The sequence below is a fragment of the Diabrotica virgifera genome, chromosome 3 (assembly GCF_917563875.1).
Source record: "Diabrotica virgifera virgifera chromosome 3, PGI_DIABVI_V3a".
Taxonomy (NCBI): Eukaryota; Metazoa; Arthropoda; class Insecta; order Coleoptera; family Chrysomelidae; genus Diabrotica; species Diabrotica virgifera.
The window spans coordinates 140,476,751-140,548,839 of record NC_065445.1 but is presented as its reverse complement, the minus strand read 5'-3'; positions in this window follow the sequence as shown (position 1 = coordinate 140,548,839).

The window sequence follows — 72,089 nt, the reverse complement described above, 5'->3', positions numbered from 1 at the left end:
AGAAAAAATTTATTTATGTATGGCATTTTCAGGAATTGCGTATATAAATAGTTATAAAGTTTAAATTATATAAGTTTAATATTCGCAGTTTAGTACGGCAGATTCTTGCAAATATTATAAGAATTGTGCATTTATGCCTGGTTGCACCAACAAATCTTAACCTCCAGCTTAGCTAAACTCAGCTTATAAATCAATAATTTTCGATTTTTATCTAAGCACGTCTTAACTGAGACGAAGTTTGAGAATAAATCCACGTGGCAATCCATTGTGGCAAGCTGAAAATTGATTTAAGACTCAATGGTGCAACTCGTGTGTTTCGTTTAAGCTGAGCTTAAGGCACGTCTTAAGCTTGACATGTTGGTGCAACCAGGCATTAATGATAGAAGCATATAATTTGGATCACATATGCTACACATACAGGATGTTCCGGAAAATAGTGCGTTCCTTTCAGGTATGGAGAGAATACACAATTTAGAACAAAAAAGTCCTATACCATTTTTTTCTAAAGTTAACCGTTTCAAAAAAAAAAGATAACATTATTTTCCATATAGCTGTATTTTAATGTTTGGAAATTTTAATAAACTAGCAACATCGTATGCACTACGGAATAATAACAGATAGTAAGAACTCGTTTGTGATTGTGATTAACAGTATTTAAAATAATCCAACCTAATAGTAGTTACTTATGTTTTTACCATTTGTTTACTAAAATTATTTTCTTTTGAAATGTATTGGAATACCTATTGCATAATTTTAAACGAATTACACACCTTTTAACATAAAAACACATCTTTTAACTGAACTAGTATTAGGTATTGATGAGGGCTTTAACTGAATTACATAGTTTACAGTGGAACTTAAATACCCCAGATAATGTCTCAGTAATTTTTTTTTGTGAACTGAAATAATTAAGTTCTGCTTACTTAAAAATAATTATTATACCGAATAGATGTTCCAAGTAACCCACTTTCACAAACACCATTCATACCACTAGTAATACCGGCAAAACATTTTGAAAGAAATTAATTATAGTATGCCTCTCCATTTACTGATCTGCCATAAATAATAAACGTAATAACATAATAGGTAATACACTTACGATTCGAAAATATTTTCGGCATTGACACTAAACAGGACTCTTTTAAATTATCTGTTTACTAACTGTCTTCTATCTATTTAGTCCAACGACAGTTATATAAATAGAGCATAATTATTGAATTATCTCGTTTATTGTTAGTTTTACGACAAAAATGTTAATATACAAAAATAGAGAGAACTGAATTCTACACAATTTTAGTTTCTTTCATTTTTTTGCTAAAGTTAACATTTAAGGTAGTATGTATGCGATAATGGCGCGAGCGTAAGACCTGATTGATTTTGTAGCAATTGTTTTTGTTCAATATCTACGCCATTTTCAACTTAAATTGTTCCAAATATGATTTCCTACAATTTCTTTTTAACAATTTTTTTCATGCGGTTGATATTTTCCGAGTTAAGTGTGAAAATAGTAAAAAGTGGTGGGGGAGCATAATTACTGAATTGAATCTATTTTCCGAGCTGCCCCAAATTTCATAATTCTATCCTTTAGGGAAGATAAATAGTAGTGTAAATTTAAAATCTCGACTAAATTCCGCGGTTGCATTAGCCGCCATATTGATTTTAAAGGGGAACTGTTGTTGCTTAATATCTCCGCCATTTTCAAATTTTATACAATTTTTGAAACTTCGAATGAAACACCAACCAAACTAAGTACATAAATGACATAAATAACATCTTAAGTATATGCATTAAGTTCACTTAATTTTATTAACAAGCGGGTTTTATTGGTTGAATTTGTCTGTCGATAATTAAGTTTCATGTCAGCTAACATATTTTAATATTTCAACAATTTTTTTTATTTTGGACCTCGTTGGGTCGTAATTGTAGTAAATCGTAATTGCAACAATTTCAGTCCTTACACTCTTTGTCGAGAAGTTGAAAATTGGGCAGATATTGAACAAAAACCATTGCTTTAAAATCAATCGGGTCTTACGCTCGCGCCTTTACCGCATACGTACTACCTTAAATATTGATTTTATCAAAAAAATGAAAGAGATCAAAATTGTACAAATTTAATTCTCTCATTTATGTATAGGTTAAAATTTGTCGTAAAGTAATAATAAACGAGATAATTCAAAAAACAATAATTATGCTTTAACTGTCACTGTTTTTTCCCATAAGTCGAAAAATATGGACCGCACGAAAAAAATTATAATAAACGAAATTATAGAAAATCGCATTTTCAACAATTTCAGTTTGTATATTTTTTGTCGAAAAGTTGAAAATGGCGGAGATATTGAGCAAAAACCGTGCTCGTTTAAAATCAAGATGGCGGCTAACACAAAGTTCAAATCAGTTGAGATTTTAAATTTATACTACTATTGACCCCCTCTACAGATTAGAAAAATAAAATTTGGGGCAGCTCCTAATGCAAGGTCAAATGGTATCCCGACTGGGCTAATTTACATGGGACTGTCTATGCATAAATTTGCTTACCGCACATAGTTGTCAGATTTAAATTTGCATACCAAAATGTATTTTAATTTTTTGGTCAAACGCTTGCATTTAGAAAAAAATGTTATAAGTATTTTTTGTTCTACATGGTGCCTTCTACCTATACCTTTAAAGAACGCCCTATTTTCCGGGACACCCTGTATAAAGGTTCAAATTTAGATAAGAGGGCATCTCAGATTTTGTCTTTTACAAAAATTGCGGGCATTCAAAATGGCCGCTATACATATGTTTCTAATGCCTGATTGCACCAACAGATCTTAAGCTTTAGACGTACCTTAAGCTCAGCTTACGAAACATACGAGTTGCACCATTGAGTCTTAAATCAATTTTCAGCTTACCACAGTGGATTGCCACGTAGAATGCATAGATAAGAATCGCAAAATTATGGTGCAACGTAAGTGAGACTTAAAACGACCCTATCGATAAACTGAGCTGGGCTGAGCTGGAGCTTAAGATTTGTTGGTGCAACCAGGCATAATAGCACGAACTAAAAGTCCGATTTGAATCAAAGGTATAGAGCTTTATGTTGCTTAGTAAAAAATTCTTCTTGTAATTATTGGCGGATGCATGGAGAAAGGGATGTATGTCAAAAAATGCGCAAAATGAGCTATGTACACTATACCTTCCAAAAAGGGATATGACACATAGAGGGAAAGAGATATGTCATTTTATACAAATTTACGTGCGATTTGGTATGTGTAAAATGACATAACTGACTAAAAATGAGATTTTTAAAGTCATACATGCAGGTATACTTACAGATCAAAATAAATGAAATATTTTGTGAAGAGAAGTATATTTTCACATATAATCAAAAGCGTTCCATTTTTTTCTGATTTGCGTTTTGGGTCAACAGATATATAAGTCAACGTATATCATATAATTTTGAACAATCATTTAATGACAACAGCAATATGTCGACTTATAAAGATTGTCTTGTGAAAAGTTGTCGACAAATTCTCTTGAACATGTCAACTTATATCCTTGTTTCACGATTTATTTACGAACACGTCTTTCATTCGTTTTATTTAAAAATTTGCAAAAACTTAAAAAAAAAAAGAATGCACATGTGCCACATTTAATCGATATTATAAGTTAATTAGAGCTGCTAAGATAGACGGAAACTTAGAAAACCTACAAAAATAATAAGCTGAGCACCAGCAACAAGCAACAAGCAACAAAAAAAGGCAGAAAAAGAAAGGTCACGTCAAGACCTGTCAAAGTTATTATATAGCTTTAACCTTCAGCAGTGCCTTTCAACACTGAATCTACAGACATCAGTTGCTTTTTACAAATGGCAACTATGGACATTTAACCCTTAAACGCACAACCTTTTTTAGGTTCCATGTACTCCCAAGGGTGGGTAAAAAATGTCCACCTCGAAAATAGTTAATATATTTATTGAGAGTTGTTGGAAATGGATTAAACTTAAGAATCTTATGCTTAATAAACACAGCATCTTCTAAAATATTAATATAAACAATTTAAAAACCTTACAACAAAATTACAATGTACATCAAAATTTACATACCAATAAAAGCCAGTAATTCAGATTTGTCGATTTTCTCCACATTCTTCCTTTCAGCCTCCTTATTGGCGGATAATTATGGAGATTATGTAATTATACGTCGATAATTATATGGATTATCTTCCTACCAACGAGAAATTATATAGAAACCTTTAGGAACAAGTTTTACCAAGGGTGTATTTTTTATGCCCATCCCTATTTAACTCAAGATGCTACTTTTATTTTCAAAAATATCGGTAGAACCAAATTAACATTCGATAAAGGGCTGACTTCGTAACAATAAATAATTTTTTTAAATTTTTTTAACACGTAATAAATATGTTACAGAGGAATACGCATTAGGTGGACATTTTTTACCCACCCTTGGGCGTTTAAGGGTTAATCTAACCCTTCACAGATGTAGAGGTCAACATGGCTTCTGTTATGTGGCACGAAGCTGCAAGAGGCGCAAATCAAATAGCATCGTGTTTAAACAAACACATTGAACAACTTCCATCCACGCCACTCATATGGAATTAATGGAATGTGACAGTAACCACTCAATTATTGAAAAAAAAAACCATACCCTTGTCCCGTTGAACATCCAAGTGATTGGATTACACTCCTAATTCTACTATAAACATAATTTATTTTGAACATATTTTTCATAAATATACATAATAGCTAAAGTTTACTAATAGCCCATAATCGAATAAGCACAAAGCATACTACAACGATTATTAATTAACAAAGATTTATTCACTCCTATTAAATACCGCTTCTTGCGATGAAGCTTCGCGGCACTTTTTGTTAAAATATTAATTAACATTATTCGATTTTGTGCTAGTCATTAAGCGTTGAAACCTTAATGGAGAAACGACAGCGACTTGAATATATTTTTTATAAAAAGATAATCATGATAAGCATTATATTTAAAGTTTCATCCAAGATATAGAAGAATTTATAAAAAAAGGAAGATTAATTAGGAAACCTTTAAGAGGCAACATTATATTAACGTAGCTTTTTTACAAATTAGGCCCAGAGCTTTGTTGTTCTTTTCCATAGCTCTCTGTTATTTGTCAACTTCTTCTAGTCTGTTATTCCTTTTTCCTTTAGGTCTTCTACTACCGCCTCTTCATCGCTTTCGTGGTCTTCCTCTGTTTTTTTTATAATCTGGTACTCTCCATGCTATTTTCTTGACCACTTTGTCATCGTTCATTCTTTTTATATGGCCCAGCCACTGCAACCTTCTTGATTTTATTACACTATCCATCTGTGGTCCATTGTAAATATTATAAACTTCCTCATTTGTCCTTCTTTTATACCCTTTCTCTGTTCTCTTCCCTCCTAATATTCTTCTGCCTCACATCCGTATGTCGCTGTTGATCTTATTATAGTCTTGTCAATCCTGAATTTTGTATTCCATGAAAGCTGTTTTGATCTTAGTAAATAATTCGTGGCTCCCGCAGATCAATTGCCTTTACTTAATCTGGCATCAATTTCTTTCATTTCTTCACACTTGTTTTTTTTATACTTTTTTATACTATGTAATTGTGAGCTTACTGTTACCAAGAAAGACGCTTTCTCTGTAACAGCTATAGTTAATTTAAAGAAAACAAACAAATAAAAGTCAGACCATAGAGATTTGAGACTTCTCTGGGGTGGGTTAGAAAACATAAGAAGGAATCATTTTAGTCTTGCCTAAAATGATTTTTATTCAAAGTAGATTTTAGGAATATCTAATTACAGGGCGCCAGCAAAAATACGTGAGAATTATAAATTAAATAGTAAATACATATAACTTTATTACCAAAACAAATATTATTTATTATAAACATCAATATAATAAGTATATCGTTACAATGTTTAAAATGAAAGAGAAAAACACTTGCTAAAAAGTCACCTCGAAGAGGTTTCAACTAAAGTACCTAAATTCCCTAAGAGCTCTTTACATTATTTTAAAATAAAACTGTTGAATAATAATTTTGATATGACTTTAATGAAGTAATAAAATATTATCTATGTTAGGAACAGATTGACTAGTGAGATATTGAAGTGTCTCTCAAATAAAAAAAAAACAAAAGAATAGTCTTTTCTACGCGAAAGTAGTGATGTAAATAATTTCACTAACCTTTAGTTCCAAAACTTGAACGTCTTCACACCATCAACATTCTTACAAACAACCAATAGAAAAAGTTGCATCCAACAACCTCATTACTGCATTTCGGCAAACATCAAATCGGAATAAATATCCGACTTCAGCGGACAAAGGTCTCCAACTAATATTTAAAATACATATAATTCACAGCCTCTATACAAAATTCAGGAAAATCTATGCGGTGGAAACACGTGGTTTTTTTTTTTTCGTACAAAAAATGTATGGCTAACGAAGGCTTTCACAGAAACTAGATTCTATAATCTCCAACAAGGAATCGGAAAACTAAGTCCATACGATGTTCCACAAACTGATGTAATCTTTAGAATAATCCAAAATATAATTTGTGATAATCACTTTTTGATCGAAGGCTAATCGGTTTACTAAAAATACCATGCTTTTACTTCAAGCAATCAATGAAGACCAACCTCAAAATTAATTATCTATTTCGCACCTGACAGAAACCTTGAACTTAGCCCAATCAAAATAAAATGTAGTATTTACCATTTCCGTTACTATTTAAATGTTAAATAAGTCCTAATAGCTATACAACTTGTTATACACCTTATCAAAATTTGATATTCATTATGAATTATACAAGAACTTTGAGAAAAAGACCTTTCAACCGTAACATTACATTGAACTTTGTCCCATCTCCCATTTCTCTTTTTTACTTTCATAACCTTGCTTTTCTGTTGATTCATTTGTAGACCCAGCTTATACGCTTCCTTTACTAATCTTTTTGTAATCTCATTCAGCATATTTCTTTCTCTCTCTCTCTCTCTCTCTCTCTCTCTCTCTCTCTCTCTCTCTCGTCGCTAAAATTACCAGATCATCTGCATCTCCCACTAATAGATGACTCTTGTACAATATGTGCCCATTTCTATTTAAGTTGCTATTCTTAATTATTTTTTCTAGTATCATGTTAAATATAAGCGTTGATATCGGGTCTCCTCGATTAAAATACTGATATGATTGCAAAATCTTCTGAGGTTCCCTCTTTTACTCTTACGTTGCAGGTCGTATGCTTCAAAATCATCGTCACTAGTTTCTTTAGCTTCGTGGATATTTCAAATTCTTCCATAATTTCCGCAATTTTTTCTCTATTGACAGAGTCGTACGCCTTTTTAAAATCTATGAATAATACTATTGCCGGGATTTTGTATTTATAGCAGCTGGTCAGTATCACTTTCATTATGAATTTCTGATTGGTTGTTCCTCTGCCTTTCCTAATTCTTGCTTGATATTCCCCTATCTGTGGTTCAACTAGTACCTCCAGCCTGATTTTAATGATTGTCGCTATTATTTTGTAGGCCACATCCAGCAGTGATATTCCCCGATAGATTTTTTCACACTCTGCCTCATTAGTATCATTGTTGCTTTTTCCCAATCATCCAGCATCTGCTCCTCTCTCCATAACAATTAGTTTATACAGTTTACATTTTATCTGTCTGCCTGCATATTTAACATTTTCAATTGCTATTCCATTCTGCCCGGGGCTCTTATTCATTTTCGTGTTGCTTAAAATTTTTTCTACTTTTTCTGTTGGTTCCTGTACTTCAATATCGTCTTCTCCTATTGTCTACCATTCTTCTCTGGTCTTCCTCTAAGTTTACGTTTAAAAATTCATAGAAATATTCTCTCCATCTCACTTTCGTTTTTTCTTCTTCGCCTTAGGAAATAGTTATTTTCCTAACTAGTGCGGAAAGTGATACTTTCACGCACGAGACTGCCGTTGACCCGAACGACGCGATAGCGCAGTTCGGGCAAGCAGTCGAGTGCGGGGAAGACACTTTCCGGATGAGTTAGGAACAATATTTTTTCTAGGGCCGTACGTTTAAAAAAAAGCCACAAAAATAGAGTTATATCAATCTTTATTTAGAAGTGCAAATACACAAATTAATTCTTTGGCAAGGTTGTCAAAACGAAACTGTCAATATAATGGGTTACCACGACGACGATATTGGTTTCCATGACGACGATTCAAAATCATTGTAATTTTCTACTGATCTGACTTTTAAATGTTGTCAGTAGTAATTGCACAAGAGCTCTAAAATTATTGAATTTTTCCCGAGTGACACTTTGACAGTTTTAATTTCACGAGCCGCAGGCGAGTGAAATTATGTCTAAAGTGTCACGAGGGCAAAAATTCTATATTAATTTTAGAGATCGAGTTCAATTTGTTGCGATTATTTCATGAATAAAACTGTTCAAAACCAAAATTTTATTGTAATTTATTTATGTAAGTACAAATTAGTACAATTAAACAAACAGATGTTATAAATATTAATTTGACGGTTGAAAGTCATCACTTTTATAATTTTTAAAACATTAGTTGACATTAATGTCACTGAATGCATTTTTTCGTAGCAACGAAGGGCATCTGACGTAATATACTTGACGATGACGACGGGAAATCATCAAAATCTACCAATTTAATTTAGATTTCTGTAGCTTTCTATTGGTCAGAATCTCCTATGAATGAAACAATCAGTAGTAATTGCACAAGAGCTCTAAAATTATTGAATTTTTCCCGAGTGACATTTTGACAGTTTTAATTTCACGAGCTGAAGGCGAGTGAAATTATGTCAAAGTGTCACGAAGGCAAAAATTCTATATTAATTTTAGAGATCGAGTGCAATTTGTTGCGATTATTTTATGAATAAAACTGTTCAAAACCAAAATTTTATTGTAATTTATTTATGTAAGTACAAATTAATACAATTAAACACACAGTCCTTATAAATATTTTACGGTTGAAAGTCATCACTTTTATAATTTTTAAAACATTAATTGTCATTAATGTCACTGAATGTATTTTTTCGTAGCAACGAAGGGCATCTGACGTAATATACTTGACGATGACGACGGGAAATTATCAAAAATTATCGATTTAATTTAGATTTCTGTAGCTTTCTATTGGTCACAATCTCCGATGAATGAAATAAGCAAAACAATAATTTTATTTCATCGAATTATCAGTAGTAATTGCACAAGAGCTCTGAAATTATTGAATTTTTCCCGAGTGACACTTTGACAGTTTTAAGGCGAGTGAAATTATGTCAAAGTGTCACGAGAGCAAAAATTCTATATTAATTTCAGAGGTCGAGTGCAATTTGTTGCGATTATTTCATGAATAAAACTGTTCAAAACCAAAATTTTATTGTAATTTATTTATGTAAGTACCATTAAACACACAGTTTTTATAAATATTTGACGATTGAAAGTCATCACTTTTATAATTTTTAAAATATTAATTGTCATTAATGTCACTGAATGTATTTGTTCGTAGCAACGAAGGGCATCTGACGTAATATACTTAACGACGGGAGATTATCAAAAATTATCGATTTAATTCAGATTTCTGTAGCTTTCTATTGGTTAGAATCTCCTATGGATGAAATAATCGCGCTAATTTCATTAAAACATGAACACAATAAGGTAAATTTGAACTAAATTAGTAAATAATATCTAAATCTTAGTTTATTGCATGTATTATAATATATCATAATGCCATATTACAAGGTATTTTACTTTCACGCGCGCCATGTGGGAAAGTGCAACCTTCGGAAACGAAATGCGTGCGTGAAAGTGGATCTTTTAGCACGGCCGTAGAAACATAACTATTTTATTACAATAAATTGTAACGTATGTCACTGTGTATTATCATTTGTGTGAATAATAGATAAAAAAAATAGTATGATACAAAAAGTTACTAGTCGCAATTTTTTTTGTGAAATATTGGAAAACGCTTTAATCTATTGACAACAGATATGCAACGTTCATTGTTATTACAAATTCAGAAATATTTCGATCAATACGAATAGACGTCAATTAAAAAATCTGTAAAACTGACAGCCTGTATGCATTACTGTGTGTGTATTTTTATTGTAAATATATGTGAATTACCTTCACAGTCTAACAGTAATCCGCTACTAAAATATTTATTTTTAAAACTGAAGTTATTATTTCAAATGTAATTGTACAAGTAATACGTTGATAAGTTTAAATATTTCATCAACTCTATGTTTTTGACAGCTTCCCACTTCCAATTTTTAGATCGATTCTACCAGACTCTCTGAGTAGCTGTAATTTATTTGACAAAAAACACTATTGTAGTGATACAGTTATTTAGAATATTTTTCATGTATATTCTAGAAATTAATACATTCCCTACAAATAAAGTCCATTCACTCACGGTAAATTATTGCAAAACCTCCAAACTTTAAAGAACCGCTTGGATTGACATGAAATTTGGCATACACAATTACACATAGCTAACATGTCAAAGAAAAAAAGTGATGTAGACCTTATTAATGCTTCTCATGTGTTTCATAATATGTCATATAATGTAATTACGTCATACATTATTGGTATATACTAATGACCCAAATCCAAGACGTATGACGTAAATATATGACAAAAGCCCGAAACAAATAAGAAAGGTTGATAAGTCCTATTGTACCGATGCGTGATTTTGCCCTGGGGGTGAGTTTTAGCCCTTCTTTTGGGTGAAAAATATACGTTCAAAATAGGACCGGAATTCTAAGCATCTTTTATTCTATACAGTTTTTCACCTTGTCAATACTTTTTGAGGTATTTTCGAGTGAATATGTTCATTTTTTAACAAAAAAAAAACACCGCTTTTAGACGGTTTTTTGCAAATAACTAAACGTTGTTTTTTTGTTTTAAAATGAACCTATTCACTGGCGAAAATAATTCGAAAAGTATTGAGTAGTGAAAAAACTCTATAAAACAAAAATGCTTAGATTTATGCAATTCCGGACTTATTTTGAACGTATGTGTTTTCACCCTTGAGAAGTAGTGAAATTAACCTCCAGTGCAAAAGCACACATCGGCACAATATCACTTTTTTTTCTTTGACACTGTATGCCAAATTTCATGTCAATCCAAGCTGTTATTTAAAATTTACAGCAAAAGCCGTTAGTAAATGGACCACTAGCTACCTCTATATTCGCACATACGCTGAACTTATGAATTTATCCCTCTATTTGGAACTACATATTAATTTTTAAATTTAAAAGATGTTGATGGACAATGATCCATGAACAATGGTCTAAAAAATTAAGAGTAGGTATGTTCCATCGAATCGGAAACGAGATGGACCGCTATACAGGGTGCCCGGAAAATAGTGCGTTCCTTAATGGTATAGATATAAGGCACCATGTAGAACAAAAAACTCTTATAACATTTTTTTTTAAATGCAACCGTTTGACCAAAAAATTAAAATACATTTTGGTATGCAAATTTAAATCTGACAACTATGTGCGGTACACAAATTTAAGCATAGACAGTCCCATGTAAATAGATAGAAGATAGATAGTAAACAGATAGTTTTAAAGAATCCTGTTTAATATCAATGCCGAAAATATTTTCGAATCGTGAGTGTATTACCTATTATGTTATTACGTTGATTATTTATGGCAGATCAGTAAATGGAGAGGCATACTATAATTAATTTCTTTCAAAATGTTTTGCCGGTATTTCTCGTCGTATGATTCGTGTTTGTGAAAGGTTACTTGAAACATCTATTCGGTATAATAATTATTTTCAAGTAAGTACAACTTAGTTATTTAAGTTCACAAGTAAACAAATTACTGAGACATTATCTAGTGTATTTAAGTTCCACTGTAAACTATTAAAACTATGTAAATCAGTTAAAGCCCTCAGCAATACTCAGCATTCAACACATTTAAACTTTACTAAATACATAATACTAGTTCAGTTAAAAGATGTGTTTTTATGTTAAAAGCTGTGTAATTCGTTTAAAATTATACGATATATATTTCAATACATTTCAAAAGAAAATAATTTTAGTAAACAAATAGTAAATACATAAGTATTACCTACTATTAGGTTGGATTATTTTAAATACTGTAAATCACAATAACAAACGAGTTCTTATTATCTGTTATTATTCCGTAGTGCGTACGATGTTGCCAGTTTATTAAAATTTCCAAACATTAAAATACAGGTATATGGAAAACAATGTTAACGTTTTTTTGGAAACGGTTAACTTTAGAAAAAAATGGTATAGGACTTTTTCGTTCCAAATTGTGTATTCTCTCCATGCTTTAAAGGAACGTACTATTTTCCGGGACACCCTGTATATTAAAAGAAAGTTCTTTTCTTTCGATTTTTTTTCCGTTATTATTTCTTTCTTTGGTTCTTTCCGTTAATTCCTAGCCTACATAATTTTGTGTCGCAGGAATAAGCATATCTAAATGGATAATTATATTGTTAGAAGCAATAAAGCTGTTCAGTTCCGTCGAATAATAAGAACCTCAATATTAATAAAATTGCTGCTCCTTTTGGGGAAGATGAACGGTTATTATAGTGGCTTGGGATTCAGTAAAATGAAAAAAACGTTTAATCCTCTACAAATATTAGACTTTGTTTTCCGAAAAACAAACTTCGATAATTTTGTCGAAATCCTCTATGAATTATATTTTATTTGAATATGTATTTCAGCTTTTCATTTAATAGTTAGCCTTTTTGTTGTAAATTATTTTATTTCTAGCTCAAACAACAATTTCTTTAGTTCAACATTACCACAAGAATGTAGTAATTGAAACATTCTAAATGGTAATTAGTGTCAACTAAAATTAGTGCTAATTACATACTAATTAAGACACATACCTAATAATGATAGACTATTTAAGTTATATGAGTAGCTTATACACGATTTACCTATCTCATTCTTCGTTGCGATTGATAAAGAACCATTTTTACCAACTTGAGCAAACAAATTGCCCTGGTAAAATGTATGAACATTTCGTCATATAGTAGTCCAGGGCGCATCTGTTTTGAGATGGACGTTGAGAGGTGACTCATTTTTTTTGCAGAAATTGCTTGAAAATAAATCAAATAATAATATTTGAGTTATTCTCCCTCTCAAAAAGGTCCGGAACATTGTTTAAATAATCAAAATGGCAAAAAATGAAGGAAAAATTCGATTTTATTCTTCGTTTTTTGATTATAACTTTAAAAGTATTTATTTCCGATAAAAGTGGTACTCACATAAAAGTTGCGTAATTAAATTTCCTACAAGATAGAATTGGTTAAAAATTTAAAAAATTGTCACCCTAGTTGCAACATAGCAATAATTGCGAAAAAAACATACAAAATCAAGTATTGGCATTTTACGTTTTTCAACTATTTATGCTACACTTAAACCTTCATGTTTCACCCAGAAAAACTTTATGATACAGTAAAACAATACTGTAAATTTCATTAAGATCGGTTCAACAGATTTTGCAAAATAAATTTCGCAATCCAGCTTTCGCAAAAAAAATCATTTTTTCAAAATGTTACAGGACCGAAAATAAAGGAGATAGCAAGTTGAATTTTTTTTGCTTATAAAAGTGTACTGTATCTTTCATTTGCAATTTTCAAAATTAAAATCGATTAATTACGACGGCGTCAGGAAATTTTTTAAATAAACATTAACTTTTGGTGCTACGCGCAGGACAGCGGTGTTCGATTCACACAAGTTGATTTCCACCAAAATTTCTTCCAATCTTTATCTAATATATTATTTTCTTACTCTATAGTTTGTTGTATTTTAATATTTTAATTCCACAAAAATCAAACTAATTTTATTATTGTTTGTGAAATATTGTTTAAACAATTGCATATATTTAAAAATAATAAACTTTTATTCTCTAAGTTAAAATATATCAACAAAGAAAGTTTTTGCTAATAAAAGTGTTATTTTAAAGGATAGAGTATGTGTTTTTATTTTGCAATAAACACATTTATTTATTTACATCGAAATGTAATAAAAATTAAAATGTATCAATCATTATCAAAGGTCGTTGGAATGACCAATCAGAGCAAACTATCCGCTGTCCTGCGCGTAGCACCAATAATTAAGGTTTATTTAAAAAAATTCCTGACGCCGTGGTGTTAATCGATTTTAATTCTGCAAAATTGCAAATGAAAGGTACAGTACAGTTCTATAAGCAAAAAAAATTCAACTTGCTATCTGCTTTATTTTCAGTCCTGTAACATTTTGAAAAAATGAATTTTTTTGCGAAAGCTGGATTGTGAAATTTATTATGCAAAATTTATTGAACCGATCTTAATGAAATTTACGGTATTATTTTACTGTATCATAAAGTTTTTCTGGGTGAAATATGAAGGTCCTAAGTGTAGCATAAATGGTTTAAAAACGTAAAATGCGAATACTTGATTTTGTAGGGTTTTTTCGCAATCATTGCTATTTTGTAACAAGGGTGACTATTTTTTAAATTTTTAACCAATTCTATATTGTAGGAAATTTATTTACGCAACTTTTATGTCAGTACAACTTTTTCGGAAATGAATACTTTTAAAGTTATAATCAAAAAACGAAGAAAAAAATCGAATTTTTCCTTAATTTTTTGACATTTTGATTATTTAAACAATGTTCCGGACATTTTTGAGAGGGAGGATAACTCAAATATTATTATTTGATTTATTTTCAAGCAATTTCTGCAAAAAAATTTGAGTCACCTCTCAGCGTCCAAATGTACTAATATTTTTACAGATGCGCTCTGGTCTATAGGTATAGATTTAACAGAAATAACATATACGAAAAATTTACATCATTCTGGACTAACTGGAGGTTAAAAGAAAGGTGGCTTAAAAAATGAAATAAATATCAACAAAAGATACTAGACATAAAAACAAAAGTTACATACAAGATGGAAAATAAATATAGCAATAGGAAAAACTAAACTATAATAAAAAAATTGAGATGAGGATGTACACTCCTAACACATGAATACCATATTATCGGAACTGTTAATTAAACGTGCGGTAGATTGTACATATGTGATAGTTTAAGTGTACAACATATCTTACTCGAATGCCCGGAATATTCAAATAAAAGAAAAAAGTGTAACCTACTGATAAGGCTACGTGAGTGTCCAGAAGATAACAGTGCCTAGTCGTATTGTGCATTCTCTGTAACTAGGTTACTTAAACCGGCATAATTTTAAGTTAACATTCTTAGAGACCTGAAGTTGGATATCAAATTATAAGTCCAAGAAAATATATTGTGAGTAAGTCTTAAATTTATTTTAAGAAAATTTAAATTAATTTTAAGAAATCATATAATAGAAGTATAACTTCTTACGTTTTTTGATCTTCATTTGTTTATAACTATGTACTGTACATCATCAAAATCGGCTGCAGGAAACATATAGGTTATTAATATAGATGTCCATACTACTCAAAAAATTTGGTTTCGGCCTGGAGGGGGTTGTGTCACCAACGTGATATTTTTTTTCCTTATTTCTCTGAACTATAACATTTAGATCTAACTTATATGATAAATATTTATCTCAATATATTAAATCAACGAACGGTTCAGTGGCTAGGATATCAGTATTTCAACCACATTTTGATTTGAAAAATGATGATAAAAATAAAAACGTGGTATTATAAAAAAATCTTTTTTGATAAAAGTGCAATTATTTCTATAACCCTGTTATAATGGACTCATATTATGTGCAACATATTCTTCATTTGAACATCTTCTTTTATTTTAATATTATGTGACATTTGACAATTTTTTAAGTATTTCGCAGAAAAGTGTGTGTTTAACCCTTAGTGCGATGTCACATTATGCGTTTTGACCAGATGCGGTGAAGACGCATCCGTTTCCAACGCTACCGGACTGACCTATCACACCATTAGCCCAGTAAATGAACGGGAAATTCCGCGATACCGTGTAATTTTCAGGGGCAACTCCGAATTGCATGAGAATTTGGATTTAGGTTCTACTTACCCTCCACTTCAAAGTTGAAATTGTGCCGTTGGTCGCTTTTACTTGGGGGGTGACAGTCACCCCTTCTCGGGGGTGAAAAAACATACGTTCAAGATAAGACCGGAAATGGATAAATTGACTGATTTTAAGCAACTTTCGTTCTATAGAGGTTTTTACTTAAGTCAATACTTTTCGAGTTATTTGCCATTGAAAATGTTGTTTTTTCGACAAAAAAACTACGTTTTCATACGGTTTTCCCAAATAACTCAAAAAGTACATATGTTATCGAAAAAAATATCCTTAGCAAAAGTGTAGCTTATAAAAAACCCAAAAAAATGATGTATCAGTAAAGCGTACCAATCAAATAAAAACAAAGTTGTAGCTCATGAAAAATACGTTCTGATTCGTCTAATTCCAAATCGACTATTTCAAGGCGAAATCACCTAAAAATTAAGAACTTTTTGGGGAAAAACCCATTTAAACTTTTTTAAAGTGTTTATAAAAAGCTTTGTTTTAATTGTTAACAAAAGTTTTTGCATTAAAAATAAGCGAGTTACGCTCAAAATAAAGTTGGCCCTCTTTTTTTTGTAAAAAATCATGAAAATCTCGCCGTGTTTAGCTCCCCAAATGAAATTAATCGCTACCGCTTTACAAACAATTTACTTACCTATCTATTTTTTATATGGTCTGTCAGTCTCACCGGTTTAAAGTGTTTATTCTTGAGAGGGTTATAATTGAGAAATCTTGAATGGGTCACTAATCACGAGTGTACGCAAATTTTGAACAGCCATATCTTAACCAATTTTTGTCTTACGGAGAAACAAAATGAAACTAGCATATTTAGAACAGCAAAACCTACATTTTTTTACTCTTTAAGATTTTTCATATCACTAATACTTTTTTAGTTATTTTGAAAAAACCAAATTTTTCAAAAATTTTTAGAAATTATTTTTTTATATAAAACCAAATGTTTTCAGAAATGAGCACTTCAAACCAATTAAACTTACAGATCATATAAACAATACACATACAGTTAAAATAGACGGTAAAGCCAAACGATTAATTTCATTTAGGGAGCTAAATAGAGGGACGTTTTCACGTTTTTTTTTACCAAAAAAAGGAGCCAAATTTTTTTCAGTGTAACTCGTTTATTTTTAATGCTGTAAACTTTTGTAAAAAACAAATAATAAGCTTTTCTTCGATACTTTAAAAATGTTAATAAGGTTTTCCCGAAAAACGTTTCTTTCTTCGGTGATTTTGCGTTGAATTATTCGATTTGGAATTAGACGAATAAGAACGTATTTTTCATGAGCTATAACTTTGCTTCTACTTAATTTGTAGACTTTACTGTTACACCATTTTATTCGTTTTTTTATAGACTATACTTTTGCTAAAAAATTTTTTTCGATAAAATATTTACTTTTTGTGTTATTTGGGAAAAACAGTCTGAAAACGTAGTTTTTTGTCGAAAAATCAACATTTTAAATCGCGAATAACTCGAAAAGTATTGACTTAAGTAAAAAACTTTATAGAACAAAAGGTGCTTAAAATAAGTCAATTTATCCATTTCCGGCCTTATTTTAAACACGTGTTTTTCACCCCCCAAGAAGGGGTAAATGTCACCCCCCAAGTAAAAGCAACCAACGGCACAAATTCAACTTTGAAGTGGAGGGTAAGTAGAACCTAAATCCAAATTTTCATGCAATTCGGAGTTGCCCCTGAAAATTACACTCAAAAAACGGTCATTTATTGGGCTACATGCGTTTAGTCTGGTGCAGTTGTAAGCGCGTACCGATGTCTCAAAACGCATCCGTTTCCAACGCAACTGGACCGACCTGTCACACTATGCGTTTTGACTGGATGCGGTGGAAACGCATCCGGTCAAAACGCATAATCTGACATCGGCCTTAACCCGTTATTGGTCGCTATATGAGTTTTTCTCTCACAATTTCTTAATATTGCACACAAATTTTCCCCTGCTAAATTACGCATGCTGTAGTTCCTTCTAGTCTCCTAATTATCCTTCCTCTACAATCGAATAGATTCCTCTGCTCAGATGGTAGTCCAGTTGACTTAGTATAGCCCGATTGTTAAGTCAGTGTGCTTCACGTGAGATATTCTCTCATCGCGCGACTACCGTGTATAATATTATTTACCATTATATTATTTTGTATTTGCAATATAAATTGTGCAAAGGTAATTTTAGAACTTGCCCTGTTGCATGACAATAAAATAAAGGTAATAGTACGAACTTGACATTTACATAAATATTGAAATATTAAAATTATGTAATATTATTTCTGCATTTTTAGATTAAAATGTACAAGCGCATCAACAATCACATTCTGTAAAGCTAATAATAACTTTATTATGTTTAAAATCTATTTTGAAAATTGTATCTCGTAAAAAAGGCAAAAGTTGGGTAAGTGAGACAAAATCTGCCATAACAGACAACCACTGACGTACCAGCGACCAACAATACCGGGTTAACTAGTGTTGTGGATGTTTCAGGAAGTAGACACTGACATGCGGTACGTCTTACCATTGCCTACTCTCCTTTGTTTTTAATGAGTTCGTCTTATATCGCTGTATTTGTTGTTTACATTAACTACGGAATGATTCTTCATATTGCTGTAAAATAAAATACTGCTCCTAATAAAGTAAACTTTATTTTTTAATAGTTATTTATGATATAAGTGTTAAAAGTACAATTTTAAGGCACGCATCGCATAATATGAAGGTTTGCAGAATGAGCGAAGCGAATTGTGTACTTCTAACTTAAAAATATACTTTTACCTTAATAACTTAAAAATATACTTTTAACTGGAAAATGTAACTTAAAATGTACTTTTAACAAGTATATTATACAATATTTTTTCTACAAACGTGTTTTTTTTAGTTTAAAAATTTATTTTTCAAATTGCACAAATTTTGTAGGGTATAACTAGACCCAAACCCAGACATCCAAAGTGAAAGTTATCCTCCAACACCAAATTGTTCTATATGGTCCAATTAATGTTCAGAAAAGATTTACACCATTTTGAGCGTCGGGTTTGGGGGGTGAGGGGGGAGAAATCGGTAAATTCGTAGTTTTTTAGGTTTCTCGTTAATATTTATAAAACTACGCAGTTTAGCATGAACAACCTTCTATACAAAAATGTTCTACATTAAATTTGAAATAAAAAACGTCCGATGCATAATCCTTCTAAAATGAACGGTTCCAAAGTTACGGAGGTAGTATAGTATAATTGGTCCAAAAAAGGCCTAACCCAAACATCCAAAGTAAAAGTTTTCCTCCAACACCAAATTGTTCTATATGGTCCACATAAAATTAGACCATTTTGAGCGTCCGGTTTGGGGGGGGGGGATGGGAAGAAGTCGGTAAATTAGTAGTTGTTTTAAGTTTTTCGTCAATATTTCTAAAACTATTCTTAAGCGTAAACAATGTTCTATACAAAAATGTTCTACATAAAGTTTAAAACAACAAAAGTTCTATACACAATTGTTATAAATTCAACGGTTCCAGAGTTACGGAGGGTGAAAAGTAGAGGTTTCCGATACTTTTTATATTTGTTGGGCAATTTATACAGATGAAAGGAATTTTCTTGAACAGGATTGTGTTTTGTAAATAAAATTTGCTATTCAGTAGCCGATGGTATGCTAGTGATAAGCCCGTGAAGAAACGTCAACCTCACCACCCAAAATTATCATCAATTGCCCAAAAATTACAAAAATTATCGAAAACCTCCACTTTTCACCCTTCGTAACTCTGGAACCGTTTTTTATAGCAGTTATGTATAACTTTCTTGTTTTACATTGTTTACGCTAAAGCATATTTTTAGAAATGTTGACGAAAAACGTAAAAAAAAACTACTAATTTACCGACTTCTCCCTCATCTCCCCCCCCCCCCGAACCGGACGCTCAAAATGGTGTTACTTTTACTGAACAATATAATGTGGACCATATAGAACAATTTGGTGTTGGCGGAAAACTTTTACTTTGGATGTTTCGGTTAGGCCTTTTTTTTGGACCAATTATACTATACTACCTCCGTAACTTTGGAACCGTTCATTTTAGAAGGATTATGCATCAGACAATATTAGAAATATTGACGAAACAAGAAAAAAACTACGAATTTACCAATTTCTCCTCGCTCTCCTCCCCCCCCCCCCCCACCAAACCCCACCACCGATGCTCGAAATGGTGTGCTTTTTTTCTGAACATTATGTGGACCATATAGAACAATTTGGTGTTGGAGGATAACTTTCACTTTAGATGTCTGGTATATGCCATATTTTGGATCAATTGTATCATACTAATTGTACTATTAATATTAATGTTTATAAACGAAATATAAATATTTTGATGTTGCTTTCATAATTAATTGATTGGTTGACTTACCTGTTAAGGAAGGACAATCATAATTGTCCTATCTTACATTTCGAACATTTGTACTAATGGTAGTGGCATTCTCTCGCCGCTGATCACAGTTTAAAGAAGAAGAATAAGAAAAAAGAAGATATTAGGCTTCTTGACACGTGACGTGCGCATATCACTGTTTTTTTTATTTTGATCGCACAAAAAAGGGGGGGTTCGAAAGAATCAAAGGGAGGGAGCGTACAAATGTTCGAAATGTAAGATAGGACAATTATGATTGTCCTTCCTTAACAGGTAAGTCAACCAATCAATTAATTGCCTTCACATTACATTTCGAACATTTGTACTAATGGTAGGCTGTTGAAAGATTAAGCAATATTGTGCGATAATTAAACAAAACTACATTGCAATCCAAAAATCGATACTGTACATTTTTTTTTATTAGGAACTTTACAAAAAAGAGAGAATATATTAGAACAATTAAGAGTAATGTTTGTAAATAATAAGAAAATTAATGTTCTTATGTAATAATAATAACATAAACATATAATTACAAACGTATAACAAACAATAAGCATACGCAGAAGCATACATGGACTAAACAGACAATATAGTTTTTGCAAATAGTCCGTAATCTTTTGCTAGAGGTTTATTATAAAAAATATTAAATACTTGAGAATTTTCTGTCCATCCCGCCGTCTCTCTAATAGTTTCTATATTTAATCCAGTCCTAGCTCCTGCTGACGTAGATGCTTGTCTAACACTATACCCTTTAAAAATATTGGTGTCTATGTTACATAATTTTAAAACATCTTTTAGCCATCTACTCAAAGTCTGCGTAGATGCTGCTTTATATGTTTTTTTTATTGTTATAAACAACTTGTCCTCTGATTGAGGACGAATGTTTTTAGAAATCTCTAAATAGTGACATAAAGTCGATGCTACACACAACTGTGGCTTTTCTTTAAAATAGAGAAATCTTAAAATAGGTTGATTTTTATTTTTTGAAGAAGTCTTTATCCTATCTGGTATCAAAATCGCAATTTTATCTTGATTCATGAAAATATTTTGAATTTTTATTAGGGATAGGGTTTGCAACCTGTGAGCTGTAGTCAGAGCAATCAACATTACAAGTTTGTAAGTAAGTTCTTTTAAGGAAAGACCTGTGAGAGGAAATAATGTTTCTAAATAAAATAATGCTGGTTGAGGGTCCCGAGTAAATTGATATTTGGGCAATGAAGGTTTGAGATTATATATACCTTTGTAAAAATTTTTAAACATGTTTTTATGATTTTCTGGTATATCTATTATCAATGCCAATGCAGCTCTATGAATGTTTATAGAGCTATATGTATAATCCTTATCTACGATATATTTAATAAAATTAATAATATTTGATAATTCATAAGCAAATGGGTCCATATTTTTTCTATACTATACCTCCACCATCTCTTGGAAACTGTATCATATAAATTTCGTGTTTTTGTTGTAATAGATGCAATCATAATTGCGATGGAATGCTCAGGAATACCTTTTCTTAAAAAAGCTTGCCTGACAAACATGCGATAGTCAGGGTAAGATGTTGGTGTCCCGGATATGGAAGCCTAAAAGGGTTCAAAATTAAATTTTTATCAGGTCCTAAAATTATCTTTTTGCCTAATATCAGTTTATTAAAGGTTGGGTACCAAGGCTGATTTGGCCATTCTGCTACTACCACAATTCCTACTGCTTTGTCACATATGATTTTTTTTAAAACTCTTGGAATAATAGCAAAAGGTGGAATGGAAAAGCATACAATTTTAATCCATGCCAATTTAGAGTGAAGGCATCAACTTTCTCCGATTCGGGGTCAGGTTTCCAAGATATATACCTTGCACATTTTTTGTTAAGATATGTGGCAAACAAATCGATTTCTGGAATATGAAGCTGCTTAAAAATTATATTAACACAATTATCACTTCCTCTGTTCTATTTATATACTCTGTTCTATTTGTATACTTCCTCTGGTATATATATATATATATATATATATATATATATATTTATGACTGCAACCTCAAAATTAACAAGATTTTATATATATATATATATATATATATATATATATATATATATATATATATATATATATATATATATTTATGACTGAATATATTTATGACTGCAACCTCAAAATTAACAAGATTTTATATATATATATATATATATATATATATATATATATATATATTTACTCCCAGCGTATGAAGTGAGCCACATATCAAAAGAAACTGCGGTTGAAGTGAGGTCCTGTACAAAGTGAGGTCCAGTATACGGACCTCACTTAGTCAATCAATGTAAGACTTTTTCGTAGACATGTACTGATAGCAAACACTGTTTTTTTTACAAAAAAAAGTGGGACCTCACTTTGTATGGTCCACATCAATTTTTAGTTCAGAGATTTTCCGCATAGAGGCGCTGACTTTGGCGTATATTTTCTAACCATGTATATTCTATGCCCTGTTGAATAACTTATGATACACATAGTGAGGACCATACAACTGGCAACATCTGTTCAACCAATCTTTAAAACAGTGGATCGTCAATCGTCGCATAAATTCAAACAGTACAAAAATGTTTAATACTTTAATCCTTTTTGAGAGCGTAGGCGCAAAATTTCGGTCGAGTTCTTTTTAAACGCATTTATTTTTTTCGAATCCTGGGATAACTAATAGGTATTTTTAAAAAATTTAAACGCAAAATAGAAGACTACATTATTCCCGAGGGCAGAAAGTCCCTTATAATGAACAAAAAGTTTCTTTTGTAATATATATTTAAAATTAAAAATCAGACTATTTTTTTTCACCCCTGTGACTTATTAAAATAAATATTATAGAAGTTCTCAAGGACTTTCGACCATGGATAATACAGTAATATTTCTTTCTGCGTTTAAATTTTTTAAAAATACTTAAGGTTTTCTCAGTATTCGAAAAAAATTAACGCATTTAAAAATAATTCGAGCGAAATTTTTGTGCATATGCTCTCAGAAAGGCTTAAAATACTATAAATTTTTGTAATCAGTATTTCAATAGTTATTTATGATATGTGTTAAAAGTACACGTTTAAGGCATGCATGTGAAAGTTTGCAGAATGAGCGACAGCGAGTTCTGCAATTCACATGAGTGCCTTAAAAATGCACTTTTTAACACGCATATCATGCAATATTTTTTCTACAAACGTAATTACAGGACAATATGTACAAAAACTTTTACTTGAACTTGACTGACATTCCATTTTTATATTTTTTTGACATTACATCAAAATTGCCTATACGATCAATACGAATTGCCGTGCCATAAAAATTTTAAAGCACTAGTGCCTTAAAGCAGCGCCGGATAAAGGGGCGGGCGAGCAGGGCGACCGCCCGGGGCGCAAGAATTTTGGAGCGCCAAATTTTGAGAGACGCTGATATATAAATATAATATTTACCCCCCTCCGTGGCTCAGTGGTAAGAGCGCCTGCCTTTGGATCGAAAAAATCCGAAAGGTTGTGGGTTCGAATCTCACCAGGGTCGGAAATTTTTCATTTATTATAAATTAATAAATGAATATAGTTTCTGTCCTCGTGGGATCGGTTCTCACCGGAGGGACCGCAGACGTTCGGATACAATTAGCGTCTCTTTGCAAAGACAATGACGTCGACATTGCAAAGTATTAAGCCACTTACTCAACACACACACTACTTACACATGACACTAGGTACCTAACTGTTCAAAATTACCGTACCTACCATGCCAATGGCCATTAGTTGTCGAGGCATTAGTCTAATTGACTACTAGTCTACTAGACTCCTAAGACAATTAATGTTAAATAATTGTAACAATAAGAAAACTATTTCTAGCTCACAAAAATTCTCTAATAAAAATAATGCAACCTAAAAATTGTTATGGCTTTTAAAGGTCATTTGTCAGGTAATACCTATCACTTTTATGGTATTACAATGTTATACATACATACTTAAAATACACGAAGATCAGATTTACGAAGTATTCTCCTTTTCATGAACATTTTTCAGTGCGTCACAAATTATAGAAAAAAAGGTAAGTCCGTGATAATACACATTTATGACATTTATTCTAACGTGACATTTTAGTTAAATCTGACAGTTGTCAAATTTTATTTTCAATTTGGAATAAAACCAAATCAATTGTGTCTATTGCATTTATAAAATGGTATTTTCTTTCATTTGTATAGTCTTATAAATTGTACAGATTATATTGATAATATTATTATTTTATTTAATAAATAATTCTTTTTTGATTATGGCGCCATCTATCGACAACTAGAATAATCACCGAACTAGAATAATTACCGAACTATTCCCAGACGTGCCTTTTTTTCTGTCACATACAATTTAATGCGTTAGAGAGAAATCGAAAAACTGTGACGCACTGAAAGATGATCATGAGAAAAAGAATATCAACAAATTTATGAATAGTCAGTGATATTATTATACTGCTGCTTGTCATTATAGCCTCAATGGTTAAATAGTTTTGTTTTCCTGTTCTGTAAACTTTGCTTTATCAACATTGTCGTGTGTCCGTGGGTGTGTAATTTGAAATAAAAAAAACAAACCAGGTATATCTATATGAATTAGAATTGACAAGTTGTTTTTCATAATATGAATATATAGAAATTTATTTCGAATACTTTGTACGCGTTAAGATGTTTCACTTTTTGCATAAAAACGACACGAACGACGTATGAAAAAAAGGAATAATAGATTTTTGTATATATCATAAATTGAACGAGTAATTCCAAAATGATTTGTTATTTGAAATATCTCAGTGGCGTACTATGTTTTTCTTTAAAAAAATTCACACCATTTCAACAGTAGATATAAAATTATTAATTTTATGTCAAAAAATTCGCAATAATTACCTCTTAAAACACATCAAATTTCATTTGCATATCTGAACCGGTTTTAGAACAATAAAGAAATCGTCAGTTTGTAAAAAAATGTCAACACCCCATATCTCGGAAACGAAGTATTTGCTGACATACGCTTATAGAGCAAACTGTCATTATTTTTTCATATAGAATTACCCTTTAAAGTTTGTTTGTTTTCTTGACCACCCTGGATTTCCATAGTTTTTCCTGTATTATTTCACTTGACCGTTATTTTCAGTTCTTTCTGTTTTTCCAGTCCTGCAGGTTTCTTTTCTAATATTGCTTCGTCCATTTTATCTCTAAAAGATTTTCGGGGTCTGTCTCTCTTCCTTCTTCCTATCGGGCTCCAATCTGTTATTCTGTTTATCAACGATTTTGGTCTGCTCTTCTGCCATGTCCATACCAGGTTAATCTCTTTTGTTCTATGTTGTCTATTATCCCTTGAATTCATTACCATTATTTTCTTAATCTCTATGTTATTTATTCTATCCCTTCTACAGCTTCTACTTAGGTATTCGATCTCTGTTGCTCTTATTTTGCATTTGGTTTTCGTATTTTTTATTCAATTTTCACACCCATTATTCAGAATACTTTTTGTCATGGTGTTATATTATATTCTTCTTTTTGTTTTTATACTGATGTTCTTATCCCACAATACCGGGTTTAATTTTAGTATGCAGCATATTGTTTGTCCTAGTAACTCGATACCTAAAACCATAGCTTGGTTCTATAGGTATCGAGTCATAGAGATAATAAAAAGCTCATGAGATAATAAAAAAAAATAATGAATGATTTTATTTGAATTTGCATAGATGATTGTAAGGCCAAGGATATCACAACGGCTCTAAAAGGAAGAGAAAAAATAAAGATGTACAAGCTCGCGTTTGCAAAGAATATCCGCATGCTATTTTATGCTAAGTGGATGCCACTCCCTCAATTTAGTTATTGGGGATGCAGCTATATCTTGCGCACAATCAACATGTTTTTTGGTCTTGTAGAAGATTTATACACATTAAATGTTATAAATGAGTCAGATTAAATAAATTATTAGACGAATTTTTTACTAAGCAACAACATTTTTGTTTAATTTAGTAGTATTTTGTATTTTGACAACGACACCCGATTTGGGCGTCGAAACGATAATAAAATTATTTTTTTCAATTTAATTGTGGCTTATTTTCCATCTAAATAGTTATTTATACACATTTTTTACTGGTTGTTGATAATGTGCATTTATCTTTTACCTCGCTTCTTCGTCGCTTGAACTTAAAATGTGCTCGCTATACTATGCCCTATGTTGGATAAGTTATAAGTAATAACTATCCTACTATTTTTTAAATAAATATATTTTTACATAGTTCTTTTTGGTAAAATTTTGATTTTTTCCTATTTTTCTATATTTGCAGTAAATTTGTATATTCTTATATGAAGGGGCGCCAAATTTTATTTTGCCAGGGGCGCTCAGAACCCTAAAACCGGCCCTGCCTTAAAGTAGTATTTTTAACGCACGTATGGAGTTCTAAAAATTGCATTTTTAACACGGTTGTAGAAAAAAGCCTTTAAATGAGGTGTCACATGATGTACTTACTTTCCTATTTAAAAAAATCAAAGTTGTGCCTGTCACCTGAAGAAGAGGGATCGCGTAAAGTTCGAAACATTGACGCTATAATATACTATGATTATTTTAAAAATCGACCTATCCGAGCGTTTTTCTTATGTGCTAAAAATAAATAAGTTAATAAGGGGGGTAAAACTTATTCCAGCGAACTGTATTTGTAACAACCAAGGTAGGGATGGCGGTTGTTGAACAAAAAACCGGTTTTCGGTTATACCGGTTTTTTACTTACGGTTTAACCTGGCGGTTATAACTGGTCAAAAAAAGCGGTTGTTCCAAAAACCATTTTTCGGTTTTTTTAATCAGAAGCAAATACTCGATAGGTTATAATATTATTATAATGTTATATGTTACATACATTTATATTGCAATTCAGTTTGCTCAATATTCCTCCCGAAAAATTCCCCAACCAATTCAACCTATAAAAATTTTCCCATGTGCTTTCAAATTACCCTAAAAATGGGCGAAAGTACCCCAATCTGGCATCTCTGATTCGTCGCTCGTTGTAGACGGCGTCGGTGTATATTGTTATCAACAGGTAGCGAAAACGCATTCCAAGATTGCGGCTGTAATTTTGAATATTTTTTCGAGATATGTGGCACACGTATTCGTAATATAATAAAGAATGGCGGTACAGAGCCCAATTTAAAAAATATATTAATATGTGGAAATTACTCTGTAATTAAATACAATATTAAAAAAACGAGCCTATACCGCCACTAAGAAGAACAAAAAAATACACTTTCTTCAAATAAACTTTTTTATCCGATGCCTAGATTTTGTGTCATTTTGGAACTACTAAAATTTTTTATTTCATTAGTAGTTCCAAAATGACACAAAATCTAGGCATCTGATAAAAAAGTTTATTTGAAGAAAGTGTATTTTTTTGTTCTTCTTAATGGCGGTACAGACTCGTTTTTTTAATATTGTATTTATTTACAGAGTAATTTCCACATATTAATATATTTTTCAAATTGGGCTCTGTACCGCCATTCTTTATTATATTACAAATACGTGTGCCAAATATCTCGAAAAAATATTCAAAAATACAGCCTCAATCTTAGAACGCGTTTTGGCTACCTGTTGATCGCTACTGTATCACCCAGTGCCGGTTTAACCAAACTTCGGGCCCTGGGCGCTGAATATTTAGGGGCCCCCTTAATTGTTATCCGTTGTCAGTTTTTTTAACAAGAAAACACATGTATTTATTGTAACATCATACACTATTTTTACACCAAACAAGAAGAATAGCAAATGTAAAAAATATTCCAAAAAATACATTTAATAGTATATGAAGTATGGAGAACGGTAAGGGTTTTATACCGATCGAAGACTCCAATACGACTCCAATTATTGTCTGAGATCGGTTACCCTTAACGTTCGACATGCTTATAACGTTTTTTGCACGATTGATACCATTATAAATTATAAAATTAAACATTTTCGTCATATTGACTAGTTTCATTCATTTTATCAAGATAGATACTTTGGTTGTTAGGTAGTAATTAGGGTGCATAACAACAATGGAGAATTGAGTTTTTATTTAGTTGTCAATAATTTTAAGTACAATTTTGATTATTATAAATTAAAATATGAGCGAAAGTGAATTTGAAGAAATTGAACGGGCTTGGGAAGAAGGGTGTTCCGCAATTATTCCCGAAAAATCCAAAATCCGTTATCAAAATACCTACCAAAGTTTTAAAAAATGGTGCGAAGGCAAGAATTTAAGAATCGAAGAAAATTCAATATTAATCTATAATTCGTTAGTTTTCTTTATTCTTTCAAAAAATAAATTAAAATTAAGAGATTTTTTAACTCGACGGTAAGTGAATTACTTACCGTCGAGTTGGAGTACTTACCGTCGAGTTGCTAGTAAATGTCACCTACTGACGTAAAATCTGTCACGGTAAACAGTAAAAAATGATCAATCGTGCAAAAAAATATATAAAAATAAAAACAGAAAGTTACACAAAACAACACATGACAAACACAAAAATATTCTAAAAAATACATATTATGACAAAGATTAGATAACTTATTTTCTTGACTAGGCATTAGCAATCTGTCACATACTTTATCTATGATCTGTCATATAATAATATGATCACAATTCAGTTGCTCCAGGTCGTCATTTCCTATAATATGATATGCGTCTATGGTATGGTTTGTTTTTTAACCAAGAGGAGTGCTTCAAATTTACGGCGCTGTATTGCTTGATTGCAATTGGTCCAACCGCAGGCAAGTTTACTCCACTGTTATAAAATTTTGACACTAATGACATTTATCAAATTTTGACACTAGTGACATTTCATAGGTTAATTAAGTTATATCGGCGATTTTTGTGTTTTCTGTGTTATTCGTTTAATTTTTAGATTATTAGTCTGCTTTTATATAAAAAGCAGTTGTTTTTGGAACTCTTTAGCGACGTATTAATTTAATATAATATTTATGGATTACCGTTGAGGGCCGACTAGATCAACCAAAAAAGAAGATGTATTTGGTTATTATTCTAGTGACTTTCTTGGGTGTGAATCTGTCTTTTTAGTTTACTCCTCCTGGTTAAAAAATAAACTATAGATTTTCTTGACCCATTAGCGTTAAATATATTTTTATTCTTTTTAAAGCCGAAAAAGACCGCTCGCCTGACAGTAGAAGTTGGTATCGTGAAATAAACTTGCAGTAAAGGTAAAATACTTAATTATTGGGAAATGTTGCCTTTACAATCTTTACGTCCTGGATGACACCAAATTTTATAAATGTTATTCAACTTTTCGCATAATGTTATAGAATGGAGTAATTTCATTATGCAAATTCTCTTTGGTTTCATCAATATTTTTTTTTTATATTTTGTTACATAAAGTATTAATTGACGTCTTGACTGCTTCTTTATTTAGCGTAGAAAACTTCTTTGTTCTTTGAAGGTCAGTTGTATACCTAGAATATGTTTGAGATATCCTCGTCTTCGCAAAAAAATACTTTTGGCTTCTAGTTCAATTTCCCTTAATATATTTCTTACGTCTCCAAAAAATCTCAAAATATATGTCATTAATTCTACTTCAACACGTTAAGTCCGTAGTTTCTTCACGTTCACGTTTTGCTTGTTGCATTAACTCGTTCCAAAGTCTTTGTCCAAATCAGTGTCAATAGAACTGTCTCAAAGGTATCCATTTTATTCTGCAGTGTTAATTACTAATTTTTCGTCTCTGTTATTGCTTAACTGGAAAAATAGGTTAGATGAATGATGGATCCCTAGTTTTTAACTAAAGCATTTACAGCGTCAAAAGTTTCTACAAGTTTTGATTTCATTACTTCCAAGAGTTCATTGCAAATTTAATGAGACAGATAGCTAACTTAACCTTTTCATTTATTCGCATTCCGTTGTAAATGCTCAGCTAAGAAGTAGTCAAATTTAGCCTAGTATACAAGATAACTTAAGTAATTTCCTTTATGACGACTTGTTAATTAATGATGATATTGTTCTTAATGTAACCATATAGTTCAGATGAAATTTACTTTCTTCGTGAGATTTTAGCAAACTATTCAAATGTTTCCAGTGAGTCCGTCCAAAATCAGTTAACTATTTTTTCAATTGAAAATAATTTGCACGGGAAACAATAAACACTTGCGTCGTATATTAGCCAAGCTCTCTTTCCTTTGCCTCCATTGGGTTTTCCTCTATAAAAGTTGCTTTCATTTAATCTTCTATAATAAGGTTTGCCTCCATCTGGATACATTTTTTACAATTTTCTAAACAATCACTCTTTGGTTTAAAAGTTCACAGTTTTTATAAAGTCATCAGTCTTAAAATCAGACCATTTCGAAATTGCAGGTATTTCGTCGTCTTTTTTTTCTATTTTGGAAAATATGTAGATTATTTAGCGGACTTTACTTTTTTATTAACAAAAGTAACGGGTCTCTACGGGCCCCTCCGGGGCCCGGGCCCCTGGGCGCCCGCCCCAAGCGCCCAGTGCATAAACCGGCACTGGTATCACCTTAAAAATAAATTCGATAAACCAATTCATCATTTATTGCCATCAAAAAATTTCAGTAGGTAGTATTTTTTAACACGTTTGTATAATACCTTTCATTTCCTAAGAATTATGTATTATTTAAAAATTACATAATGGAGATTCCTAATCGTATTTCGGTATTCACATTTCATACAAGAGTCTCAAAGTACTCAAGTATAAACAATTTTTAGATGATTTTGGGAATATCGATTTCAAGCAGATCACTTACCTTTTTATGTAAATATTCATGTGTTTCATAAAAGCTGATGTGACACTTTCGTCCAGTTCTTTATTAGTAAATAAAAGTTGAATTATGGTTGTTTGGGTTAATAATTACTTCGCATATTATTTATAATAGGTACATATAGTAGGGGAGCAAAGTATGCTAAATGTGCAGTCACTCGAGCGCTTTGGGGACCTATTGGGTTGTGATTATTAGGTTCTAAAACCAAAAAAGTTGAGTAAAATTTTCCATTTTAGTGGGGACTTTCCATATTTTAATTTAATTTTCCATTTCCAACACCCGTTTTCTCCGATTATAGCGCCACCTATCCGTAATTAGAAAAAACGTTTCGAATAAAAGTTGCTTATTTTTACGCAAAGAATCCAAATCTGAAATAAAAAAAAAGGAGTTCCTATTTAAGATTTTAAAGTAACCTCCCCCTCCCCCCCGCCTCCGTGGGGTCGTGTTTGGTACCATTCGATAGATTTCAGAAAAAATATTCAGAAATTGTAGTGGATTACCTATAAGAAGTTACCGTTAAGCCGGGTCCACACTATGTAACAAAACATGTTAAATAACAAAGTTTTGTAACTTGTTACAAAATTTTAAATAAACAAGTTTTAAAACACAGTGTTGTATAACATTTTTCTGGTTATATAGCATGTTTTATGTTATCCAACAGATGTCGGTAAACATCAAAGAAAGTTATAAAACCGCACCGCGACTGATCTAAACCTAAAAACATATTATTGAAACATTTCTCTGGCATAGTACCTACGCGAGCAGCAACCGTTGGAGTCATATCGACTTGTTCATTCTGGAGTGATTGTGCTAGATTTTTCTTTGCTCTGTTCACGTAGGGTTATTTACGCGATGAAATTTTTGAAAGAACTGACTACTCATTTAATTGAGCTATTTCGTAAGTAACGAGTATTATGGGATTGCTATGGGATGAGCTACATTTATTGATTTAAAAAACAAATAAAAAACACGATGAATAGACTGAAATAGAAGTGAAAATAGATACAGAAACTATAGTTAAAACTAATGCACGTACGCCTATAACTCAAGCCAACAAAAGAAAAGCAATACGCGGAACCTTAACAGCAAATCGGTGCAAATCAACTCTAAATTTGACATAAATACTATTCTCTACAGAGCAGAGTGTTCAGACATAAAACCTGTAACATTCACTTCATTCGCTACACAGATGCAGACTGCTTCATCAGCTACTCAAACAGGCACTCAATCATACAATATATCTGAGCCTTTCTATTCCGTCCACTACACCTACATCCGCTACTTCTCCAGCTACACCAATTCAAACAGACAGTGACACTCAATCATGAACAGGTGAAGACGATAATACTGAGGAATTAAATTTTACAGAAATGTTATACTTCCTCTCTGAAACAATGAGTAAAAAGTTTAAAAAATATACTTTGCTAATAATATAACTGTTAATCTTTCTCTTACTGGAATTGCATCTCGAAATGTCTTTCCTGCCTATTTTATGGCCGATTTCATTTATAAGAAATTCAAAATCAGAACTTTCTATTCTTAAGAAGTTTTTAAAACTGCCATCACATTTAATGTCTCCTGTCGATGGGTCTATGTTATCTCTTTCCAGATCAGCTAAAAGAGCTGTACCACTACCTATATTTTGCTCGAGCTGCTAATGAAGGACACATCTAAAATATTAATTTAACACGCCGGTGTCGCCTCCACAATATTACACAAGCTGCTGTTGCTATGAAGAGATCCTCCATACTTATATGACGCAATTTTATATACTACCTAACCTACCAGCTATCCATCTAAAATGCTGCAAAATTTATGCGCATGTTGTTGTTTTGTTTTTTGTTATATAGTCTGGATACTCATGCTATATTATAACAAGTTACATAACAAAGTTGTACAACAAATTTGTTGTACAACTTTGTTATTAGCATGTTTTGTTACATAGTCTAGACCCGGCTTTAAAAGTTCCCAGTTTCAGGAAAAAATATTGTCTAAGAGCGATAGCCTAGTGACCTAGTGGGTAGACCTCGGATCTCGGATTCGTAAAGCAGAGGTTTCGATTTCAAATCCGGGGTGTGGATCTCCGATTTTTTTATTTATTGTTACTGCATTCATGTCTGTAGACAATGTTGTAATCTATTATGAGCACAATAAAAAAATATAGTAATAAAATAATAAATAAATATTTCAAATAAAAAACAAGAAAAAAAATACAATCACTGGAAGCGAAACTAAACAATACGGAAGAAATATAACCACTGGATTCGGAACTGGATATGGAACTGGATAATATTAGAAAACTGATATTATAATATGTAAGCACTACGAGCCTAGTAGGCCCATGGCTTGATGTACTATTCTTTTCCACTCCCTTTTGTCAGTCGCTTTTGTTTCCCAGTTCCTTAAGTTAATTCTTCTCATATCTTCTCTAACTCCATTACTCCATCGTGACCTCGGTCTTCCTCTTCGTCTTTTCCCTGCCAATGCACTAGATAGTACCAATTCTGCGAATTCTAGATGGAATCATCCTCTGCACATGGCCCAACCATCTAAGTCTTTGCGCCTTAATTACTGCTAGTATGTTAGGATCTTGATAGAGCTCAGTTAGTTCCTTATTTGTTCTTCTTACCCATTGTCCATTTAAGTTTTTCCCACCGAAGATTTTGCGCCGTATTTTCCTCTCCCAAACTAATAACAACTCTTGATGTTTTTTTGTTGTGACCCATGTTTCAGAAGCATACGTTACTATCGGCCTTATTACGGTCTTGTAAGTTCTTAGTTTTGCCCTTAGTGATATATATTTACTTCTTAACAACCCATTAAAAGCAAATATAGCGCGGTTGCCCGACATAATTCTCTTTTGTATTTTTTCTTCACAGTTAGGATCTCTTGTGAAGACAGTTCCTAAGTACTCAAATCTCTCAACTTCTTCGAATTTATACTGTGTTCCCTTCGCTGTTGTCATTGTTATGTATTGCCCCCGAACGAATTGCTTATTTGTCCATTCCATATACTTTGTTTTTACTTCATTTATATACAATCCTTTGGTTGCTGCCCTCTCCTCGAGTTTCATGAGTGTTTCTATAAGTTATATTTTGCTCCTAGCCAAGATTACCAAATCGTCTGCGAATGCCAAGCACTGATGTTTTTTGTGGTAGATCAGACCTGTTCTATTAATGTTTGCTTCCTGTATAACCTTTTCTAGTAATATGCTAAACATTATAGACGATAATGGATCACCCTGTCGCAGTCCTTGTTTGACCTCAAAGCTTTCTGTTATAGTATTGTTTATCTTGACTTTATCATACTGATATATCATACTGATATTGTTTAAAAACACTTATAATATTGATATAAAATGTTAATCATTTTATTTATTGTTATAAGAATCAAAGGTAAATATGATTAGGCGAATGAAGCCTTAGGTTTCGCAGTCAATATCCCAACCACACACACATGTTGCAATCTATTTCAATACGGTTTATAGTACAAACTATACATTTAATATCAAAATAGTGGGATATATTTTTTAGTTGAGGACACTTGGTCACATTGCATTGTTTCAGGATAAGGTGAAATATCTTCAATAAATGGAAAAAAGCATGTGTGTCATATATTATAATACTTTCTATACTCTTAATATGTAGTCTCGTATAAATTTGTAGTGACATGATTTTAAGTATAAGAACAAGAAGCTTGCAACAATTTTCAGAGAAAATAGAAAACTAAAACTATTTTAAAATGATTATTCGAAATAAAACATATGCACATATTCACTGTATTTGCCATCTAGTGGAATAACTGTAAAATTAAGTCAGTAAAAACAGTACATTAAGTTTAATTAAATTAAGTAAATCATCTTGTATACTAAAATTAAGGTTGGAAAATTGTCGTTTCAAAATGAAAATCGACAGGGGCAACAGTACCTATACTAAAATACACTCTGTATAGATAATTATGTCAATGTTAATAATACTGGATAGAGAATTGAATATCTTTTCAAATGAGCTAGCACACGCCCCTCTTTCCTATTTAAAAATAAGGGGTGGGGAAATGGAAGGGAGGGGGTTGACAAATGACACATATGTATGTACCGTAAAAACTGTGTTCCCCTTAGATCAAAAGTCGGGCTTTTATATTTATATGTTAAGTTCAATATAAATTTCACATAACTGAACTATCACTGTATCCTCCATTTTGATTATTATTGTTCTCAACTAACGCTATTTTCAAAATTCTTGCTTTCCTATCCATCTTTAACGTAAATTATTAAAAAATATAAAACTATTTCTTTATTAACGCTAGTCTCCGATAAGGCTACCGTGATTTAATGCTGAGGTACTAAAATGTTATAAAATTAACAAACAGTACGAGCAAGAACAAAGAGTCCACATCCTTCTTATAACTACAAGTGACTGAAACATCGAAACAATAATAATTCTTACTGTGTTATACAGAAAAAGGCAGTAGAAACGATTAATCTCATATTTATCGACAACACTGTATGGTCCTCACTTGATGAGCTGTAAGGAAATATACACGTAAAGTTGTCCTCACTTTGTGCGCATAACGAAAAAGTATATACAGTCTCACTTTAATAGCTGCGTATAATGGCCTCACTTGGGTGGCAATATACTTGAACAATACGGGGCACATATACGTAATTTTTTTTGTGTATACTCGTCATTTTTTAATTGCTATTTACTTGTCAAGGTCACTATGAAGAGTTGAAACGATTATGTCTACGTTTTCTACCGGTCCTCACTAAGTGCGCGTAATGTCAGGACCTCACTTTGATATCTGTGCATAAATATATATATATATATATATATATATATATTTATGACTGAATATATTTATGACTGCAACCTCAAAATTAACAAGATTTTATATATATATATATATATATATATATATATATATATATATATATATATATATATATATATATATATATATATATATATATACTCTGTCCCTATTTTCAAAGATCTTGACTCTGAATCAGCAATAATATTTTCTTTTGTACTGATATAAGATGCAAATATTTTTAAATTTCTATTTTCACAGTATTGCCAAATTTCTCTGCAAATGTTGTTAAGATTAGAGTATTGCACACTCCCCATCTTGTTAATACAAGATACAGCTGTTGTGTTATCTATTCTTAGCAAAATAGTACAATTCCTATATTCCTTGGAAAAGGATTTCAAGTCATTGTATGCTGCCAATAACTCAAGTACATTTATATGTAGTTCACGCTGTTCATAACTCCAAAAACCATGAGTTTAATTATCATTACAGCATGCTCCCCATGCTAAAAGAGATGCATCACAAAATATTTCAAGTGCATAATTAGATTCTTTTATATTTTGTTCACTAATTGGTATGTTATGTAACCACCAATTGAAATCGTTTTACAAGTATTTAGGTATGGTCATTTTTGTGTTAAAGCTATTAGTTTTAGAAAGAGCAAGCCACTTTTCTTTTTCTACATTTTTTAAGTATAATTTTCCATATTTAACTGAAGGACAAACTGCTACCATCTGACCGATTAAAGCTGCAAATGATCTTACCATACATGTACTTATATTTTTGATGGTCTGAATACTATTAATTATTTTTTCTTTCTTGTCAGCGGGTGCAAAATATATCATTTTATTAGAATCAAACGTAAAACCAAGAAAAGTTATAATTTGTGTGGGTGAAAGTATACTTTTTCCTTTATTTATAGTAAATCCCAGGCGGGAAAACAGAACAAGTTTCAACAATATTTTCTTTAAATTCTAAATATGATTTTAAAATCAGTAAAATGTCATCTAAAAAAATGACAGAAGTAAAGCCTCTTGTTCTTAGATTGTTTAAGGCTGGTTTTAAGGTTTTCGTAAATATAAAAGGCGAAAGCGTAAGAATAGCAAAATAGGCATCTTGTAAATCTACTTTTGCCATAAAACAACTCTTGAAAATGAGCTTGAGAACTGACCTATAGTCTTCCAACTTAAAATGTGGGGCTTCTATAAAGCAATTTAACTGTTTTAAATTTAAAACAAATCTATGCCTTCCGTACTTTTGATGGGCACTAGAAAATATGAAGAAAGGAATTGCTCTCTTGTATGTGAAGAAGGAGAAATAGCTCCCTTATCAAGTAATTGCTTTATAGCTAAATCATACGACTCATTTGGGTCTATGAAAAACTTTTGGTGCTCTCTCTTGAGACGGTGTTGTTTTAAATGAAATATTAAAACCTTGGACCCAACTTAAAACTTTGTTGTCTGAAGTAATCTGTTTCCGGTTTTTAAAATAATTAGCCACATTTCCTGCCAATTTTTTATTTACCTTTAATATGACCTCCTGGTTGTTCGGGTTGGGTTTTTGGTGCTGTTGTCTGCTCGACTGTTTGTATCTCGATGTTGGTTGAGGATGATTTGGGTACTGGCTTTGTCGAGATCTTGGTCTGTTCGAGGCTGGATTGAAGTTTAAACTCTGCTGATTGAAGTTGTTAGATTCTGAAAGAACTCTTGTTGGATGCTGAGTGGAAAAAACAGCTTGGCCTTGTGGCGCTGTCTTCGGATAAAAAGTGGCTTTAGTGGCTTCATTATAGAGCTGACTTGAAAAGCTGCTGATCTTGTATCTTTGGTTTCTTTCAAAATTTCAATAAAATTCTCCCCAAATAAATATTTATCTATAGGTTGCTCGTCTAATAATTCTTTAATAATGAAGAACTGAGCAAAAATCTTTTCTGCAAGGGCATCTTCTATATTGAAATAAAATAAAACACTTCTATATTGAAGTTTATGGAATTGGCAATCATTTCATTTCTTTTTTCGTTTAATCCTAATTCGACCTCTTTATAAAGGGACATAATACTTGCAGCTAAAATTGTTTGCATAGTTTGCAAGTATTTATCTTCCCTAATTTTATTTTTATCTTTTATGGCAGATAAAATCTCAGAATTCAACTGAGGTGGGCAAAGTCTTTCGCAGTTTTTAGCAGGTAAGAATTTTTCTGTAAGTTTACCCACAATACTTTTGTCTAAGCCTTTGGAAAAAGAATAGTTTAGCCTTTTTGCTACATCTGGCAACATTTCAGAAGAATTAAGGTTAGTTTTTAATGGGTCTTCCCCAATTAAGTTAATCGTATTTAGAGAAATAGATTCTTTTTGTGTAGGTACCTCTCCAATGAAAAAATCTTCTGTCTGTTGTTGCGACTCCTCAATAATAGTATAAGAGCTGTGAGACATTTTTGAGTAGGTATTTTAGGCAACCTGAAAATTTTTCAGGTGACTTTTCCATGATAGCCTAATACAAAAATGCCGGTCTGGCTGGAGGGTAGCGGTTATTTTCCCCAAAAATCCCCCCCAAAGTTTAAAAAAGGGTAAAAATTGTTATTACAAAAAATATCATTGACGTGACTTTAAAGTAAATTTAAATATTCAAATATAAAAAAATAAACAGGCCAGGCGATTTGAGGGCGATTTTAACTGTGTAAGATACTTGCACGGGCGTCCCAGGATTATTTTCAGGGGATGCATCTGAACTTTAGAAGATTTCATCTGAATCTGTACATACTATTAACGAATATGTTAGTTATGACGAGTTACCCACATGTCTAAAGAGAAAGGTATTCGATCAGTGCGTCCTCCCAGTCTTGACGTACGGATCAGAAACACTTACCTTAACTAAAGCCTCGGCTACCAAACTAAGAGTCACGCAGAGAAGAATGGAGCGGTCAATGTTAGGAATAACTCTGCGAGACAAAATCAGAAACGAAGAAATCAGGAGAAGAACAAAGGTGACTGACGTCATCGAGAGGATAGCCAGGTTGAAGTGGAGATGGGCAGGACACGTAGCCAGAATGACAGATGGGCGATGGACGAAGAGGTTATTGGAATGGAGGCCAAGAGAAGACAAGAGAAGCGTCGGTCGACCGCCTACAAGATGGACTGACGACTTAAGAAAGGTAAATAAAAACTGGATGAGGGCGGCGCAGGATAGATGGGGTTGGAAACGAGGGGAGGAGGCCTATGTTCAGCAGTGGACTTTTGAGGCTGGATGATGATTAACGAATATAAAATATACAACTATACATACATAGCTATGTACATTCCTTCCGGACAGGGAGGTGCAATTGTTATTTGGACAGGGTATTTTTTAATATTAAAAATAAATATTCTAAAAAAGACAGGTTTATTTGGTGAAATTTTCCAACTGCCATGTGATCAAACAAATTACGCGTGCATTATAAATGAAAAGCGCTATAGGTAAGCACCAGTGTGAGAAAGAGCGTATACCGATAGCTGTTTGCGTCCTCTGTTGTAACTGAGCGAGTCCGTTCGCTCGAGAAAAATCACGTGACCTGGCGATACCTATGTTGTTGTAAGTAACTTTTTTTTAATTGAAGGAAAATAATACGGACTATACAATAGATTTTGCAAATATGATAGAAAAAGACAAATTTATTATTATAAATATATAGGTAAAAAAGTATAAAACTATAAACTAAATTAATTCTGTGTCCGAATCTTGTACTTCTTCTTCAAACTCCTCATCTGAGCTTAAATATTCATTCTCTTTTTCTTCGTCAGACTCCCCTCGAGACTCAGATTCCTCTTCTACCTGATCTATAAATAGTTGTAATATGTATTTAGAGTTAATTAAAAATTAATTAGTGATTAATTAATTGAGTTGCTACGTATTCTTACTTATATAACCAATACTTAATACCTTTCCTTATAAAACCAATCACATCAGGTTTTTTATTTCTTAGTATATGACCAAAGTAGCTCATTTTTTCCTTCATAGTGTTGAGTATTTCTTTTTCCTTTTTCATCTTTCTTAATGTTTCCGTGTTTGCTACGTGTTGTGTCCATGATATTGTTTACATTATTCGATAACACCACATCTCAACAATGGCAAGTCTTTCTTCAGATGCGCCCGTGATTGTGCAGGCTTCGACTGACCAGTCTGAGGAAGAAGAAGAGAATGAATATTTAAGCTCTGATGAGGAGTTTGAAGAAGAAGTACAAGATTCGGACACCGAATTTATTTAGCTTATAGTTTTATTCTTTTCTACCTATATATTTATAATAATAAATTTGTCTTTTTCTATCATATTTGCAAAATCTATTGTATAGTACGTATTATTTTCCTTTAATTAAGAAAAAGTTACTTAAAAAACTATAATATATAATAATCACTATAACGTTTCGAGGCACAACAACATGGGTATCGCCAGGTCACGTGATTTTTCTCGAGCAAACGTACTCGCTTCGCTAGAACAGAGGACGCAAACAGCTATCGGTATACGCCCTTTCTCACAGTGCTGCTTACCTATAGCGCTTTTCATTTATATGCACGCGTAATTTGTTTGATGACATGGCAGTTGGAAAATTTCACCAAAAAAACCTGTCTTTTTAGAATATTTATTTTTAATATTAAAAAATACCCTGTCAAAATAACAATTGCACCTCCCTGTCCGGAAGAAATATACATATACATAGCTATGTATGTATAGTTGTATATTTTATATTCGTTAATAGTATGTACAGATTCAGATGAAATCTTCTGAAGTTCAGATGCATCCCCTGAAAATAATCCTGGGACGCCCGTGCAAGTATCTTGCACAGTTAAAATCGCCCTCAAATCGCCTGGCTTGTTTATTTTCTTTGTATTTGAATATTTAAATTTACTTTAAAGTCACGTCACTGACATTTTTTGTAATAACAATTTTTACCCTTTTTTTTTAACTTTGGGGGGGATTTTTGGGGAAAATAACCGCTACCCTCCAGCCAGACCAGCATTTTTGTATTAGGCTATCATGGAAGAGTCACCTGAAAAATTTTCAGGTTGCCTAAAATACCTACTCAAAAATGTCTCACAGCTCTTGGACCATAAGTACTGCTGGTTGTAGATCTTCACTTAAAATCTTCAATGATGGTCAAATTGCATCAGATCTCATTTTCTGTATTATTTTTAATATTTTGACAAAACCAAACAAACATTTAGTGTAAGTAAACTTGCTACGCTTAAAAAGTGAAATCAAGGTAAAATGTACAAAAAAATATTTAAATAAATATTATGTATTATATTTTAAATTTCTGGGTTACTACAAAATACCTCTGAGAAATAGGAGCATCTCAAATAAATCATAAAGATTTTCTGGGCTATTAAAAAATACCTCTGAGAAATAGGAGCATCTCAAATAAATCATAAAGATTTTCTGGGCTATTAAAAAATACCCGCTCCCCTATTATTATTGTTTGAAGACAAGCCAAACACAAATTTTGTGTAAGTAACTTGCTATTCTGGTGATGTAAATTCGAAGTAAAATGTGTAAAATTAGATAAATAAAAATATATTCCATTCTATACTTCTGGGCTACTATAAACTGCCTCTGAGAAATAGAAGCAGGTCAAATAATCATAAAGATTTTCTGGGCAACTTAAAAGTACCCTCTGATTTATTGTTATATCCTTAATTATTTAATCTGTATTACTTTGGGCTACCTTAAGGCACCTTATTGAGACAAAACAATATAACTTTTCTTTGCAAAATGTGACGTTTTTACATGTCATTTATGTTAACCCATTTTCTACGAAATAAACATTAATAGGAAAACCAGTGCAGTCTGGCAACATAGTGCCTGTTTTATATTCGAACAGGAAGATGGCGAAAAAACATGTACTATGGCAACAGAAAAATATATTGATAACAACAAAATAAAAGACTCCATGTTTAAATTTGATTAAAATTGTTACTTTGTAAACAATTAATAAATATAGCTCTATTTATTCACGCTAAATTTAATTTAACTACCATAAGAAAATCAAAAAATATCATATAAATACCTGAGTTATTTTCATCCATTTCCTCTCTAAACTTTACCAATTTCTGTTCAATTATTTCGAACACGCGTGTGATCAGCCGCTCCGCAAAAAACTTCAAATACTGAAACTTTGCGAGCAGAAAAATCACCAAATTATTTGCAAAGTGTAAATAAGTGAGTTAAGAAATTTACAGTGTAAATTTAAAAAGAATATTGAAAGTAAGATCCATACATTATTAATCTAACCTAGTTTTAATAAAATTATATTTTAACTACTAACAGTAAAATAATTACAGTCATAGTCAAGTTTTTTGGCACTGATAAGAAGTCAAGGTCCTATGGGTGGACTAGCCGAAGCTGCTTTCAGCAGTGGTAATTACTAATAAATTGATTTAATTATAATTAAGGTACTTCGGTATCTATCTATCGAAAAATACAGAGTCGGCGTTCTGAACGAAAACAAGAAGATATTGAAGAATAAGAAGATATTGAAGAATAAGAAGATATCGAAGAATAAGAAGAAATTGAAGATAAGAAGAAGACATTGTTAAATCTAATTTATTCAAGTGAACATTAATTGTTGATATAAATAAATAAATAAGATATTAAATGGTATTTAAATAGTTTTATAATTAAAGTAAAAAAAAATTGAATAATATATAAATATTTTGTAATTAAAGTAAAAAATTTAATTAATTTGATTTAATCAAGTAGGTTTTAATTTGATTTAATATTTGTATTTATAAATACATACCTACTTTAATAATTTGAATAGGAAGAAAGATGGCGGATGGTAATGATAGCATTAATGAGGACGGTAAAAGAAAAAGCAAAGAGGAGCCAGATATATTTAGCAGGAGTAGAAAAGTGAACCGAACACCAGACAGGTCGAAACCATCAACGAATGAAACCAGCAGCCAGAACGAAATGATGGAACTAATGAGACAATTAGCAAGCGATAACAAAAAGAAAAACAAGGACCTGGAAGATATAAAAAATACAATGGGTAATATGATTGAGGAACTAAAAGAAATTAGGAAGGAAAATAATGAATACAAATTGCAAATGAAAGAAATAATAAGAGAAAATGAAAATCTAAAGAAAGAAATGGCTACGATGAAACAAAAAATAGATAAAATAGAAATAACCTTGGAAGCATGTCAGAAAGAAAAGAAGAAAAGTAACCTAATAATGAGAGGCTTACCACTAGACACAATAGGAACAGAGCAAATAGAGAACTTCATAGAAGCAAAAATGGGAGTAAAATCAGAAATAAATAGGGTACAAAAGATAAATGAAACAATGTGTGTTATAGAATGTAAAAAATTCGAAGATAAAATGAAAATACTGAAAGCCAAGGGTAAACTAATGAGCTATAAACAACATAGAGTATATATAGAATGTGACCTAACATTAAAAGAGATAGAAATACAAAGAAACCTTAGGAAGATAGCAGCAGAGGAAAAGACTAATGGGAAAAGGACAAAAATTGGATATGGATTCATAATTATTGAAGACATTAAGTGGAAATGGAACCAAAAAACAAGCCGGATAGAAAAAGTAACATACAATACAGAACCAACTTGTTCAAAAAACTAGCTGCAGAAAACACAATGATGGACCGAGAAACAAAACAGGCAAAGAACAGGGACATGACCAGATTTAAAGATAATAACACAAACGTAAGGAAAAACAAATTGAAGTACAACCTAAACATAGAAAAGAACAGAACAATTTTGAAAATGGCATCATGGAATGTAAGAGGTATAAATGGGAAAGAAATAGAACTGGGGGAAGAAATTAGAGATAAGAACATTGAAATAGTAGCTATAACAGAGACAAAGAAAAAAGGAAGAGGATCAATAATATTAGAAAACGGAATGTTACTAATATACAGTGGAGTGGAAGAAACGAAGAGAGCTCAGGCAGGAGTAGCGTGCCTGATTAAGAAGGATAGTATCAACAAAGTAAAAAATTGGATATATTACAACGAACGTATACTAAGAGTAGACATATATATGGATACAGAGGAAACCAATACACACCTAATCATATGCTATGGACCAGATGAAGACGCAACAAAAAACGAAAAGAATGAGTTCTGGGACAAATTACAAGAAGTGATAAATGATTGTACAGAGAAAATGGTGATCACAGGAGACATGAACAGTAGAGTGGGGAAAGAAGCAGAAAAATGGAACAATGTCATCGGACCGTATGGGGAGGAAAAAATAAACAAAAATGGAAAATTACTACTTGAATTCTGTCTAGACAATAACCTGGTGATTATGAACACACACTTCCAACATAAAAGGATACACAAGATCACAAGAGAAGTCAAATCAAGAGACGAACAAGCAATTATAGACTATACTATAGTGCAAAAAACAGAGAAGAACTGGATAAGAGACGTAAGGGTGAAAAGGAGTTATGAAATTGGTAGTGACCACTATCTACTAGAAACCACATTCAAAAGCAAAAGAAAAGAAATAAAAAGAAATGAGAACATAAACAGAGAACACAAAGAAATAATAAAAATTTATAAACTAAGGGAAGAAACAACGAAAATAAGATACACAGAAGGGCTAGAGAAAGAAATAGACAATGAACATATAATAACAGAAACAATAGAAGAAGAATGGGGAAAATTTAAAAATGCGATGATAAAAACAGCTAAATCAATATGTGGAACCACAAGAAATAACAACAGAGGGAAACTAACGTCTTGGTGGAACGATGAAGTGAAAAGAGAAATAAAAGAAAAGAAGAAATTATGGAAAGAATACATACAAGACAAAACACAACAAAAATATGAAAATTATAAGAGAAAAAGAACAAAAGTTAAAGAGATAGTTAGGAAAGAGAAAAAGAAAAGTTGGGAAAAATTTGGAGAAAAAATGGAAGAAAACAGCACAGAAAACGTAAAATTATTTTATAGAACACTGAAAAACCTAAGAAGCAACAAAGAAACGAAACTGAAACAAATAATGAACAAGGAAGGAATAATAATAAATGACGATAAAACAATAATGGAAAGATGGAGGGAACATTTCCAGCTGTTACTGAATGGAAATCAAGTGAACACAATGGAGAAGGAAAGCCACATAAAGAGAGTATCCATAAGAAACACGGAAAATCCAGAAACTATAGAAAAAGAAGAACTAGAAGAAGCAATAAGAAAGATAAAGATTGGAAAAGCACCAGGAAGCGATGAAGTAGCACCAGAAGTGATGAAATATATAGGAATAAAAGCAAAAGAAAAATTGTTATACATATATAACCTAATATGGAAGAGAAAAGTAATACCCAGAGAATGGACAAATGCAGTAATTATACCTATATACAAAAAAGGAAACACAAGAGACTGTAAGAACTATAGAGGTATATCACTACTATGTGTAGCAGCAAAAGTATACGAAACCATAATAGAAAGGAAAATCAGAAAAGAAATAGAACATAAATTAGAGGACGTACAAAGTGGATTCAGGAAAGGACACAACACACAAGACCATATATTTACCATGCAACAAGTAATAGAAAAAGCATTAAAGAAAAATAGAGAAATATACCTGAGCTTTATAGACATGGAAAAAGCCTTCGACTCAGTCAAAAGAAAAGATATATGGGAAAGCCTAAAGAAGAAGGAAGTAAGCGAAGAACTGATAGAAGCAACAAAGAGTATATACATGAAAACAACAAATACAGTAAGAATGTTAAATATACAGTCAGAACCATTTGAAACAACTCAAGGAGTTAGACAAGGGGGAAGTCTCAGCCCAGTGCTATTCATAAATGTAATAGATGAGATAGTGAAAGAATGTAAGAAAACTTTCAAGAAATACTGCATCGGTTGGAACAGAATGCAAATGATAAACGCTGAGATGTGTATATTTGCAGATGACATAGTACTAATTGCGGAAACAGCAGAAAAACTGAAATACAACTTAGAGAAATGGAACCTAGAAGCAAGCAAATACAACTTAAACGTAAACAAAGAGAAGACTCAGATAATGAAAATATCAAGGAAACAAGGGACGGAAGATCAAATAGAAATAATGATAGACCAACATCAATTAATACAGACAAATTCATACAAATACTTAGGAACAGTAATCAACAACAAAGGAGACATAGAGGACGATCTTAACAACAGAATGGAAAACACAGGAAAACTATTCCAAGCACTAAATAGAGGATTCCCTAACAAAGTAATATCAACAAAGACCAAGATGACAATATACAAAACAATATATAGACCTACGGTGACATATGGAGCAGAAAATTGGATATTAAACAAAAGACACCAGAGCAGAATACAGGCAGCAGAGATGAAATACCTCAGAAGAACGATAGGAGTAAAAAGAACAGATAGAATCAGAAATGAAGAAATAAGAGAAAGACTCAAAATCAAGCCGATACTCGACTCAATCAAGAAGAAAAAATTGGCATGGTTCGGACATCTAACCCGGATGGACAATGATAGACAAGTAAAAAGAGTGTGGGAAGCCAAACCAATAGGTAAGAATAGAAGAGGAAGGCCCATCAAAGAATGGAACAGTGACATTTCGCAGATACTGCAGAGTAAGGGTAAGACTTGGCAGGAAGCAACACAGATGGCATCAAATAGGAAGGAATGGAGAAAGTTCGTTAAGAGCTAGGACAATTCAGAAGATTGTAAAATATTGTAATTTATTGAATTGTAATTTAATGAATTGTATTATAAATGGACCTACACCGAAAGGTACTAATGGGTCTACTGATTAAGTAAAGTAAGTAAAGTAAAAAATACCCGCTCCCCTATTATTATTGTTTGAAGACAAGCCAAACACAAATTTTGTGTAAGTAACTTGCTATTCTGGTGATGTAAATTCGAAGTAAAATGTGTAAAATTAGATAAATAAAAATATATTCCATTCTATACTTCTGGGCTACTATAAACTGCCTCTGAGAAATAGAAGCAGGTCAAATAATCATAAAGATTTTCTGGGCAACTTAAAAGTACCCTCTGATTTATTGTTATATCCTTAATTATTTAATCTGTATTACTTTGGGCTACCTTAAGGCACCTTATTGAGACAAAACAATATAACTTTTCTTTGCAAAATGTGACGTTTTTACATGTCATTTATGTTAACCCATTTTCTACGAAATAAACATTAATAGGAAAACCAGTGCAGTCCGGCAACATAGTGCCTGTTTTATATTCGAACAGGAAGATGGCGAAAAAACATGTACTATGGCAACAGAAAAATATATTGATAACAACAAAATAAAAGACTCCATGTTTAAATTTGATTAAAATTGTTACTTTGTAAACAATTAATAAATATAGCTCTATTTATTCACGCTAAATTTAATTTAACTACCATAAGAAAATCAAAAAATATCATATAAATACCTGAGTTATTTTCATCCATTTCCTCTCTAAACTTTACCAATTTCTGTTCAATTATTTCGAACACGCGTGTGATCAGCCGCGCACAGAAAAAAACAGTGATGTGCGCACGTCACGTGCCAAGAAGCCTAATATCTTCTTTTTTCTTATTCTTCTTCTTTAAACTGTGATCAGCGGCCAGAAAATGCCACTACCATTAGTACAAATGTTCGAAATGTAATGTGAAGGACAATTTGACATTTCACAGGCACTGCAGTGCCTTAAAAATTTTAAAGCACCCAGTGCTTTAAAGTGACACTTTTAGGGCTCATATGGAGTGCTAAAAATTGCAATCTTAACACGTTTGTAGAAAAAGAAAGTTATGAACCCATGCATAATATAAAAAAAATGGTGGAGATTCTTAAAAAAATCTTTATACACTTGCAAAAAAAAAATTGTTAACTAAAAAATAATAAAACAATGTTGAAAGTACTTTAAAGTAGAACGAAATATTGAACGAATACTGAATGGACTGCTTTCAACTATAGACACGTAAACACTGACATGCGGTACGTGAAACCGCCAGAAAACTTACGTTAACGTAGCTGAATACTAAAATTGCATCAGTTGGGAACAGACGCAATTACATACCACTTGAAAGTTGGTACACAGATGGTCTTCGAAGGAACCTTTTATAACACAAGTTTTACAACAAAATATATTTTCGGCGAGGCATGGCATACCGTATGTCAGTGGTTAAGGGTTAAATATTTGTTACCCTAATACGCCAGTCAGTGGGAGCAAGAATAGGATATTACCTCCGAATTTTATCCTACTGAATGGATTTTAATAAAATTTTGGGAATATCCTCTACTTATCTTCTTATTCAGAGTCTACCCTATGCCGATGTGTGCTTATATTTTGGGGGTGGTTCCCACCCCTTCTCAATGGTGGAAAAATTTTTGGTATAAATTATCACGGAATTCGCTAGAGAACCTAATTCTAAGCAAAAACTGTTCTATAATTTTATTTTGAAAACTCAATACTTTTTGTGTTATTCGTGGTTCAAAATTGGAGATTTTCATTGAAACATAATACCTTTTCGAACGGTTTTTTGTGAATACCTTAAAAACTATGCATCTGACTAAAAAATATATATTCAACATTTGTGTAAGTTATAAAAAAACAAAGAGAAGCTTTTAGTTATAATACAAAAAGAGATATGGTAGGTGAAATAGTTTGTTTTTTGCTACATTCTCAAATTGGTGTATTAAATTTGAAATAACAGAGAGTCGATTTTAGGTGTATAATGCTACCAATACCTTTTGTAGTGCTTGAAAAGACCTTTAAAATGAGCTATACTAAAGGTCCATTACGTTAAAACTAAGCAAGATATGCTGCAAACAAAATTGATAACTAATGTGTTTTAAGAAAAAATGAGAAGTAATTTTAACCCCCATCCAACAAAATGTAAATGCATCATTTTCCTGCTACAATATCTTTTATTCTAGTTCTATTTCTATATTCAAAAAGTTAGACGGGTTTAAAATGAATGGTTTTTGAAAAAAAAGATCAAATTATAGAGAGCATTTATAAATTTTCTTAAAAATCTTCCTTTTTCTCCATGTTACTTGAAAATGATAAGAGATACAGTAATGAAAAATAAAAAGGACATTTTTCTCTGAAAACACCCTACATTTTTGTGTCGTTTTTTCGTATTTCTTATCATTTTCGAATTACATGCAGAAAAAGGAAGATTTTAAAGAAAATTAAAAAATGCGCTCTACAATTTGATCTTATTTTTTCAAAAACCATTTATTTTAAACCATTCCAACTTTTTGAACATATATAAATAACACTATAATAAAAAGTATTGTAGAAGGAAAACGATGTATTTAAATTCTGATGGATGAGGGGTTAAATATACTTCTCATTTGTTCTTAAAATACATTAGTCATCACATTTTTGCAGAATATCTCGCTTAGTTTGAACGTAATTGACATTTGTTATTGCTCATTTTAAAGGTCTTTTCAAGCACAAATAAAAGTTGTAAGTATCATTATACACCTAATATCGATCGTTTCTCTGTTATTTCAAGTTGAATACACCGATTTGAGCATGCAGCAAAAAAACAAACTCTTCTTAACTACCATATCCCTCTTTCTATTTTAACTAGAAGATTTATAAAGGAACGAATCTCTTTGTTTTTTTTTATAACCTACAGAAATATTTTATATAGTTTTTTTGTTAGATGTATAGTTTTTAAGGTATTCACAAAAATCCGTCCGAAAAGGTGTCATTTTTCAATGAAAATGGCCAATTTTCAACCACGAATAACTCAAAAAGTATTGAGTTTTCAAAAAATAATTATAGAACAGTTTTTGCTTAAAATTAGATTCTCTAGCCTGTTCCGTGGCTATTTTAACCAAAACATTTTTCACTCCCGAGAAGGGGTGGTAACCACGCCCAAGATAAAAGCGCACATCGGCATAGGGTAGATTATGTTTTCTGAGCTATTCCCTACTTACTGTGAAAATATCAAGTAAATAGATGTCTCTCTCTCTCTCTCTCTCTCTCTCTCTCTCTCTCTCTCCTGTCGTTTCCCCATTACTGAGGATCGTGATTTCTTCCAATATTCATAACAATGTTTCTCCATTGGTCTCTATCTTTATCTGCTCTAAGAGCTTCGCAGAATGAGTTTCCAGCTGAATGCTTTATTTGGTCAGACCATCTAGTTGGTGATCGTCCTCTTGAGCTTCTCCCCGGAACGTTTCCAGAAACAGTTAATCTCTCCAAACTGTCGTCACCTCTGCGAACCACGTGACCAAATTGACCACAGATTTATCCAGCTTACACAATCAAATGCCTTTTGGTAGTCAACGAAGCATATAATCATAGGTACTTGAAATTCTCTAGACTTTGCAATGAGTTGTCTCAGGTTCAGGATTTGTTCCCTTGTACTTTTACCCTTTACAAACCCCGCTTGTTTCTGAGGTATTTGGTAATGTAGATAGGTTTTTAATCTGTTTTTTAATGATATGCAACAATATTTTACTAGCATGTGTTATTAGTGAGAGTGTGCGGTAGTTTTCACATCTGGTAGTAGTTCCTTTTTTGTGTAGTGGGATATAAATTGAGGTACACCAATTATGGCCAAGTAAATCGATGTAGTAGGATGGAATTCGGAGCCAAATACCCTCATTGACTGCCCTATAACGTAATAAGCATATTACTTGTGAAATATAGTAATTTTGTAATACCTTACTTGGTTTTTTACTATTTATTCATAGTTTTTTCTTGTTTCTTTGCATTTTAAATAGACTTAATTAATTACCTTATCAAATTAGATGATTCTCTTGAAAATTACAGGTAAATTCAATTTGAACTTCTTATCACGTTAAAAATACCTAATGACAAAATACATGACCGTTTGAAGAACCAATTAAGAAAACAAAAGCGTTTATGTATGTGTAGCTCCATTACGCCCTAGACTAATAACTGAATAACAAAACTCTCTTCGGAGCATTTAAAGTGGCTCTTTACCAGCGCTATGTCGCCACGATTTAAGATATTACACTCATATTATAGGGCTTCTCATTCACAGTCATTTGTTTCGAGCTTCTGCCATATGTCGTATAATCTGTATATAATATTTGTATACACAGATTATACAATATATGACAGAAGCTCAAAACAAATGACAATCGATGAAAAGCCCTATTATCGCCATTCAGTTCAGTGTTCAGTTTCACTGCGAACTCGTACCTGTTTGGTTCGTAGCGGATCATCTTTCGCTCTCGCTCTCTTCTCTCTGAACTACCCTCAACCCACTATACTTTTCCCCGCCGTAGGTTTTTTCGGTTTTTCGAGCTTCTGCTCTCTAAGTTAGCGCACGCTCATTTAAAAAACGCTCCTATTTCACTACATTCCTAATCATTTTAAGTTAACCTTTCCTGAGACCTGAAGATGGGCATCAAATTTAGGTGTCCGAAACCGGTCGTCCTAGGTTAAATATAATAGATTGTATGTAAGTCTTACACTTACTTTCACAACCATGTTGAAATGAACTTGCCTGTGCTACTCATTTATCACTTAAACATCTACTTTTGTTTTAATATTATACGACATTTGGCAATTTTTTTAAGTACTTCGCAGAAAAGTATGTATTTAACTACTTATTACCCGAATTTAATCAGCACACTCCTTATGAAACCTAGTATTTTCCTATTACCTTACTCGTTTTTTTATTGAAGTTTATAAGCTATGCAGGAGTTATAAACATTAGTTGACAGCGACGTCGTCATCGGCAACATAGAGGTGGCTATTTCGTTTAGTTTTTGAATAATTTTGGACAATTACTTGTATAATCGCGTAAATTATTCATTAGTTTAATTAATAAGTTTATTTTTTCACTACCTACGTATTCACTGATTAAAATAATTTATATACTATACAATACAAGCGAATTATCGAGAAAAGAGAAAAAGTGATAAAGTGATTTTAATATTCCGTTACTATGGAACGAGTAGATGAATTTTGAACATCTTTAACAACTAAAATCGTTGTTTACATGTCCTGCATCGCTTATTGAAATTTAGTATAGTTAGTTTTTTTTTCTTTACAATAGTCTTTTCTTTGTATCTTTATTTTAAAAGTTTCTGTTAAAAATCAAAATCTGTTAAAAGATCGGGTTCCGGAGGTAGCACTGTTACATCAGTCTCTTCAGCATTCTTTTAATTAGGACCATTTAAAGATACTGTTGTTCGACACATCTGCGAACATAAACAGAAGAACATAAATATGTAGAATAATGGAGAAAAAAAATTCATTTACTTAATTATTACATTTTTTTCTATCCAAATTAGTTACTTAAGAGGCAAAAGTAGCGATCAACAGGTAGCAACAAACGAGGTCCAAGATTGCGAATGTAATTTTGAATATTCTGCCGAGATATTTGGCACACATATTCGTAACATAATAAAAAATAGAGGTACAGAGCCCAACTTGAGAAATATATTAGTATGTGGAAATTACTCTGTAATTAAATAAAATATTAAAAAAACGAGCATGCATCGCCATTAAGAAGAACAAAAAAATACACTTTCTTTAAATAAACTTTTTTATCCCATGCCTAGATTTTGTGTCATCTTGGACCTAATAAAATTTTTTATTTCTAACAATAAATCAAACATATTATACATAATAACTAATTAGGAAACATAGAGAAATTGTCACTGTCATTTTGACAAACCCGCGTCAGATTTTTTCTTATCTGTTCTGTTATCTTTATCGATATCTGTTCAGTGCAGTAGTGTATTATTTTAAGAATTCGCTATTGTTGTTTCATAGGAAAGTAGTGTTTATTTATGGTTAATTTATTATATTTTTTTTGTAATAGAACGAAGTTGTTGGCCTATTTGAAAAAATATATTGTTAATTGTGAGTTTTAGTTATATATAGGTAGGTAAGTATATTTTACATAAAAATATTTCGAATTCTAATGCGAGTATATAAAGTTAGAGTGCCCTTAGCGCTCTATAAACTAAATAAAATAAGACAGCTCTTGTTTCGCCTCACAACGAAATGATTATTTATTATTATTATTTAGTGCAAATACCTATGTTAACATAAAATTTTCACCGTGTGTGAAGTGCGCGGGTCCACATAATACAGCAGAGTGCCTCCGGAAAACAAGAGACAACACAGTGAAGTGCGCGAATTGCTTAGAAAACCATCCCGCTAACTACAGGGGTTGTGTAGTGCACAAACAGTTACAACGACAACTTTACCCGAAGCTACGAGAAAAGACCAATGGAGAGAACCAATCAAACATCAGACCTGGAATATCATATGCTCAAGCAACAGTGGGACAACAACAGCAACAAATACAGCAAGTAAGTAATACTCAAACTCAGATACCATTACAAATGATACCTCCACAGCAAAACGATATAACCGAGTTAAAAGGAATGATGAAGGACCTAATCACACAGATGGGGACCATGATGAACCTTATCACAGCTCTAGTTAACCAATTATCGAAATGAAACAGTTACTAAAAATAGCTCAATGGAATTCAAACGGACTGAGCCAACATGCAGAAGAAATAAAGACGTTTCTCAAAGAAAACAAAATAGACATCATGTTAATAGCAGAGACGCATTTTACTAAAAAGTCTTATATGAAAATCGCAAAATATAATATTTACCAAACAAATCACCCAGATGGAGCAGCCCATGGTGGAACTGCAATTATAATTCGCAGCAATATAAACCACAACGAAGAAACAAACTATGCGAAAGATCACCTGCAAGCAACAACAGTTGCTCTAAATACTGGAAGCGGTATTCTAAAAGTTTCTGCAGTCTATTGTCCTCCAAAACATAACAATAAAAAACAAGAATACTCTAAATTCTTCGAAAAGCTTGGAAACAGATTCCTAGCAGGAGGAGACTATAATGCCAAACACAAAGCCTGGGGCTCCAGACTAATAACTACGAAAGGTAGAGAATTACTTCAAACTATAAATCACAGTAACTTAAAGCACTTCGCCACAGGAGAACCTACATACTGGCCCAGTGATCCACAGAAAACACCAGATGCCATAGATTTTTTCGTAACAAAAGGCATTAATACTAAACAACTCAAAATACAGTCCAGCTTTGATCTGTCATCTGACCATTCACCAATACTCTTAACCATGTTTGAGGGAATAGTAGGGCGACCAAAAAAACCTATAGTATGCAATCATAAAACAAATTGGGACACCTTTCAGGAACGGGTGGATGCATGTATAGATCTTAAAATTCCTCTTAAAACAACCGAGGACATAGAAGTAGCATTAAAAAAACTAACAACTTCCATTCAAACTGCGGGTTGGGTTGCAACCCCGATACAAAAAGACAGTGATAAAATCGACGAAAACCCAATCATAATAAAAGACCAAATTGCTGAAAAGAGAAGACTACGCAAGAAATGGCAGCAAACAAGGACAGCAGCAAATAAGAAAAACCTCAATAAAGCAAGTAAGGACCTAAAAAAACTTCTGTTAACGATGAAAAATGACTCGGTTCAGGCATATCTTGAAAACCTAACGCCAACGGAAGCAACAGAATACTCACTCTGGAGAGCAACAAGAAAATTGAACAGGCCACAACAACATATTCCCCCTATAAAAGATCAACAGGGGAAATGGGCCAGAAACGACAAAGAAAAGGCCAATGCATTTGCACTTCACCTATCAAATGTGTTTAAACCAAATGAAGTAGAGAGTACACAAGAAGACATGAACGACATACAAAACTACCTGGAGTCACCTCTCCAAATGGAACAGCCCATAAGCAACTTTAAATACAAGGAAATAAGAGATGTAATTGTACACCAAATTAAACCAAAAAAAGCACCGGGCTATGACCTAATAACCGGCATTATAGTGCAAAAACTCACTAGAAAAGGAATCACAGCATTACTACAAATTTTTAACGCAATGCTAAGGCTGAGCTACTTTCCAAATCAGTGGAAAGTAGCAGAAATAATAATGCTTCCCAAACCAGGCAAAAACCCTAATGAAATATGCTCGTACAGACCCATCAGTCTCTTGCCAATCTTATCAAAAATATTTGAGAAACTTCTACTCAAGCGAATGCAGCCAATATTAACGGAAAAAAAGCTCATACCAGATCATCAGTTCGGCTTTAGAGCAAAACATGGCACAATAGAACAAGTCCACAGAGTCGTTAAACAAATTAGCAATGACTTAGAAAAGAAAAGGTATTGTTCAGCCGCATTCATAGATATTAGCCAAGCTTTTGATAAGGTGTGGCATCCTGGACTATTGTATAAAATAAAAAAAGGTTTACCTCACAACTTCTATCCATTATTAAAATCATACCTAACTAACAGATTTTTCTTAGTAAAACAGCAGTCTGAATATACTAACATCTACCACATAGAATCTGGAGTACCACAGGGTAGTACCTTAGGCCCAATATTATATTTATTGTACACGGCAGACATTCCCACTACAGAACAAACAACAGTATCAACATTTGCTGATGATACAGCAATACTAGCCTCCCATCACAATCCTGCAGGAGCTACAAGAAACCTACAAACAAACTTGAACAAAATAGGAGTATGGCTAAAAAAGTGGAAAATAAAAGCGAATGAATCCAAATCAATTCACGTTACTTTCACGATGAAAAGAGATCAGTTTCCACCAGTGAAACTAAATAACAGCCAATTAGCACAAGCTGATAGTGTGAAATACTTAGGCATGCACCTAGACAAACGCCTCACATGGCGAACACATATATTCAACAAGCGAAAACAACTAGGACTTAGACTGCAGCAACTATACTGGATTATCGGCAGGAAATCAAAACTGACCATTCAAAACAAAATACTTGTATATAAATCAATTCTAAAACCAATCTGGACATATGGAATCCAGCTATGGGGCACAGCGTCAAATTCAAACTTAGAAATACTTCAAAGGTTCCAAAATAAGGTTTTAAGATTAATAGTCAATGCCCCTTGGTACGTGCCAAATACAGCAATAGAAAGAGACTTGGAAATCCCCACCATCAAAAGTGAAATAAAACGACATAGTGAAAAATATCGGGATAGAGCAAATACGCATGTGAACCCCCTCGCGAGTGATCTATTTAACACAGTAGGTGAGGTGCGCCGCTTAAAAAAATTTAAACCAACGTACCTGATAAGCAGGTTTAACTAAGTGTACTCAGAATAACAAACAAATAACGGTTCTAAATAAATAGGTTAATTATGTACAGGAAATAATTCACTGGAAATATTTCCTACATGTCCAATGTAAATATCCGACCATTTACTTATTGTCCTTCAATATTATATATGTGACAGATTGTAAATATACTGGGAGTTAATAAAAAAAAAAAAAATTTTGTTTTATTTTTATAAATATTTATTTTCTAATAACATTGTTTTCTATTACTTCCATTTAGGACGCCTATGAGTATAATTGTTAAAATATTGATCTTAGATAATGTCAAAGATTACCACTGTTGCCAAAGTTTCGCAGACCTTACGAAAAAAGGTGTGATACTATATCCCGAAGTTATATTGATGACGCGCTACTGTATGCTCTTAACGTGAAACAGTTTTTTTCGAAAATATGAATAAATTCAAAACTTTTTACACAAATCGGAATTTAATGAAAATTTAAAAATCAACGATTTCTGCAGATTCACATAAAACTCAATACTAAAATGTAGCATATTTCGATATCGCTAAGTACGAGTGACCTATTTGTAGGACAGTATAATACACTTTATGCTGACGGTTCAACTATTTATGTTTTATAGATTTATTTGTGAATATTGGGTATAAAGTTGGCCACTCACGGTACTGCGGTGTCTTTCAACAAAATCGTCGATTCTGCAATACTGTATCAGACAGGCCAGTATTTATGTGGTTAAATTGTACGATTTGGTTGGATGCGCGTTCGCACATGATCAAAATTTTTCTCAATTGGTCGAATTGGACAAAATTCAACGACGCCGCAGTATCGTGAGTGGCCGGCTTAATAAACGCTAGAAGAGTATTGGGTATAATAAAGAGCTAGAAATACAGATATACGACGGAGATGCAACGTGGAAGATGTTAATAACGAGGTAAGAAACAGAAGAGTATAATGGAATGACCACATAAGCCGAATGACAACAAAGAGAGTAGTTTGGATGGCGAGAGACGGTTCCCCTATGGCCCAAACCAGACGGGTCACTCTGCAGCGCTACTCTGTGGATCCACAGAGTGGCTGTAACAGGCGATTTTCTAGCGCCGGCGACTACGCTACGAAGTGGATCGTTTGGAAAGGTGCGGCGTTTAATGTAATGGGTGAGAAAAAACTGTAAGTTTAATCAAATGATTAAAACTTGCCGGCTAATATATTTTTTTAAAAAGTGTGTTCGTCAAAATCAGTGTTTCTTATGTCCACAGTTTTAAATATTTTTTAAAATTTCAACGCTTTTGAAAAAATACCAATAAACTCCACTAATGTAATTAAGAAGAACCAGACAAAAACAGCTATATATATATATATATATATATATATATATATATATATATATATATATATATAAAACAAGGTTGAAATATTGGGGTAGCAGCAATCTCAAAGAAAACTCTTTATAATAATTCCAAGCTTTCGATAATGATTTTCAGGAAATGATTCGATGATTTTCAATAATCATCTTCAGGAAAATTATTTGAGGATGTAGAGCCTAGTTGTTAAATACTGACATAACAATGAAATTTTGTCTTGGTAAATAGTAAATAATATAAATTAAAGTAAAAACTATATAAAAACTTATAAAAATCTGAGTATAAAGCGATAAAAGCTAAAATATTTTTTAAAAAATTATGTATGATAATATTATAAATTAAAACATACATAATTTTTTAAAAAATATTTTAGCTTTTATCGCTTTATACTCAGATTTTTATAAGTTTTTATATAGTTTTTACTTTAATTTATATTATTTACTATTTACCAAGACAAAATTTCATTGTTATGTCAGTATTTAACAACTAGGCTCTACATCCTCAAATAATTTTCCTGAAGATGATAATAAACATTATCGAAAGCTTGGAATTATTATAAAGAGTTTTCTTTGAGATTGCTGCTACCCCAATATTTCAACCTTGTTTCCTAACTGTTCAGCAAAGATTATATACCTGTTATATATATATATATATATATATATATATATATATATATATATATGTTCGGAAAGGTTTCCGCGGTTAATACAATGAAACTTAAAGCTAAAATCAATATCAACAAAAGAATTAATATTAAAATTAAACTCACCAGGCTTCCGGGTTGAACCGCGTCGTTGGTTTCTAGGCCGAGCTTTCGACGTCCTCTCTGACGTCATCTTCAGGGCTTCCGGGGTCTCAGTCTCCTGAGGCTCCAGACACTACACTCACTACTCACTACTTCACTACTCACTGCAATACTGTTGTTGCTGACGCTGGGGCGGTCATTTATACCGTGGACTGGTGTGACTGACGTGGCTGTCGATAACGTGGCGGAGTGGGAATTAGCGCGAAGACGATTTGGAGAGGCGCGAAGATTTTTGACGGTGGGAATTGTATTTGTAGATGGAGCGGACGATGTTTTCTTTAGGAGGGGTCTCCAAGTCGAAGGTAAACGGATGCCGTCATCTCTTTTATTGAGACAATTTGGCCGTTTTTCGATTTCTATGGCTTCTCGGATAATTCTTTGTTTATAGAAGCGGATGGGGGCTATGGTTCTGGAGTGTTCAAAGTCAATTTTGTGACCTGTATGAAGATGGTGTTGGCCTAGGGCTGAAACTGAATCGGAATTGCGAACAGATATGGAATGTTCATAAATCCTATTTTGGATTCTACGATTGGTTTGTCCTATGTAAGATCGGGGGCAGTCTGCACAAGGAATTTCATAAACTCCGTGTTGTTTATTTGGAATGTTGTCTTTGACGGATCGGACAAGAGATGAAAGTTTTTGTTGGGGGGTAAATACTGTTTTTATTCCTCGTGGTTTAAGAATTCTGTCGATTTTGTCAGTAACACCTTTGATATAGGGAAGAAAAGCTTTCGTATGATCAGGATCTGACTCTTTGGGTTGTGATTGAGCGGGAGATTGAAGTTTATGGATGCTCCTATCGATGTGATTTTCGCGGTAACCGTTTTGGATGAGGGCTTGTTTTAAAGAAGAGAGTTCAGTAGATCTACTTGCATCATCGGAAAGACGGATTGATCTGGAGAGAAGAGTATTAATGACTGAATTAATTTGAGAAGGTGGGTGATGAGAGTTGCCATGCAAGTAGCGGTTGGTATGGGTGGGTTTTCGATAAACAGAGTGATGAAAACCTTGTGATTGGTTCTTCTTAATAAGAACGTCGAGAAACGGTAAGGATGAGTCAGTCTCCATCTCCATCGTGAACTGGATACTGGGATGTATACCATTCAGATGGGTCTGAAAAGACGCTAAAGCATCCCTGCCGTGGGGCCAAATGACGTATGTATCGTCAACATATCGTAGCCAACATGTGGGTTTGAGCGTAGATGTGGATAGTGCTCGGGTCTCAAAATCTTCCATAAAGATATTAGCAATTACTGGAGAGAGTGGTGAGCCCATTGGGGCACCATTTGCTCAAACCCACATGTTGGCTACGATATGTTGACGATACATTCGTCATTTGGCCCCACGGCAGGGATGCTTTAGCGTCTTTTCAGACCCATCTGAATGGTATACATCCCAGTATCCAGTTCACGATGGAGATGGAGACTGACTCATCCTTACCGTTTCTCGACGTTCTTATTAAGAAGAACCAATCACAAGGTTTTCATCACTCTGTTTATCGAAAACCCACCCATACCAACCGCTACTTGCATGGCAACTCTCATCACCCACCTTCTCAAATTAATTCAGTCATTAATACTCTTGTCTCCAGATCAATCCGTCTTTCCGATGATGCAAGTAGATCTACTGAACTCTCTTCTTTAAAACAAGCCCTCATCCAAAACGGTTACCGCGAAAATCACATCGATAGGAGCATCCATAAACTTCAATCTCCCGCTCAATCACAACCCAAAGAGTCAGATCCTGATCATACGAAAGCTTTTCTTCCCTATATCAAAGGTGTTACTGACAAAATCGACAGAATTCTTAAACCACGAGGAATAAAAACAGTATTTACCCCCCAACAAAAACTTTCATCTCTTGTCCGATCCGTCAAAGACAACATTCCAAATGAACAACACGGAGTTTATGAAATTCCTTGTGCAGACTGCCCCCGATCTTACATAGGACAAACCAATCGTAGAATCCAAAATAGGATTTATGAACATTCCATATCTGTTCGCAATTCCGATTCAGTTTCAGCCCTAGGCCAACACCATCTTCATACAGGTCACAAAATTGACTTTGAACACTCCAGAACCATAGCCCCCATCCGCTTCTATAAACAAAGAATTATCCGAGAAGCCATAGAAATCGAAAAACGGCCAAATTGTCTCAATAAAAGAGATGACGGCATCCGTTTACCTTCGACTTGGAGACCCCTCCTAAAGAAAACATCGTCCGCTCCATCTACAAATACAATTCCCACCGTCAAAAATCTTCGCGCCTCTCCAAATCGTCTTCGCGCTAATTCCCACTCCGCCACGTCATCGACAGCCACGTCAGTCACACCAGTCCACGGTATAAATGACCGCCCCAGCGTCAGCAACAACAGTATTGCAGTGAGTAGTGAAGTAGTGAGTAGTGAGTGTAGTGTCTGGAGCCTCAGGAGACTGAGACCCCGGAAGCCCTGAAGATGACGTCAGAGAGGACGTCGAAAGCTCGGCCTAGAAACCAACGACGCGGTTCAACCCGGAAGCCTGGTGAGTTTAATTTTAATATTAATTCTTTTGTTGATATTGATTTTAGCTTTAAGTTTCATATATATATATATATATATATATATATATATATATATATATATATATATATAAATATATATATATATATATATAAAGAAGTTTGGTATTATTGACTGACAATATGTAGACTTTAGTTTTTTATTGAGGTTGCAGTCATTTATTTCTAAGGGGCAGGGTAAGAGAAACTCTGTGTTATAATCAAGCTTTCGCAAAATTTATTTGCTTCGTCAGGATTAGCTAAAATTATTATATAGTTATAAATAAATACAACGAAATGAAAGAACATTGCATAAAAATTAGTACAAAAATTTCTGTAGAGTCGAATGCCTTTTCAAAATCTATAAATGCCATATATATAGGTATTTGGTATTCATTCATTCATTTACATATTCATTTGGTATTTAATATATTTTTGGTTATTGGGTATTTGGTATTCGATATATATATGTATATACATCTATAACTTCTAAAATTTTAAAATGCACAAGCAAGTAATAAACAAAAATCTAGTTCTTAACAACTTAAAATCAAATAAACAAATACCTACGAGTGTCTTTTTGACATTATTTAAGTGTCTTTCTGGCATTAGTCAAATTTAGAACTAAATTAATAAATCATATTTTTTATCATGAATTGTAAAAATTAAAACATTGGAACTTGAAAACCATTAGGATAAAGATTTTTTTAGATATTTTATGTTTTGTAGAAATGTCAAATTAAGGAACAAGCCTCACGTTGTAAGTTTTTGTACTAATTTTTATGCAATGTTCTTTCATTTCGTTGTATTTATTTATAACTATATAATAATTTTAGCTAATCCTGACGAAGCAAATAAATTTTGCGAAAGCTTGATTATAACACAGAGTTTCTCTTACCCTGCCCCTTAGAAATAAATGACTGCAACCTCAATAAAAAACTAAAGTCTATATATATATATATATATATATATATATATATATATATATATATATATATATATATATATATATATATATATATGATTGTTAATATGTAATGACGGTTGGAATTGTAATAAAAAAAATTTTTTTTTTTTGGGGGAATGCAGTCAATAAATATTTGGGCTATGCAGTGAAACACTTTGAAGACTATCTACAAAAATGTGATTAATGATGATCATTTTTCATGTTTCAAGAAACCACAATTTTAGAAAGGGAAATTAATTTACGCAAAAGAGAATTTAAAGAAATGGTTTGGATAAAAAAATCAAATTGCATTAATAAGAGATCTGACATTGATAAATTAAGTATCATTTATAATAACATTTTGTCTTATTAAAATTTGTTGAAATATTACTAATAATTCTACCTAAAATATATTTTTTTTATTTCTTCTATCATAAATTACAACAAATTATGTCATTAATTTCTTTCCCAACCCATCGAATTATTATAGTAATCCAACGACATTTTTTTGAGTGATGTCGAATTGACATACTATCAAAACTTTTACGTTTACATATTACTTTTAAGAAATTTTCATGTTTTTATATAAGTTGTATAATTATTAATTTGTAACCACGAGCAGTAAGTTAAGTTTTATATTTTGAGTTTTATCTAAATTTAAACATTTTTATTTGTAGATAGTCTTGATAAAGAAAATAAAATTTTCGAAAGCTCGACTAATAAGTTCAAAGTGTTTCACTGAATAGCCCAAAAATTTATTGACTGCATTCCCCAAAAAAAAAAAAAAAAATTTTATATATATATATATATATATATATATATATATATATATATATATATATATATATATATATATATATATATATATAACTAGAAATGATCACAGCTGATTAGTAATTATCAACTTACAAATTATTGGGTTAACAGCTGAAATGGAAGACTCAGTGTACTCTTTTCTACGATTCCAATATTTCGTTAACAGTCGTTAACATCATCAGGGACGCTGAAATAATATTAAAGGTATAATAGTGAAAACTGGGTATTAAAAAACAACTCACCAGTTTGAGATTTTAGTCAACGATATTATAAATGTGTAAAAAAGCGGCATTAACAAAAAGAATTGCAGTGAATGTTATTAAAAATATAACAAATATAAAAAAATGGAATATATAATATATATATATATATATATATATATATATATATATATATATATATATATATATATATATATATATATATATATTTACTCCCAGCGTATGAAGTGAGCCACATATCAAAAGAAACTGCGGTTGAAGTGAGGTCCTGTACAAAGTGAGGTCCAATATACGGACCTCACTTAGTCAATCAATGTAAGACTTTTTCGTAGACATGTACTGATAGCAAACACTGTTTTTTTACAAAAAAAAGTGGGACCTCACTTTGTATGGTCCACATCAATTTTTAGTTCAGAGATTTTCCGCATAGAGGCGCTGACTTTGGCGTATATTTTCTAACCATGTATATTCTATGCCCTGTTGAATAACTTACGATACACATAGTGAGGACCATACAACTGGCAACATCTGTTCAACCAATCTTTAAAACAGTGGATCGTCAATCGTCGCATAAATTCAAACAGTACAAAAATGTTTAATACTTTAATCCTTTTTGAGAGCCTAGGCGCAAAATTTCGGTCGAGTTCTTTTTAAACGCATTTATTTTTTTCGAATCCTGAGATAATAGGTATTTAAAAAAAATTTAAACGCAAAATAGAAGACTACATTATTCCCGAGGGCAGAAAGTCCCTTATAATGAACAAAAAGTTTCTTTTGAATGATATATTTAAAATTAAAAATCAGACTATTTTTTTTCACCCCTGTGACTTATTAAAATAAATATTTATAGAAGTTCTCAAGGAGTTTCGACCATGGATAATACAGTAATATTTCTTTCTGCGTTTAAATTTTTTAAAAATACTTAAGGTTTTCTCAGTATTCGAAAAAAATGAACGCATTTAAAAATAATTCGAGCGAAATTTTTGCGCATATGCTCTCAGAAAGGCTTAAAATACTATAAATTTTTGTAATCAGTATTTCAATAGTTATTTATGATATAAGTGTTAAAAGTACACGTTTAAGGCACGCATGTGAAAGTTTGCAGAATGAGCGACAGCGAGTTCTGCAATTCACATGAGTGCCTTAAAAATGCACTTTTTAACAGGCATATCATGCAATATTTTTTCTACAAACGTAATTACAGGACAATATCTACAAAAACTTTTACTTGAACTTGACTGACATTCCATTTTTATATTTTTTTTGACATTACATCAAAATTGCCTATACGATCAATACGAATTGCAGTGCCATAAAAATTTTAAAGCACTAGTGCCTTAAAGCAGCGCCGGATAAAGGGGCGGGCGAGCCGGGCGATCGCCCGGGGCGCCAGAATTTGGGGGCGCCAAATTTTGAGAGACGCTGATATATAAATATAATATTTACCCCCCTCCGTGGCTCAGTGGTAAGAGCGCCTGCCTTTGGATCGAAAAAATCCGAAAGGTTGTGGGTTCGAATCTCACCAGGGTCGGAAATTTTTCATTTATTATAAATTAATAAATGAATATAGTTTCTGTCCTCGTGGGATCGGTTCTCACCGGAGGGACCGCAGACGTTCGGATACAATTAGCGTCTCTTTGCAAAGACAATGACGTCGACATTGCAAAGTAACAAGGCACTTACTCAACACACACTACTTACACATGACACTAGGTACCTAACTGTTCAAAATTACCGTACCGACCATGCCAATGGCCATTAGTTGTCGAGGCATTAGCTAAACAAAAAAAAATATAATATTTTTTACATTCATTATTTTTTTGGACTTTATAGATTATCTTTGGGCTAAGATTACTCCTAAGACAATTAATATTAAATAATTGTAACAATAAGAAAACTATTTCTAGGTCACAAAAATTCTCTAATAAAAATAATGCAACCTAAAAATTGTTATGGCTTTTAAAGGTCATTTGTCAGGTAATACTTATCACTTTTATGGTATTACAATGTTATACATACATACTTAAAATACACTAAGATCAGATTTACGAAGTATCAACAAATTTATGAATAGTCAGTGATATTATTATACTGCTGCTTGTCATTATAGCCTCAATGGTTAAATAGTTTTGTCTTCCTGTTCTGTAAACTTTGCTTTATCAACATTGTCGTGTGTCCGTGGGTGTGTAATTTGAAATAAAAAAAAAAACAAACCAGGTATATCTATATGAATTAGAATTGACAAGTTCTTTTTCGTACTTCCGGGCCTAAAGTGACAACTTCACTCCCTTGTGACAGGTACTAAAGTGTCACATTTAATCCCTCCGGGATTAAATATTGACGAAACTCCCGGAACGATTAAATCACAAACAAACGAATTTAAGGGATATTTTATTGAAAAATATAATTAATTAGAATGGTAATTAACGTTAATATTCAAATTAATATTGTGACAGTTCGTCATATTGACCAGTCTTTCCTGGGTTAATGCAGCAGGTAACTGACGAGTAACAGATAGGTCCTTTTCATATTGAACTGGTGTTTGTTTCGAAGATCCTGCGGAAACAGGAAGCGAGAATGAGGACTGTGGCATAACTATAGTGGACGAATCGGCGACTTGACCAAATATTTTATCTGAAATTTTTTGTTTATTTTTAATAGACGATTCAATATATCCCTCGGCCACGTTGGAGGATTTCCATCCTCCATGTCTCTTCAGCACGTCTATTGTTGCTCCCGAATCAGCTAACAAAGACGCAGATGTGCGTCTAAAACAATGTCCCGTATAAGACGTCGCATTTTCTAATTTCAAGAAAGCTGCTATTTGCCGTGGAATTGTACCAAACATGTTTTTTCCTACTACTCGCGTAGTACATTCTTTGTTGATGTATTGAACAAAAAATTTTGAATGAGTTGTCCCTGTCTTTCGCAATGCCACATATTTCCGAAATATCGCCACAAAACTGATGGCACTGTTTTCTGAATTTTTTATCACAAAATTTCGGTCAATTTTATTTTTGGTGTTTCTAATCGCAATTAGGAAGGAATCGCCCAAATCTCTCACATCGTCGATTTCTAAATCAACCAACTCTTTTCCACGACAAGCTCCCGCAACGCCCAAAATAAGTGCAACCTACAAAAAAATTGATTTCTTAAAATTTCTGAATATAAACAAATTTCCAAATTTACCTTAAGCATTAAATATTTATCATCCGGAGCCTCCCGTAAGAACTGATCTACCTGCTCAGACGTGAGAATTCTTGACTTCTTTGGCTTAAATCCCTCATTTCTTCTCTTCAAAAAAGCTAATAATTTTGGAAATTTACTTATATCAATATCTTCTCTAATGTTAATAACCGATTTCAGCATTGAGTAATGTGCCCAGAGAGTTGAGGCACAAACCGCTTTTGATTTATCATCGAAGTAGACTAACAGCGCATTTTCAGTAGGTTGTCTCACATTTTTTAAGCGGCACCACTTTTTAAAAGCATCGTACTGCTGCTCGTATAGTTTTCTAGATTTCGGTGGTAACAATTCTTCACCTACTTCGGCTGCTCTTTTATCAATATCAGATACACCTTCTTCACTCATGATACCAATAATTATCAATAACAATGTTTCTTTACAATGACACTAGTAATGACAATGTTTCTAAATTATAACTGTCACAACGCAATGTTACTATGGTAACTTATTTTAAAGACAGTTTATTAAATGAGTTGAAGAGAGAAAAAACTGATTGAAATTATTGAAATAATTAATAAAATCATACCGGAAGTACGAAAAGTATCGTATATACCTTGCGACTGAAGTACATTTAATCCTTCAGGTAAATTATGGCCCTCCCTGCGGTCGGGCCATAAACTTTACCTTCAGGATTAAATGTACTACTTCAGTCCCGCGGTATATAATGTACTATTTCATAATATGAATATATAGAAATTTATTTCGAATACTTTGTACGCGTTAAGATGTTTCACTTTTTGCATAAAAACGGCACGAACGACGTATGAAAAAAAGGAATAATAGATTTTTGTATATATCATAAATTGAAGGAGTAATTCCAAAATGATTTGTTATTTGAAATATCTCAGTGGCGTACTATGTTTTTCTTTAAAAAAATTCACACCATTTCAACAGTAGATATAAAATTATTAATTTTATGTCAAAAAATGCGCAATAATTACCTCTTAAAACACATCAAATTTCATTTGCATATCTGAACCGGTTTTAGAACAATAAAGAAATCGTCAGTTTGTAAGAAAAATGTCAACACCCCATATCTCGGAAACGAAGTATTTGCTGGCATACGCTTATAGAGCAAACTGTCATTATTTTTTCATATAGAATTACCCTTTAAAGTTTGTCGGATTTATTTAGAAACATCCTGTTTTTTCTTGACCACCCTGGATTTCCATAGTTTTTCCTGTATTATTTCACTTGACCGTTATTTTCAGTTCTTTCTGTTTTTCCAGTCCTGCAGGTTTCTTTTCTAATATTGCTTCGTCCATTTTATCTCTAAAAGATTTTCGGGGTCTGTCTCTCTTCCTTCTTATATACTCGATAGGTTATAATGTTAATATAATGTTATATGTTACATACATTTATATTGCAATTCAGTTTGCTCAATTTTCGTCCCGAAAAATTCCCCAACCAATTCAACCTATAAAAATTTTCCCATGCACTTTCAAATTACCCTAAAAATGGGCGAAAGTACCCCAATCTGGCATCTCTGATTCGTCGCTCGTTGTAGACGGCGTCGGTGTATATTGCGTTGTCAATTGGGATATTCCCAAAACTCCCAAAAGTGATGATCCTACCGATCTACCGACATGTCCCTAGGATCTATCGAGTTTAAAAAAATATCCAAATGACATATTTTACTTAAGAGGAAACAGTAGCGATCAACAGGTAGCGAAAACGCGTTCCAAGATTGCGGCTGTAATTTTGAATATTTTTTCGAGATATGTGGCACACGCATTCGTAATATAATAAAGAATGGCGGTACAGAGCAAAATTAAAAAAATATATTAATATGTGGAAATTACTCTGTAATTAAATACAATAGATATTAAAAAAACGAGACTGTACCGCCACTAAGAAGAACAAAAAAATACATTTTCTTCAAATAAACTTTTTTATCCGATGCCTAGATTTTGTGTCATTTTGGAACTACTAAAATTTTTTATTTCATTAGTAGTTCCAAAATGACACAAAATCTAGGCATCTGATAAAAAAGTTTATTTGAAGAAAGTGTATTTTTTTGTTCTTCTTAATGGCGGTACAGACTCGTTTTTTTAATATTGTATTTATTTACAGAGTAATTTCCACATATTAATATATTTTTCAAATTGGGCTCTGTACCGCCATTCTTTATTATATTATAAATACGTGTGCCAAATATCTCGAAAAAATATTCAAAATTACAGCCTCAATCTTGGAACGCGTTTTGGCTACCTGTTGATCGCTACTGTATCACCTTAAAAATAAATTCGATAAACCAATTCATCATTTATTGCCATCAAAGAATTTCAGTAGGTAGTATTTTTTAACACGTTTGTATAATACCTTTCATTTCCTAAGAATTATGTATTATTTAAAAATTACGTAATGGAGATTCCTAATCGTATTTCGGTATTCACTTTTCATACAAGAGTCTCAAAGTACTCAAGTATAAACAATTTTTAGATGATTTTGGGAATATCGATTTCAAGCAGATCACTTACCTTTTTATGTAAATATTCATGTGTTTCATAAAAGCTGATGTGACACTTTCGTCCAGTTCTTTATTAGTAAATAAAAGTTGAATTATGGTTGTTTGGGTTAATAATTACTTCGCATATTATTTATAATACATATATAGTAGGGGAGCAAAGTATGCTAAATGTGCAGTCACTCGAGCGCTTTGGGGACCTATTGGGTTGTGATTATTAGGTTCTAAAACCAAAAAAGTTAAGTAAAATTTTCCATTTTAGTGGGGACTTTCCATATTTTAATTTAATTTTCCATTTCCAACACCCGTTTTCTCCGATTATAGCGCCACCTATCCGTAATTAGAAAAAACGTTTCGAATAAAAGTTGCTTATTTTTACGCAAAGAATCCAAATCTGAAATAAAAAAAAGGAGTTCCTATTTAAGATTTTAAAGTAACCCCCCCCACCTCCGTGGGGGTCGTGTTTGGTACCATTCGATAGATTTCAGAAAAAATATTCAGAAATTGTAGTGTATTACCTATAAGAAGTTACCGTTAAGCCGGGTCCAGACTATGTAACAAAACATGTTAAATAACAAAGTTTTGTAACTTGTTACAAAATTTTAAATAAACAAGTTTTAAAACACAGTGTTGTATAACATTTTTCTGGTTATATAGCATGTTTTATGTTATCCAACAGATGTGGGTAAACGTCAAAGAAAGTTATAAAACCGCACCGCACTGATCTACACCTAAAAACATGTTATTGAAACATTTCTCTGGCATAGTACCTACGCGAGCAGCAACCGTTGGGGTCATATCGCCTTGTTCATTCTGGAGTGATTGTGCTAGATTTTTCTTTGCTCTGTTCACGTAGGGTTATTTACGCGATGAAATTGTCGAAAGAACTGACTACTCATTTAATTGAGCTATTTCGTAAGTAACGAGTATTATGGGATTGCTATGGGATGAGCTACATTTATTGATTTAAAAAACAAATAAAAAACACGATGAATAGACTGAAATAGAACTGAAAATAGATACAGAAACTGTAGTTAAAACTAATGCACGTACGCCTATAACTCAAGCCAACAAAAGAAAAGCAGTACGCGGAACCTTAACAGCAAATCGGTGCAAATCAACTCTAAATTTGACATAAATACTATTCTCTACAGAGCAGAGTGTTCAGACATAAAACCTGTAACATTCACTTCATTCGCTACACAGATGCAGACTGCTTCATCAGCTACTCAAACAGGCACTCAATCATACAATATATCTGAGCCTTTCTATTCCGTCCACTACACCTACATCCGCTACTTCTCCAGCTACACCAATTCAAACAGACAGTGACACTCAATCATGAACAGGTGAAGACGATAATACTGAGGAATTAAATTTTACACAAATGTTATACTTCCTCTCTGAAACAATGAGTAAAAAGTTTAAAAAATATACTTTGCTAATAATATAACTGTTAATCTTTCTCTTATTGGAATTGCATCTCGAAATGTCTTTCCTGCCTATTTTATGGCCGATTTCATTTATAAGAAATTCAAAATCAGAACTTTCTATTCTTAAGAAGTTTTTAAAACTGCCATCACATTTAATGTCTCCTGTCGATGGGTCTATGTTATCTCTTTCCAGATCAGCTAAAAGAGCTGTACCACTACCTATATTTTGCTCGAGCTGCTAATGAAGGACACATCCAAAATATTAATTTAACACGCCGGTGTCGCCTCCACAATATTACACAAGCTGCTGTTGCTATGAAGAGATCCTCCATACTTATATGACGCAATTTTATATACTACCTAACCTACCAGCTATCCATCTAAAATGCTGCAAAATTTATGCGCATGTTGTTGTTTTGTTTTTTGTTATATAGCCTGGATACTCATGCTATATTATAACAAGTTACATAACAAAGTTGTACAACAAATTTGTTGTACAACTTTGTTATTAGCATGTTTTGTTACATAGTCTAGACCCGGCTTTAGAAGTTCCCCGTTTCAGGAAAAAATATTGTCTTAAGAGCGATAGCCTAGTGACCTAGTGGGTACACCTCGGATCACGGATTCGTAAAGCAGAGGTTTCGATTTTAAATCCGGGGTGTGGATCTCCGATTTTTTTATTTATTGTTACTGCATTCATGTCTGTAGACAATGTTGCAATCTATTATGAGCACAATAAAAAAATATAGTAATAAAATAATAAATAAATATTTCAAAAAAAAAACAAGAAAAAAAATACAATCACTGGAAGCGAAACTAAACAATACGGAAGAAATATAACCACTGGATTCGGAACTGGATATGGAACTGGATAATATTAGAAAACTGATATTATAATATGTAAGCAGTACGAGCCTAGTAGGCCCATGGCTTGATGTACTATTCTTTTCCACTCCCTTTTGTCAGTCGCTTTTGTTTCCCAGTTCCTTAAGTTAATTCTTCTCATATCTTCTCTAACTCCATTACTCCATCGTGACCTCGGTCTTCCTCTTCGTCTTTTCCCTGCCAATGCACTAGATAGTACCATTCTGGGAATTCTAGATGGAATCATCCTCTGCACATGGTCCAACCATCTAAGTCTTTGCGCCTTAATTACTTGCTAGTATGTTAGGATCTTGATAGAGCTCAGTTAGTTCCTTATTTGTTCTTCTTACCCATTGTCCATTTAAGTTTTTCCCACCGAAGATTTTGCGCAGTATTTTCCTCTCCCAAACTAATAACAACTCTTGATGTTTTTTTGTTGTGACCCATGTTTCAGAAGCATACGTTACTATCGGCCTTATTACGGTCTTGTAAGTTCTTAGTTTTGCTCTTCGTGATATATTTTTACTTCTTAACAACCCATTAAAAGCAAATATAGCGCGGTTGCCCGACATAATTCTCTTTTGTATTTCTTCTTCACAGTTAGGATCTCTTGTGAAGACAGTTCCTAAGTACTCAAATCTCTCAACTTCTTCGAATTTATACTGTGTTCCCTTCGCTGTTGTCATTGTTATGTATTGCCCCCGAACGAATTGCTTATTTGTCCATTCCATATACTTTGTTTTTGCTTCATTTATATACAATCCTTTGGTTGCTGCCCTCTCCTCGAGTTTCATGACTGTTTCTATAAGTTCTATTTTGCTCCTAGCCAAGATTACCAAATCGTCTGCGAATGCCAAGCACTGATGTTTTTTGTGGTAGATCAGACCTGTTCTATTAATGTTTGCTTCCTGTATAACCTTTTCTAGTAATATGCTAAACATTATAGACGATAATGGATCACCCTGCCGCAGTCATTGTTTGACCTCAAAGCTTTCTGTTATAGTATTGTTTATCTTGACTTTATCATACTGATATATCATACTGATATTGTTTAAAAACACTAATAATATTGATATAGTCTGTTCGCTAAACTCAGACGCAACTTTCTAGATATTTTAGTCGGTAATTTTGCCAATTTTAGTAAAATTGGCAAAAAATAATTACTAAATAGTTAATAACCACTAAATAGTTAGTAATTTTGCCAATTTTTGCAAAATTGGCAAAAAACAAACAAATTATCGACTAAAATATCTAGCCAGTTGCGTCTGAGTTTAGCGAACCGACTATATAAAATATTAATCAATTTTATT